Source organism: Urocampus carinirostris, chromosome 4, assembly GCF_059441175.1.
Source record: "Urocampus carinirostris isolate Australia breed hairy pipefish chromosome 4, RoL_Ucar_1.0, whole genome shotgun sequence".
In the NCBI taxonomy this organism is placed as follows: domain Eukaryota; kingdom Metazoa; phylum Chordata; class Actinopteri; order Syngnathiformes; family Syngnathidae; genus Urocampus; species Urocampus carinirostris.
The window spans coordinates 11,815,851-11,887,939 of NC_142352.1; the positions used below are offsets into that span (position 1 = coordinate 11,815,851).

Here is a 72,089-nt window from a genome sequence, read left to right on the forward strand (position 1 = left end):
TGAACCGGCCAATTAACCTGAAATGATGACATTTTGGGGGGGAATGTGGGTGGAAACAGGAGTGCCCGGAGGAAACCCACGCAAGCACGGGGAGAACATGCAAACTCCACACAGGAGATCTCATGACCTCAGAACTGTGCCGCACACGCGCTAACCACTGCGGCGCCGTGCTGCCCAAGTAGATTCATAATAAACTTAATTTTAAAGTGTTGTTCTGTTATATATTCTGATTATCAATCCTTAATTATTTGCGACAACTGTTTTTTTTTTTTGCGATTACTCGTTTTATTGCATTTCAAGTTGTGAAAAATGGGGCAGGCAACTTTTCAGAGTTGTCTGTCCTGGTGTCTTCCATTAAATCAGGGGTGTCAAACTCGTTTTAACTCGGGGGCCACACGATAGAACAAACATTCTGTCGGGGGCCGGACTAGTAGATTAAAGAGAAAGAAGAAGAGAGATAAAGAAGAGAAAGAGGAGTGAAAAGGAGAGAGAGAGGGGAAAAAGAATGGGAGAGGAAGAAAGAAATCCAAAGAGAAATAGAAAGACAGAAGGAGAGAAAAGAGAAAAGAAAAAAAGGAAGTTAGAGCAAAAGAAGTTAAAAAGACACAGAGAGAGAAAGAAACAAAGAGCAACAAAGAAAGAGAAAAAGAGACACAGAGAGTGAAGGAGACAGAGACAGAGTCGGAGAAAAGGGGTGGAAAAGAAAGAGAGAGAGAGAGAAATGAATACAAGTACAGTGTCTTTGTGAGAGGAACCTGCCTTTGGCAACATCAAGTTGACATATTTCAATGTGCAGCTTGTTTTTCTCTTGCGCTTTTCTGAGTGTTGTCTCGCGGGCCGGATTCAATCCCTTAGCGGGCCTGATTTGGCCCGCGGGCCGCCTGTTTGACACTTGTGCATTAAATGATTGATCACAAAGACGAAACCCGCTGAATATTTAATTTAATACAAATGTTTTATTGACATGTGTTCTTGGAAATAGTGAGATAATGAAACATAAACTGGGTTTACATTTAGCAAAAATGACCATAGAAATTCCGTAATGCATATATAATGAAAAGTGCATAATCTAGTTCCTTTTTGTTGCGTCCAATGAACACATGACACTATACATAAATAGTCGCATTGAAAAAATAACAAAACAAAGTATTTACACGATAATATATCTTATAAAATATAGAGGCTTTATATTAAATCTTGGTGGTTACAATCGGGATCCAAGCCGGGTGCTATCTGTGGGTGTTAAGAAGCACTTCTAGCCAGCAGGGGCAGGAAGTGATGAACTGTCTAGAATAGCAGGGGCCCCATCCTTTAGCAAAACTAATACGAACACTATGGGGGTCCCAGGGGCCTTCCTGGCTTTCAGGCTTCACGCCATGCTCAGCCATCCAGTCGGAGCTCTCATAGTCAAACATCTTGAGGGAGAAGCCCGGTAGTACCCTCTTTACGCTCAGCCCCCGAGAGCTGAGAAGGTCCAGAGTGGACGAGTGGACAAAAACCGGGTGCTGGCTCCGGTTGTAGACCCACACTCCGTCTAACTCGCGGGTCAGCACGATGCCGTAGCCGATTTTACTGCGGATCTGTTGGATGCCGCTGCTTCCTTGGGTGGAGTGTCCCGGGATTGCAGTTGTGCTGTGCCCGCCTCCGTTGTCAGGGCAACTGTGGTCGGTGTGGAGTTGGCTCAGGCAGAGGCCCGTGCCCTGAGGTAGGTCATAGAAGATGCTGAGCGAGGATTCGTAAGCCGGGTAAAGGCGGCCCACGCGGGTGCGCTGTTCCCAGTAGGCGACCCTGCACCAGTAAGAACGATGTCCGCTGGATGTCGAGGAGCCCAGCGAGCTACCGGTCTCTGAAGGTGACAAAAACAAAACAAATATTTAGTATTTGTGGTGAAGATTTGTCAGTTTTTTTGTCTGGAACAATATTTATTAATAGCCCAAACAACAGAGATAGGCGTACATTTTCTTTTTCTCTCATGCATTGCCGAGATATTGGATTCGAGACTAGTGGTAGCAGTGCTCTCGTTTGCCCGCGTCCCTGTGTCCTAGACGCATCATAGTCTCAAATCAACGTGCGTCCCCGGGACGCAACTTTTTTGACAAAATATTGTCATTATTACCCGATTACATTTTTTTTAAACAAAGATTTACCGCACTCCAAAGTTTTTGTCAGGCAGATCCGGTAGATGTTGTTTTGGTCTCGCGGTTCGAGTTTTCGTCTACACGCCGATCTTGAGTTATGTAGCGAAAAGTCCGTCTCTTTTTAGAGAACCGGCTTTTTCGGCTCAACTCATTCAAGAGAGCCGGCTCTCAAACGGCTCACTTGCTTTGATGCATTATATTACGAATGATGATGTTGTATAATAATAATAATAATAATAATAATATTTCCTTGTATTGTCATTCTGTGTAACAATGTACACAGAACGAAATGTCGATTGCACCTGACCCGTTGTAGCGAGCCGATGCAGCCGCAGCCAACAGAGGGCGCCGCCGACCACTTTTTAAGTCTTAGGAATGACTCGGCCGGGGCGCGAACCACCGACCTCCCAGTCTCAAAGCGGGCGCCTTACCATCTAGGCTACTGAGCTGGTAAAGAAGATAAGAAAAAAGTATAAAAGGAGAAAATGAAAAAAAAGACAGGTTTGTGGTTATCCCTTTGATCAGTATATTACCAACAATAATTTGATACAGAAAATGAATTAATCATTTGATGGTTAAAACTGAATGAATATATAGATTTTATTATATTATTTGTCACCGATTTACAATTTCAACCTCGATAACACAAAATTTTGGGGACCCATAGATCTCTGTTGGGACCCATAGATTTTTGAGCATGCGAGTCCCCGGGACCCATCACTTTTCAGAGGTAAAATGAACACTGTGGTAGTAAAGGTAAAAAAATCCAGCACGAAACCCTGTTCATTTTGGTATTTTTTTTCTTTTTTTGTTCAATTTGTCCCTCTTCCTTTAAGTCATTTTGTGCACAATTTTACATAATATTTGGTCGTGTAGGGATTAAAGAAGCAAAAACAACCTGAAGAGCCGCTTGGGACCCGAAAGAGCCGGTTCTTTTTAGTGAGCCGAACCAAAGAAGCCGGTTCTCGAAAAACTCTACTGACTTTACTCAACTTCGTTCTCCTCAACCCGTGTTTTTTACCTTCATGCACTGTAACTTTGACTTAATTTGCCTCTTAATTAGCAATTTCGAGCCCTGATTTTTGTGAGCTTGGCTAGATTTTCTTGTGAGCGGGAAAGCTCTGGGTAGTGCGCAATTGCGCACACACGCAGTTTAGAGGGAACATTGCGCTGGATAGATTTTCTTGTGCGCTGAGAATGTGCGGGCAGTGTGCGATTGCGCACAAGCGCAGCTTAGAGGGAACATTGCTCTTGAGCAGGTTTATCAGGTGGAGAGGTCGAACTTTTGTTGGTGATAGAAAGCATATTCTTCTGTTAAGCCAATCAGAATGCAGAATGTAATGCACGATTCAGAGAATAACCGAAACTCGAAGTAGCGAGGTGTCTCTGTATTGGCTTTGTTTGGTCATATTTTGGAGCTTGACGTACGCTCAGTTAGGGATTCGAACACAGGTTTTGATTGACATTCAATTACAGTATTCAGACTTTAGGTGTCACTCAGTTTTCATTCATTGCACATTCAGTCTAAAGTTTCCAATTTGTTGCCTCCCGACGCCCCCCCCTTGCGTCACGTCCTACGTTCGAGTGAAGTTGCAGGTCGGCAAAGACGAGAGGGGTGGGAAGTATTCAGCTCTCTGTCAACCTTGTGTAAGCCTGTGAACCCTTGACCCTCCCAAGCCCTCATGCTATCAGCTCACATTAACTCCCTCACAGAGTGATGCCATTATTTTTCTCCAGAGACTCTACTGACACAGAGGATTTAAAGACCCTTGTGCCCATGGCCCCATTCCTGTCATATTCCACCGAAGCACCCATCCCCCCTCCCGTTTACCCGCAGAAAAGCCATCTCCCCTCTTAAGCTAACAAGCTGCATTACGGTGAAACTGGTCTCCAGATTAGGTGTGCTTCGTTATGCAGTGTCCATTTTTATTTCAGGCATAGGTCTAGAACGCTAGTTCTCAATTGGTCTGACTTCAGGACCCAGCATGACACTCTAATCACAAGATCAGATTCAGATTCTGATTCAGATCTACTTTATTGTCATTCTAGTACACGTGTATACAGAACGAAATGTCGATACAACTGACCCGCACAGTTTCCTTGAATGTACAGATATAAATAAAATGTTGTATTGAGTTGGAGTATTGAGTACCAATAATATACTAAATAATTATGGCTATGTATAATATTTTACAGTAGTGCAAAGAGTGCAAGAGGAGCAGCTAACCAGATGTGCAAAATGGGCAGTCAGGTAAACAAGTCAGGTAAACAGTAACAATAACAATAGTGCAGAGGACAGATGAGGGAAACTTTAGAAACAGGAAGATGCGACCCAAACCAGGAAACAAAATCCACTTTTCAAATGTATCCAATGAAAGAGTTGTGCGGTTTAAAGCAAAGAGTAAACGATATATTCACCTTTTTCTCAAAAACAAAATGACAAAATGACCTTAAGTACTGTATATACTCGCATACTAGCCTACAAAACATATCAGCGAGACCCTTAAAGTGCTTTAAAACACCGCATATTCAAGGAAATTCAAAACAGTAATAAACCCTGTACCTAAACAATGATTAGATAGATAGATAGATAGATACTTTATTCATCCCCGTAGGGAAATTCACACTTCCAGCAGGCTACCCCGTTGTTTATTAACAGATTAACATGATGCCCTAGGGGTGCTTGTAGCGGAGTGGATGACGTCACGCCAGTCCAAAAGTTCGACATCCCTGCGGCAGATGGAAAACTTTTCTTTGTGAAAATCCAGGGATACACCACCTCGTGTTAGCAAGTCCGCCTCCTCTCCGATTCCCCCCGGCTTTCGTGTCTCTGTTTAGCGGCGTTGAAGCCGGATTGCTCCGGGTAGCTCCGGGTGGCTACACGTTAGCGTCCGGAATGCTAAACGTGAGCCACGTTTCCGCAAAACACAGCAACTGCGCTCCCTGTGCGCTTCGATATTTTCCACCAGCACTCGATGATCTTATTTGGTCGTGAGTTCGCATTTACCATGATTACGGATGGTACCGAAGACTTATAACGCCGCTAGCCGCTTCGCTAGCTCCGGCTCTTCTTCCACGATAGGCCCCTTCATCACGCCGGCACGAGAATTCTTCAGGGCAAGGAGTTGAAATTCCTTGAATACACGCATTTTTCGTGCGCTAAAACCCATGTCCCATAGGATAGAAGTCATCCATAGTGTAGTTGTCAAAACGGGAAGAAAAAACACCGAAGATAGGAGCAGACAATGAAACAATAGGGCAGCTGCTGGAAAAGGCAGCCGCTCGTGGCAGCGCCGCTTTGATATATCAATATTATTTAATTGTGTGGTTAATAAAGATTAATATACAGGTAGAAAGCTACAAATACAACATTTTTAAATGATTTACAGTACCTTCCAGCAGCGCTTGATTCAATTCGTACACCGATTTTGTATTTTGCAATCCTTTACTTTGTAGAGTATTCAACGTTTGGTCAGAATCTCGTTTTGCAATGACGGAAAAGGTTCAAACAATGTCGAAACTTGTGAGGTGAATACTGTGTTTGAAGTCAATCACAGATATGCTATCTGACTGATACTGGTGAAATGTGAGGTTGGGGAGGGGACGTATCTTGCATTTGCGCATCAAAGGTTGCCGTGACAACTCCACCATAGTGGGTCTGCCCCTCCCAGGAGAGCCCGAGAGCTGCTACAAGTCTCACCTCGCTAGGGTAGTCTGAATTTGGCCAGTCACAAGGTAGGACGGCATATCCTGACAAGAGGAGCTGGACCAAGGCCCTGGCTGGTCCTGTTTCATCCATTTTCCTGACATAATGATCTAAAAACGTATGCGGTACTCCAAAAAGGCGAGGCGGTTTTTGAAAAGAATAAACTCGGCTTTTTAATTCAATTGGTCAATAAATTGTTCGTTAAAATAATTTATTTACCACCCACATTCGCTACACCTTCTTCTACTCGTTGTGGTCACTGTTTTGTACGTTCTCTTCCCTTTATCACTAACTTTCTTGAGTCGCATTATTATGGGCAGCGAAAGGGAAAAAGAACGACCAAATTACATTAAAATGAGATGTGGTCCCTGTCAAACACGCCGATTGACTGAAAAGAAAGAAGAAATTCGGTGAGGCACTATCGCCCTCCACTGTTAAGGAGTGTAACTACCGTAAATTCCGGACTATAAGCCGCTACTTTTTTCACAAACTTTCAACCCTGCGGCTTATTCAGGGATGCGGCCAATTTATGTGATGTTTCTAACGGCTGCCAGCGGCGCTCGAGTACAAGAGGTAAGATTTAGACTGCAACTTTTTAGCTTGTGCACAAATTAAATTAGCGTGGACATAATATCATCATGCAAATTGCAAAAAGTAAGGCACATGACGTAACATCCAAGCTAAACGCAATCGGGCAGTCCGATATAGAAGGAAACAGAGCTATCGCGTGCAAACTTTACTTTGCGAGCGTGATGCTAGCGTGTTTTTGAATAAGGGAGCGTGGGACGACGTTTATATGACAAAGATTCTTTCCTATATTAAAGGAGGGCAACTTTGATGACGTCACCTATAAGGAGGAAGATGAGGACGGCTTACTGTGCTCACTGTAAGTACGATATGTTTTTATGAGCGTGTTCCTAGTAGCGTTTTGCTACCCTTCACAGACACGGTTTGGGATGAAACTTATAATATTATTATTAAAGCTTTGAAAACTCTCGGTGTACCGTCTTTCTTGGTAAATATGTGTAACCATGTATAATATGTATTTGCAACTGTATATTTTTGTAATGTATTTATTTTAGAAACTTATTCTGATGTTTTGCACGAGCAAATGAGAAAGAAGGGGCGGGGCAAACGCGGGCCGACGGGAAGTGGAGTAAAGGTGAGACGTGTTTGTGGACGCGGCCGACAATAGTGGATATATATTTTTCCCACCCTTACCTTTTGAAATATACACTTTTTTCCTTGGATTACTTTCAACGGGCACCTGGACTCCGCAGGTCTGCATTAAATGTTAAGTACCGGTATCATTTTACGTTCATTTTAACGGCTGTGTTTTTTGGTCTGTATCAGGTATGGGTTAATTCGGGGGCTTGCGTTTGGCGAATCCACAACGGTTTGGAGCAACGTCAATCATCCTGCCCTCCCAAACAGACTACGAGACTTGTCATGGATGGTGGCTCATGATGTTCTCCCAGTCAGAGCTGTAATGCACCACCGAGGAATGTCAGCGACTTCGACGTGCCCTCGACCTGGCTGTGGCGCCCAGGAGTCGGTGAGGCACCTTTTTTGTGAGTGCAGCGCTGCCCAGGTCTTGTGGACAATGGCCGAACAACTAGGAAAGTTCCCGGACTTGCCAGCAGGAGAGGTCCCTGATGCACAGTACGTGCTTTACGGGGTGAGTCGGTCGAGGAGGGATCGGAACGACTTTGCCAGGGACTGGCTCACTCTCGCCGCCATCAAGGACGCCATCTGGACCTCCAGAAACCTGCTGGTATGGAGGTGCAGGCAGATCCCCCCCGTGGCTGTGCTCCAAATGGCTGCAGATACCATACAATCTGCGAGCGGCGGGCCTAGGACGCAGCCATAAAGAAGACTCGTCTGCACCCACCCGGAGGGGGGAGCCGGAGCTGCACTGTGGGAGTCCCGGCAGCAACGGCCTGGGTTGTGGAACCCAGAAGGGAGAGGACCCACGCAGAAGGGAAAGGACCCACACAGAGGACTGGAAGAATGCTGCTTGGGAGGGTGGGATGGCAGAGCTATGCCCTTGCACAATAGTATTGCCTTTTACACGCTGGTTAACTACTGTTAAAAGAAAATAACTCTGAAATTGTTTAATTGATGTTGAAAATGTCAGGAAAAAATGTTAAAACGTCATATCGTCACGTCATATTGTCAGATATAAAAAAATTGTGAATATGCTTGATGGCTGTGTTTTGCTGCTGTTGGTGTCAGTGGATTTGTTCAGACCGAGGACAATCGACTTTGGCCTGGACGGATCTATTGACACTAACAAAGATGTTATATAATGAAATTGTGAATATGTTTGATTTTCGAGAAGGTTTGTTCAAACTTAACTTTGTGTTTGCTGTTAAAAACGTAATATTGGAATATAATATTGTGAATGTGCTTAATTGCTGTTGAGATTGTCATTATTGTTTTCTGTTTTTAGTGTCAATAAATTTGTTCAAACCCAAAAAAAAAATTCGTGTTTGTATTGCGTTTTTTCAATGTGGGCGCGTGCGGCTAATATACAGGTGCGGCTTGTGTATGTACAAAATCGTTTTTTTCCCCCGAAATGTGGTGGGTGCGGCTTATAATCAAGTGAGCTCTAAAGTCCGGAATTTACGGTACATTTTTTCTTCTTCTTAGCATTAATTTGCCAAAGAAAAGCCCCACTAAAAACATGTCCGCAACCCACTAGAATATGTGCATCTTTCTGGGTGAAACAATCCAGATATACAAGCTTATTCATTTGGCTTGGCGGTGCCTAACGTAAACCATTATCACCCACCATACACACAAACTCATGCACACAAAATTGCACTTCTCATTTGAACCCCACGTGTGTCATTAGTGAATTCCAGGCTAGCAACTCCTGCGGTCTGGAGTTTTTTTTTGTTTTTTTCTTTCAACAGCTCTCTAATCACACACACACACACATTCACGGAAACACAGCTAGACTCCATTAGCTCACAAGCATTTTTTTTTTCAGCAGACATAAAACAAACTTACAGCACCGTATTTATTTGTGTATACCCCCCCAGACTTGAGTACAAGTAATTATGGATTAAAATGCGATATCATATTTTGTTTCACTTCTTCTCATCCCAATCTAAGCTTTGTAGGTGATAACTGCTGAATTTAATAAAATACTTCATTGATAGCGTAAACCATGAACACAATACCTAGATACAATTTACAATGTATTTATTTTAATGTCCTTCAAAGTCTGATTTATCATCATATACTCCAAAGAGTTGTTTTTTAGCAATCATTTATATCTCTCAGGAAAACTTTCCGTTTTCTCCATTCTTTAACTTCAGTCTCTGGTACCGTGAATACGAATAGTAAGATAATGAGATAAAATGGCTTTTTGTATTTTACCTATATCACTATTGTTCTAGGCAGCACGGCGGGGCAGTGGTTAGCGCGTGTGCGGCACAGTTCTAAGGTCTTGGGAACCATCTGAGTGGGTTCAAATCCAGCAACCGCACTTCCTGTGCGGAGTTTGTATGTTCTCCCCGTGCTGTCTTTTTTTCTGTGTATATGGTAAAAAATGGGCAGCATGGGGGCTGAGTGGTTAGCGCGTCCGTGGCACAGTTCTAAGGTCATGAGATTGAACCTTCCTATGTGGAGTTTGCATGTTCTCCCTGTGCTTGCGTGGGTTTCCTCCGGGCACTGCGGTTTCCTCCCACATTCCAAAAATATGCATTTCAGGTGGATTGGCCGGTGCAAATTGTCCCTAGGTGTGAATGAGCGAGCGAGTTGTCTGTCCCTGTGTGCCCTGCGATTGGCTGGCAACCCGTTCAGGGTGTCCCCTGCCCACTGCCCGATGATTGCTGGGATGGGCTCCAGCACCCCCGCGACCCTACTGAAGATAAGCGGTGCAGCTAATGAGATGAGATGAGATGAGACAATTGTTCTAGTGCGGAGGTCAGCAACAAGCATCTTTGGAGCCTCCTTCGGCTCTTTGGCACTCCCTAGTGGCTCCCTGGTGCTTTTTCAAAAAATGTTTGATAATGGAAAATCATATGGTTTCCGTAGGACGACAAACAATGCAAACATTCTTAATGTTTTCCAATAAATCTAGATGTCTACAGTATGTGTTGCCTTCTTTATAAGGCTTATTCAGTATATATAGTATTTTTTTGAGGTTAAGATTCAGCGCTATCACCCCTACGACACAGTTCGATTCCCTTTGTAACCAATTTTTTGTGATTGTGGTGAGCGATATTTTATAATATTATAGAAATAGTAATAGTATGGTAGTATTTGTCACGAGTCTGTCACTTGCGGAGTTTGCATGTTCTCCCCGTGCCTGTGTAGGTTTCCTCCAGGCACTCCGGTTTCCGCCCACATTCCAAAAACATGCATGTCAGGTTAATTGGCCGGTCCAAATTGTCCCTAGTTCAGGGTGTTCCCTGCCCACATCCCGAGGATAGCTGGGATGGGCTCCAGCACCCCCGTGACCCTACTGCAGATAATGGATGGATGGATGGATGGATGGAGTTTAAAGAAGATAAAATAAGCTTGAAATTGAGTGACAGGCTCTTCAAAGGAATAGCACTGTGGCGCATTCTACCATGAAGGATGGGAGCGCGTCAAAATAATTTTTTCTTCTTTTTTCTCTTAGCCAATTCTCGGGAAGAAATATGTAAGTTGGCATCCTATTTTCCTTTTTTTTCTAAAAAAGTTACAAAAAAAAAGGATAAAATAATGACACCCTTGAGGACTTTCAAAGAATAGAACCAGTCGACAATGATTTTGATTTTGCATCGAGACATATGTTTTGAGGCAACAAAGATGCCGTAAATTGATATCTTCAAAATGGCTTGAAGGACAAATAATTAGTGCTGGATTCCCGATGTTAAAACCGCACTAAAAACCACAACAAGAAAACAAACCGGTCCAAAAACACTATACAATAAAAGTAAACGTTTATTAAACCACGACTGAAGTTCTTTCGATGAAGTTTGTTGTTGTTTGAAATGTGGTTTGCGCAAGTAGACGCTAAAATCGACGTAGTAAAGTAAAGCAAAAGGCACCAAGTTTTATATGAATTTCTAAGGTAGCAACTTAGCTAGATGACTTATTAGATAGCTTAAAATTAGCTGGATAATTAGCTAGATAGCTAGCTAAATAGTAAAAAGACAAAAGAATAGCTGGACAGAAAGCTAAAAAAAAGGTAAATGAGAGCCCAGGTTAGCTTGATAACCAGCAAAAAATATAAAATGTTAGCTAGGTATCATGCAAAAAAGGTAATAAAATCTAGCTAGATAGCCTACTGAATAGCTTAAAATTAGCTGGAAAAGTAAACAGGTAAAAAACTTAAAGGGAGCTAGATAGCTAGCTAAAAAGTAAAAAGCCAAAATATCGCTGGATAGAAAGCTAAAAAAAAAGTAGATGAGAGCCCATAATTTGGCTTGATAATTAGCAAAAAAGATAAAATGTTAGCTAGGTATCATGCAAAAAAGGTAATAAAATCTAGCTAGATAGCCTGCTAAATAGCTTAAAATAAGCTGGAAAAGTAAATGGGTAAAAAACTAAAAGGGGGCTAGATAGCTAGCTAAAGAGTAAAAAGCCAACAAATTAGCTGGATAAAAAGGTAATATATGACTATCTAAAACAGCAACTTAGCTAGATGGCTTGCTAGATATCTTAAAATTAGTTGGAAAAGTAAAAAGGTGAGTAAAAAGGGAGCTAGATACCTAGCTAAAGAATAAAAAGCCAAAAAGTAGCTGGATAGATAAGAGCCCAAAAATTAGCTTGATAACTAGCAAAAAATATAAAATGTTAGCTAGATATCATGCAAAAAAATTAATAAAACCTAGAGAGATAGCCTGCTAAATAGCTTGAAATAAGCTGGAAAAGTAAACAGGTAAAAAAACTAAAAGGGGGCTAGATAGGTGGTTAAAGAGTAAAAATCCATCAAATTAGCTGGATAGAAAGTTTAAAAAAGCTGGATAGGAGCCCAAAATTTAGCTTGATAACTAGCAAAAAATATAAAATGTTAGCTAGATATCATGCAAAAAGGTAATAAAATCTAGCGAGATAGCCTGCTGAATAGCTTGAAAATAGCTGGAAAAGTAAACAGGTAAAAAACTAAAAGGCGGCTAGATAGCTAGCTAAAGAGAAAAAGCCAAAAAATAGCTGGATAGAAAGCTCAAAAAAGTTGAGAGCCCAAAATTTAGCTTGATAACCAGCAGAAAAGAAAAAATGTTAACTCGGTATTATGCAAAAAAAGTAATAACATCTAACTAGATAGCCTGCTGAATAGCTTAAAATTAGCTGGAAAAGTAAACAGGTAAAAAACTAAAAGGCAGATAGATAGATAGCAAGCTGAAGAGAAAGTGGAATAAAAAAACATGATGCGGTTGAGAAAATGGTTGGATTGCTGTTTTCCGGCCACTTTTTACAACAGAGGAAGAAGTAGCCTAACACATGAAGCCCATTTTCCAAAAGTAAGTTGAACTTAACTTTATTTATCTTTATAGAGCATATCATTTTATGAAATGTTTGTTTTTTAGTACAAAACCATACAGGTTACTTATACAAGCCTTAAACATACTTATATAAAGCTTAAACATTCAAAATATAGCACTGAAGCAACTTACGAACAAATTCAACTCACGTATGATCTTGTTCGTAAGTAGGGTAGCGTCTGTACTGTTTTTTTTCCCAAACAAAGAAACCCCAAACTTTCTATCTACAAGGGTTGGGGTATCTTTGTGAAATGTCTTGTAGTCTGTGCAGCCCTTTGAGACTCTTTGTGATTAAGGGCTGTATAAATAAACATAACTTGACTTGAAGAATCGCAATTATCGTGATACAATCGAATCTTGACCGAAGCGTATTGTCCCGCCCCTAGTTCTCAGCGTCTTCGGGCTCAGCCAAGTCAAGGTATAGAGCAGGGGTGTCAAACTCATTTTAACTCGGGGGGCCACACGATAGAACAAACATTCTGTCGGGGGCCGGACTAGTAGATTAAAGAGTAAGAAAAAGAGAGATAAAGAAATAAGAGAAAGAGGGAGGGAAAAGGAGAGAGTGTGGGACAAAGAAAGACACAGAGGGAGAGAGCATGAGAAACAAATGAGATAAAAAGTCATGAGAGAGGGGGAAAAGAAAGGGAGAGGAAGAAAGAAATCCAAAGAGAGAATAGAAAGACAGAAGGAGAGAAAAGAGAAAAGAAAGCGCGAAGAGTAGGAAGAGGAAAAGAGAAAAGAGAGAAAAGGAAAAAAGGAAGTTACAGCAAAAGAAGTTAAAAAGACACAAAGAGAAAGAGACAAAGAGCAACAGGAAGAGAAAAAGAGAGACATAGAGAGTGAAAGAGACAGAGACAGAGTAGGAGAAAATCAGTGGAAAATAAAGAGAGAGAGAGAGCGTGAGAAACAAAAGATAAAAAGTCGTGAGAGAGGGGGAAAAGAAAGGGAGAAGAAGAAGGAAATCCAAAGAGAAATAGAAAGACAGAATAGAATTACCTTTATTGTCATTGCTACAAAAAATGGGTTAACATATTGTGACAACGAAATTGGGAGAAGATTGGGAAGGAGATAAAAGAGAAAAGAAAGCGCAAAGGGTATGAAGAGAGAAAGAGAAAAGGAAAAAAGGAAGTTAGAGGAAAAGAGGTTAAAAGACACAGAGAGAGAAAGAGACAAAGAGCAACAAAGGAAGAGAAAAAGAGAGACACAGAGAGTGAAAGAGACAGAGACAGAAAGTGGGAGAAAAAGGGTGGAAAAGAAAGAGAGAGAGAGAAATACCGTAAATTACGGACTATAGAGCGCACCTGATTATAAGCCGCACCCACCACATTTTGGGAGGATAACCGTTTTTTTGTACTTACATACAAGCCGCACCTGTATATAAGCCGCATGCGCCCACAGTAAAACATGTGGCACAATCACAAAATTAACCAAAATCCTACTTTGAGTACACAGTTCAAAAACCACAGCCAGCAAAATTACGGTGAATGATACCGGTACATTTGATGCAGACCTGCAAAGTCAGGGTACCCGTTAAAAGTAATCCAAGGAAAAAAAATGTATATTTCCAAAGGTAAGGGTGGATATATATATCCACTATTGTTTGCCGTGTCCACAAACACTCACCTTTACCGGTCCCCACTTCCCGTCATTCCCCGCGTCTTTAATTGGTCAGTGCAAGACTTATCAGAATTAGTGTCCAAAATAAATACAAATAAATACATTACAAAAATATACAGTTGCTAATACATATTATACATGGTTATACATGTTTACAAAGAAAGACGGTACACCGAGAGAGTTTTCAAAGCTTTAAAAATAATATTATAACTTTCATCCCAAACCGTGCCTGTGAAGGGTAGCAAAACGCTACTAAAAACACGCTCGCAATACAGTTAACGAGTCTGTTAAAAAAAATCACACCATACATGTAGAAATCACAGTAAACCGTTCTCATCTTCCTCCTTATAACTGACGTCATCAAGGTTGTCCTCCTTTAGTATGGGAAAGAGACCTTGTCATATAGACGTCGTCCCACGCTCCCTTATTCAAAAACACGCTCGCAAGGTAAAGTTTGCGTGCAATAGCTCTGTTTCCTTCTTTATTGGATTGCTCGATTGCGTTTAGCTTGTAAGCTGCGTCATGTGCCTTGAACTCGAGCGCCGCTGTTAGAAAAATGACATAAATTGGCCGCATCACTGAATAAGCCGCAGGGTTGAACATTTGGGAAAAAAGTAGCGGCTTATAGTCCGGAATTTACGGTAAATACAAGTACAGTGTCCTTGTTCGAGGCACCTGGCTTTGGCAACATCAAGTGGACATATTTCACCCTGCAGCTTGTTTTTCTCTTGCGCTTCTCTGAGTGTTGTCTGGCGGGCCGGATTCAATCCCTTAGCGGGCCTGATCTGGCCCGCGGGCCGCCTGTTTGACACCTGTGGTATAGAGTGTGATAGTAAGATGGCGGAAAAGCCGATCCTCCGATGGAATTTTCTGGGAAACGGGTTAAAACGTGAGGTTATCACTATGTTTACGTTTGGTCGGAGGAAGTGTGCGTCTGGGAGATTGTGCGCGCGTTCATCTTGATGCCAGCGCCGGCGGCCATTACGGCGTCCTGCAAGCACTTAAGCCCGCCAACATATAAACGTCTCCGTTTACCAATTAGATAAGTAACCTTTCTTGTTTCGTTTCAAAAATGGTGTCTCTTAGCGCCAATCTCCCTGTGAAACGTCCGACCCGTGCTTTAAAACACACGTTGTGTGGCTTATTTCCTTTTCTCACGTGTCTGTGACTTACCAGTGTCGGGCACATTACTTGAGAAAAGTAATTATAGTTACTCACTACTTCTTACAAAAAGTATCTGAGTTAGTAACTGGGTTACTCTATGGTAAAAGTAACAAGTTAACAGAGAAAGTAACTATTTCTGTGACTTTAAAAAGAAGTTGTAGGTCAAAGAAGTTGAAATTTTGATAGAGAAAGAGAGACAGAGAAAAAGAAAGAAAGAAAGAAAAAAAGAAAGAAAGAAAGAAAGAAAAAAAGAAAGAAATAAGGAAAGAAACAAAGAAGGAAAGAAAGAAACAAAGAAAGAAGGAAACAACAAACAAAGTAAGAAACCAATAAAGCAAGAAAGAAAGGTGTATTTATTCAAAGAAAAGGAGAAAATGAAAAAGACAAAGAGGGAAATAGAAAGAGAGCCAGAGACAAAGAACTAGAGTGACAGAGAGACAGAGACCGAGAGAGACACAGAGCGACACAGACACGGAGAGACAGAGACAGAGAGACAGATACACACACAGAGAGAGAGAGAGAGAGAGAGAGAGAGAGAGAGAGAGAGAGAGAGAGAGAGAGAGAAGAGAGAGACATAGAACAACACAGACACAGAGAGACAGAGACAGAGACAGAGAGACAGATACAGAAAGAGAGAGAGTGACAGAGAGAGAGAGAGAGAGAGAGAGAGAGACAGGTTGAGAGATAGAAAGAAAAAAGAAAGAGAGAAAAGTGTATTTCCTCAAAGAAATAGAGAAAAGGAAAGAGGGACAAAGAGAAAAAAAGAGCAAGAAACACAAAACTAAAGAGACAGAGAGAAAGACACAGAAACAGAAGCAGAGACAACGAGACAGAGAAACTGAGAAAAATAGAGAAAAAAGGGAGAAAGAGAGAGAGACACACAGAACAGAGACAGATAGATAGATAGATAGATAGAGAGAAAGAGAGAAAGAGAGAGAGAGGAGAGAGAGAGAGAGAGACAGAGAGAGAGAGAAATGCATTTCCTCAAAGAAATAGAGAAAAGGAAAGAGAGACAAAGAGAAAAAAAGAGCAAGAAACACAAAACTAAAGAGACAGAGAGAAAGACACAGCAACAGAAGCAGAGACAACGAGACAGAGAAACTGAGAAAAATAGAGAAAAAAGGGAGAAAGAGAGAGAGACACACAGAGACAGCGACAGATAGATAGATAGAGAGAAAGAGAGAGAGAGAGAGAGAGACAGAGAGAGACAAATGCATTTCCTCAAAGAAATAGAGAAAAGGAAAGAGACAAAGATAGAAAGAGAGCATGAGACAAAAAAATGAAGAGACAGCGAGAGAGGGAGAGGAAGAGAGACACACACAGAAACAGAGACAGGGACAGGGACAAGGACAGAGACAGAGAGAAAGAGAGAGAGAGAGAGTAGGAAAGAGAAACAAAAAGAAAGAGAAGTGTATTTTCACAGATACAGAGAGATAGCGAACAGAGAGAAAGCGACGGAGAGACAGAGACAGAGACAGAAAAAACTAACCTTCCAAGCAAAACTTGCATCCAAGATATTTTTGGAGGAAAAAGTTAGTTGGCATTTTCTATTTTGTAAACCAAACCACAATATCAACCATTAATGTGTAGTGCCTAATTTCGACTCCCCTGCAAAATCCCCCCCCCCTTTATTGTTTTAATAAGCTTATTACATAGAATATGATTGCTATTGTCGGAAGCACAGCAAAATGCGCGTGTACGCGAGGGGGGGAGGATTTTGCAGGGGAGTCGAAATTAGGCACTACAGCGGCAGACGCATGCGCACAGTAGCATCAAACGCTCGCTTCGTTTGCGACGAAATAAACGATACCGAGATAGAGGCTTCCGCGGCGAATTCCTTTGACTTGATTGATTTGCCGTTTCGTTATAGTGTCATGTAGCGGAAGCAGGAAGTCGGAACTCATTTGCGTAGACGTCCTCACACTTTAATTGAGAAAGAAAAGTTGTCCAAAACACAAACGGACCAGACCAAAAAACCAACGGGTCAAACACAGGCAAAACTACAAACTAGGCATTTCCAGAATTAAACAGAACTTGCAGGAATCTCTCAGAATTCTACTGTCAAAGCGTAGTTCAAAAGGGCGCATTTAAGTACCCACAGGAGTAATCAGAAAATGCGAGTCTGCCGGTGTCAAGGGGCGGTGCCAGCTGAGCGCCATGGCTACCGTCCAGAACCTGACATATAGTCGCTGTATACCGGATGGTACCCATCATTGACAAATTTGCGTTTTTCCGTACAGATTTTCTCGTACGTCGTACACGTCTTAAAATACATAAAAAATGTACTTTGAATGACAAAAGCGTACAGGTTGACAGGCAGGGTTGGGTAGGGTTACTTTAACTGGATTACTTTCAATGACTTTCGGATTACTCCAATACCAAATATGCTAATGAAAGACAAAAGAAACTAAATATGACTAAAATGATGACTCACAACACGTGGTAAGCTTTCTCTCCTGGCTTTGATCTCTTTGATCTCCGGCAAAACGAACATAAAATGCGACAGAAACAAAATGAAAATCAATCCAAACCGCTTACCAACATCATTTTTGCCGTTCATGTATTCCGTTACTCCCCAAGCAATGTTCCCTCTAATTTTCCACGGGTCTGAGCGTTCACACAAAGTTGGAGAGAAGCGCTCGAAACAACAGTGAGCAACCATAATCCCAAGTGTGGCAAGATATTTAATGATCAAACATGTCCAAAACTTGACATCAAGTGACATTTTGCTGAGTTTCCGGCAATGCAAAATTATTTTTCTCTTGAAGGAATTGACTCATGTACTATTGCAAAGGTTGTACGGCCTACAAACGTTGTTTGTTCTTACAATTCTTTCACAAGATTTCCATTTCTTTTTATTTCCTGATATATTTTGTCGCATAATATTAACATTTTGGGAGGCTTATTTAGTCGGTTTTAAGGTACAGAACTGTACTTAATCACATTTTTTAGTGGAAGTACAATGTTGGCAACAAGATTCACTTGATATAATTAGAAATTATTTGACTGCAACACAAACTTTTTATTCTTTTTTCCGTGTTTTTTTTCTACTATTTTTAAAATTCCTTTAAAAAAAATCTCATTGTATTCTCTATTTACTTTTTTCCTACATTTCTTTCTTTTCTTTCTTTCTGGCTTTTTTCCAATTTTTTCCTTCTTTTTTTCTCTTCCGTTTGTTTCTTTTTTTCTCAGCTTTTCACTACTTTTTCAATTTGGTATTTTTTTCTTTTTTGTTCTATTCCCCCCTTCCTTTAAGTCATTTTGTGCATAATTTTACATAATATTTGGTCATGTTGGGATTAAAGAACCAAAACAACCTGAAGAGCCGTTTAGGACCCGAAGGAGCCGGTTCCTTTTTGTGAGCCGAGCCGAAGAAGCCGGTTCTCGACAAACTCTACTAACTTTACTCAACTCCGTTCTCCTTCGACTCGACTCCAAAATACCGCATTTAGGACACAACGTCAGGGGAACCCGTGTATTTTTACCTTCATGCACTATAACTTTGACTCAAGTCGCTTCTTAATTAGTAATTTTGAGCCCTCATTTTTGTGCGCCGGCTAGATTTTCTTGTGCGCAAAGAATGTGCGAGCAGTGCGCAATTGCGCACGCGCGCAGTTTAGAGGGAACACTGTCCCCAAGCCTGCACAAAATTGAGTAATTTATTCATATTTAGTTTCTTTTGTCTTTTATGAGCATATTTGGTATTGGAGTAATCCAAAAGTAATTGAAAGTAATCTAGTTAAAGTAACCCTACCCAACCCTGTTGACAGGTATGAGCTTTGAACAGGGTCGGACTTTGGAAGGTTCCACAGTGAAAAGGACACAAGAATAAAAACCAGTTACTGGAGTATGCCTCGAAATCTCGAGTGATTCGAGAGAGAAAACAGAAATGAACCCTCCTGGCAACAAACGAGAGTTTCTGACTTCCGGATAACACAAAATGAAGCAGACTTGAAACGGGGCCACAAATCCAGCCGGAGTCTTGACTATCTCCGCCATCGGACTTATCGCCCCACAAACGCACACACTGTCTGCTCCCTCTCTTGTTTTTCCATCCTGTCATGGTTTGAAGTTGCCCATGCAAAAATGGTCCCGTGCTTTGAGTTTCACCACCCAAACTCATACTATTCCTTGATTCCCGAGCTGCCCGACTACTTAGAACCCGAGTATGCCAAGTACTGTAAATTCCGGACTATAAGCCGCTACTTTTTTCCCCTAACTTTCAACCCTGCGGCTTATTTAGTGATGCTGCGCTCGAGTGTTGCTACCATTAACTGCCCTGTCAAAGCTATATTAGTATTATTAAAGCTTTGAAAACTCTCTCGGTGTACCGTCTTTCTTTGTAAATATGTGTAACCCATGTATAATATGTATTTGCAACTGTATATTTTTGTAATGTATTTATTTTAGACACTTATTCTGATATGTTTTGCACGTGTGAACGAAAAATGAGGGGCGGAACAAACGCGGGGTGCCGAGTTTAAGTGGGGACCGCTAAAGGTGAGGGACAGAAAAGGAAAGAAGAGGGGGTAAAAAGTTGGTTAAAGAAAAAGGAGTTGCGTGAGTAAATGTGTTCATCTGATATATTTTTCCCACCCTTACCTTTGGAAATATACAAGAAGGGGCGGAAAAAAACGCAGGCTGATGGGAAGTGGGGACCGGTAAAGGTGAGTGTTTGTGAACGTGGTAGACAATAGTGGATATATATTTTTCCCGGCCTTACCTTTGGAAATATACACTTTTTTCCTTGGATTACTTCCAACGGGACCCGGACTCTGCAGGTCTGCATCAAACCTTAAGTACCGGTATCATTTTCCGTCCATTTTGCCGGCTGTGATTTTTGGACTGTGGACTTTAATGAAGGACATTTAGTTTCAATCGCGGTTCAGGTTAATTTTGTGTTTGTGTTACGTTTTTTAACGTGGGCGCATGCGGCTTGTATACAAGTGCGGCTTGTGTAAGTAAAAAATCGGTTTTCCTCTTAAAATGTGCTGGGTGCGGCTTATAATCAGGTGCGCTCTATAGTCCGGAATTTACAGTATATATATTTGGCCCACCCTGTTTGGACAGTTCTGTTCGACAGATTCGAAAATTCCTATTCTTACCGAAATCGAGAGCCTTACTCGGGTCATTACTTTCAACGGGACCCGGACTCTGCAGGTCTGCATCAAACCTTAAGTACCGGTATCATTTTCCGTCCATTTTGCCGGCTGTGATTTTTGGACTGTGGACTTTAATGAAGGACATTTAGTTTCAATCGCGGGACTTGAAGTCGGGTTTGCGTTAATTTTGTGTTTGTGTTACATGTTTAAATGTGGGCGCATGCGGCTTATATACAGGTGCGGCTTGTGTATGTACAAAATCGGTTTTCCTCTTAAAATGTGGTGGGTGCGGCTTATAATCAGATGCGCTCTATAAAAAATATGGTGTAAGATTGTATTGTATTTTGTAAGGGAAAATACAACAGTTTGTAAGGGCATGGAGCCCTGGAGCGCGACAGGTATGGGATTCATCATGTCCCGCCAGGGGATTTAATCAGGCTCACAAGACGACACGGAGAGAAGTGCGGGATAAAAACGAGCTGCAGTGTTAAATACGTCCACTTGATGTCAGCCAAGCCAGGCACTACTCGCAAAGAAACTGTAGCTGTATTTCTCTGTCTCTCTTTCTCATGCTCATTCTTTTCCTCTCTCTCACTTTGTCTTTTTCGTTTCTTGCATTCTTCTGATCTTAGTCTCTCTCTCTCTTTCTCTCTCTCTTTCTCACTTTATTTCTCTTTTTATTTATTTCTCATTATTGTTCTCTCTTTTTCTCTCTCTCTCTTCCTCTTTTTATGAATTGTTCTCTCTTGCTCTCTTTCTTTTTTCTCTCTTTTTCTTTTTTTCTTTTCTCTTTCTCGTTTTTTTAAATCTTTCTTTCACACCTCTCTCTCTCTCTAGTTCCATGTCTATTTGTCTCTCTTATTTTCTCTTTCTTTGAGTGAAAACACTTTTCTTTCTTTCCTTCTCTCTATCACTCTCTCTCTCTCTCTTGCCCCTTTTTCTATTTTTCTCTCTCTTCTTATTCTCTTTCACTCTCCTTTTTTCACTTTTTCTCTGTTTTTCACACTAATTTATCCCTCTCTTTGTCATGCTCTCTCTCTTTCTCTCTCATTCTCTCTCTGTCTTTTTTGTTGCATTTTTCTGATCTTAGTCTCGCTCTCTTTCTCGCTTTATTTCTCTTTTTATTTCTTTCTCATTATTTATCTCTCTCTCTCCCTTTCTCTTTCTTTCTATTAATTTTTCTCTCTGTTGCTCTGTTTCTTTTTTCTCCCTTTTTCTTTCTCTCTTTTCTCTTTCTCAATTGTCTCTTTGTTTCTCTTATTTTCTCTTTCTTTGAGTAAATACCCTTATCTTTCTTTTCTTCTCTCTCTCTCTCTCTCTCTCTCTCTCTCTCTCCCCCCCCCCCCTTCCTCTCTCTCTCTTTCTCTCTCCTTTTGTCATATATATATATATATATATATATATATATATATATATTCTAAGGTCTTGGGAACCTTGGGAACCTCCTGTGTGGGTTCAAACCCAGCTACCAGACTTACTGTGCGGAGTTTGTATGTACTCCCAGTGCTTGCGTGGGTTTCCTCCCACATTCCAAAAAATATGCATTTCAGGTGAATTAGCCTGTCCAAATTGTCCCTAGGTGTGAATGAGCGAGCGAGTTGTCTGTTCCTGTGTGCCCTGCGATTGGCTTGCAACCAGTTTGGCTGGCAACTTCTATCTATCTATCTATCTATCTATCTATCTATCTATCTATCTATCTATCTATCTATCTATCTATCTATCTATCTATCTATCTCTATCTCTCTCTTCCTGTCTTTCTGTCTGTCTATCTATCTCTGTCTCTGTCTCTCTGTCTATCTATCTATCTATCTATCTATCTATCTATCTATCTATCTATCTATCTATCTATCTATCTATCTATCTATCTATCTATCTATCTATCTATCTATCTATCTATCTCTCTCTTCCTGTCTTTCTGTCTGTCTATCTATCTATCTATCTATCTATCTATCTATCTATCTATCTATCTATCTATCTATCTATCTATCTATCTCTTCCTGTCTTTCTGTCTATCTATCTATCTATCTATCTATCTATCTATCTATCTATCTATCTATCTATCTATCTATCTATCTATCTCTCTCTTCCTGTCTCTCTGTCTGTCTGTCTATCTATCTATCTATCTATCTATCTATCTATCTATCTATCTATCTATCTATCTATCTATCTATCTATCTATCTCTATCTCTCTCTTCCTGTCTTTCTGTCTGTCTATCTATCTCTGTCTCTGTCTCTCTGTCTGTCTATCTATCTATCTATCTATCTATCTATCTATCTATCTATCTATCTATCTATCTATCTATCTATCTATCTATCTATCTATCTATCTATCTATCTATCTATCTATCTATCTATCTATCTATCTATCTATCTATCTATCTATCTATCTATCTATCTATTCATCTATTCATCTATTCATCCATCCATTACTATCAACCTGAAATCACATACCCCAAAGTCTTAAGCACGACTTCTGAATTTCAGACAAGAATGAACAAACTCAAGTTTGCGTCTCCGGTTCCCCTCACGAAAATGAGATGATTCGCCGACACACGAGAAGAGTCCACAACAGCTTGTGAAAACAAGGTGAGTGTTGCTTCTCCAAGATCAACACATTTGGAGTCATTCCGCATTGCATCCTTCGTCACGGCCTCCATTTTGTGGAGCCAGTTCCTTTCGACATCTGCAAAGAATCTTTAAGTTCAGCAGCGTGGCAGGATTCCATTAAAAGCCAAATTGCGAGTTGGCAGCGACTCTGAGGGAACAAAGGAAAGCCACAGCCAGTCCTGTAATTTAAACCTTATTTTAAATCGTGAAGTTCTGACAACACGGACTCGGGCGCTGGAAAGACGGGGGGGGGAAGACGAGCCAAACTCGGTGGAATTACGAGTTTGTTCGATCAACACGGAAGACGAGTGAGGGTCCGACAAAATGTCAGGCGGATATCTGATGAAGAAGTTGTACTACACGGCATTATATCCAGACAGTTTAGGTTTAAGGGTAAGGTAGGGGTTCAGTTTAGAGCACAGGTGTCAAACAGGCGGCCCGCGGGCCAAATCAGGCCCGCTAAGGGATTGAATCCGGCCCGCCAGACAACACTCAGAGAAGCGCAAGAGAAAAACAAGCTGCAGGTTGAAATACGTCCACTTGGTGTTGCCAAAGCCAGGTGCCTTGAACAAAAACACTGTACTTGTATTTATTTCTCTCTCTCACACTCTCTCTCTCTCTTTTCCACCCTTTTTTTTCCACTCTCTGTCCCTGTCTCTTTCACTCTTTATGTCATTCTCTCTCTTTCACTCTCTCTCTCTCTCTCTCTTTCTCTCTCTCTTTCTTTTCCACCCCTTTTTTTCCCACTCTCTGTCTCTTTCACTCTCTATGTCACTTTCTCTCTCTCTCTCTCTCTCTCTCTCTCTTTCTTTTCCACCCTTTTTCTCCCACTCTGTCTCTGTCTCTTTCACTCTCTGTGTCTCTCTTTTTCTCTTCCTTTGTTGCTCTTTGTCTCTTTAACTTCTTTTCCTCTAACTTCCTTTTTTCCTTTTCTCTCTTTTCTCTTTCTCTCTTCCTACCCTTCGCGCTTTCCTTTCTCTTTTCTCTCCTTCTGTCTTTCTATTTCTCTTTGGATTTCTTTACTCCTCTCCCTTTCTTCTCCCCCTCTCTCACGACCTTTATCTTTTGTTTCTCACGCTCTCTCCCTCTCTCTCATTTTCTTTCTTTGTCCCGCCCTCTCTCTTTTTCCCTCCCTCTTTCTCTTATTTATTTATCTCTCTTTTTCTTTCTCTTTAATCTACTAGTCCGGCCCCCGACAGAATGTTTGTTCTATCGTGTGGCCCCCCGAGTTCAAATGAGTTTGACACCCCTGGTTTAGAGTCTAGGGATAGGTTTTAAGAGTAAGGTTTAGGGGTAAGGCCAGGTTTAGGATTTACGGTAGGGTTCACCCACAAAATATTTGTATCCAGGGTCATCCGGTTGTGAAAGTCCCCTGCCAGAGACAGATACAGACATCACATTTTTTTGGGAACTTGGTTGAATCAAATCATTTTCTGAAGACATCCGTCATCACAAACTACATTCGAATAGGCAGAGCACAAATTAATTGCTGCTAATATTTTACCCTCAATAATTCCTTCTTCCTCGTTTTCACCATTTGTAACTTTTTCCGAAAACGCCGTCCCGCCATTGGTCAGTCGTCTAAAACCGTCTCTAGAAAAGATCTCACACAGTTCGTAAAAAAAAATAAAAAATGTTTCTGGTGGGTCACGGTGTTACCGGGTAGTTTTCTAATCTGCAGCTTCAGCGACAGACTGCTGTCACTGTCTTGTACCACGGACAGACTGAAGAGATCTTTTCTTCCTCATGCCATGAGGCTCTTTAACTCCACCCGGCGGAGTAAAGGCCCACATTAAACCACACCCCCTACATTGCATATTACCGAATTTTATTGCAATATGTATTCTGTGTAGCACTATCTAGATATAGATAGATATAGAACACGCTACAGTGGGTATAAGCATGTCACATTGGGTATTTGTATATTGTATTCTTTTTGCTTTATTATTGTATTGTTCTCAGCGAAGGGATGCTGCTGGAAATGTGAATTTCCCTGCGGGGATGAATAAAGTATCTATCTATCTATCTATCTATCTATCTATCTATCTATCTATCTATCTATCTATCTATCTATCTATCTATCTATCTATCTATCTATCTATCTATCTATCTATCTATCTATCTATCTATGTATCTATGTATGTATCTATCTATCTATGTATCTATCTATGTATCTATCTATCTATGTATCTATGTATCTATGTATGTATCTATCTATCTATGTATCTATCTATGTATCTATCTATCTATTTATCTTTGTATCTATCTATGTATCTATGTATCTATGTATCTATGTATCTATGTATCTATGTATGTATCTATGTATATAGGTATGTATGTATGTATCTATCTATCTATCTATCTATCTAGCTAGCTAGCTAGCTAGCTAGCTAGCTATCTATCTATCTATCTAAAAAGCAAGGACACAAGATCTGATCTTGTTACCACACAGTGACCTATTGGAATAGCAAAAACAGGACACATTTTACCACCTTTTTGACTTGTTTTGGTTAGTGTAAACCAGGGGAGTCCTAACTTTTCAGAAAGTTTTCCCGTGCAAAGTCCGTTTATTATGCATTTTAAGACGTGTACGACGTACGAGAAAATCTGTACGGAAAATGCGAATTTGTCATTGATGGTATACACCGACTATCACGAAACGGCAAATCAATCAAGTCAAAGGAGTTCGCCGCAGTAGCCTCTATCTCGGTATCGTTTTTTTTTTTTTGTTGCAAACGAAGCAAGCGGTTTGATGCACCTGTGCGCATGCGTCTGCCGCCTGGGGATTTCCCATCATGCATCATTCCGATCGCACACGAACAAAGCAGAAGCAGAGCAGTAGGCCTACATTACAACATAGTTTTAAATTTTCTTTGGATACAATCATCAAGTCGCAATGGCCGAACCTGAAATAAAACGCCGTCATTCTGATCTGAAAACAACAGGCGGGGTTGATTGAGTAAATTTGAAATACATGTGGTCTTAAAAAACATCGGATTTCATGTGGTAGTTATGTAGTGAAAGGAAGTCCGTCTATTTTTAGAGAACCGGCGTTTTCAGCTCAACTCATTAAAGAGAGCCGGCTCTCAAACGGCTCACTTGCTTTGATGCATTATATTACAAATTATTATTTTGTATAAAGAAGTTAAGAAAAAAAGGAAGTATAAAAGGAGAAATTGATAAAAGACAGGCTTGTGGTTATCCCTTTAATCAGTATATTACCAACAATAATTTAATGCAGAAAATGAATTCCTAATTTGAATAAAAAAATTGATTACCGTATTTTCCGCACTATAAGGCGCACCGGGTTATAGGGCGCACCGCGAAAAAACAGTTTTTGGTCCTATTTTTGACATACATAAGACGCACCGGATTATAAGGCGCTACAATGGGAACGTCGACAAAACAGTCATATAGTTCAGTCCAACTTATTACCCCCTTAACATTCCGAAAGCTTGCAAAGACGCAAATACGTGTCGAGAACACGTGCGGATGCGGTGTCCGTAAGATGTCACTCAAATGCATCGTTCCCTCATTCGGAAGGTTAAAGTCTTGGGATTCAAGAAATGCTAACCATTCCTTAGTATCTATTTTCTTTTTCGCTCCCAACTTTACTGTGTATATGACAATAAACACTTGGAATTGAGTTTAATTTAAAAATAGACACTCCATTCTATCCATTATCTGCACCGCTTATCACAGAAACATCGAGTTCAGTCTGAAACAAGATACAGGGACAACATAAAACCCGGAGTAGCTCACCGAAGTCGTTGTGTTCAAAATAATGTGCAGGCAATGTCCTCTTATATCCGTGAGGGTAGTAAATCCAGGAGAATACAATATTTACAAATACAGAATAGAAAAAAAATGCTTTCTCTATCCCGTCAGCCACATGCTATACGCATTCATCTTTTTCGGCCAATTGCAGGCTTTGTTTCGCCGTTTAAGCCAATGGCAGCCTGTAAATGATAAAAAGGATCCGCCTCTTGACCTCCGAATAACTTTAGCCAATAGTGATCGATTCAACTGATGATTGACACATCTTTTTCGGCCAATTGCAGGCTTTGTTTGCCGTTCAAGCCAATGCCAGCCTGTAAATGATAAAAAGGATCCGCCCCTTGACCTCCAAATAACTTTAGCCAATAGTGATCGATTCAAATGATGATTGACACATTGGTTAGCCAATGAAACGCCGGTAAATAAATCCCAGCATACACCGCGGACTACTTGGCGTTCGAGGGAAAATCTAGTCGGCGGCTACAAGTTAGTTGGAAAACTTAATGTTGATCCATAAATAAGGTGCACTGTATTATAAGGCGCATGGTCAGCTTTTGAAAAAAATAAAGGCTTTTAGATGCGCCTTATAGTGCAGAAAATACGGTATTCTACTTAATCATATTTGTATGTATTTTTCCTTCAACAGTGATCGTCCAAGCAACTTAATTTTTCTACTTTTCTTATAATAAACCTCATTCATGTCGAGCAACTCAGTATCTCACAACAAAATGTGAATTAACAATATATATGATATAAGGGAACACATGTACAATATAACATGTTAAACTACATGAATAAACACTCAGTGTTGCAAAATCAGTGTTACTCTTACAGTAAGTTGAATTGACTCTATTAGATCTACCAACACCATTCAGTCTTTCGGACAGTCAGGTCGGTTGTACAATACAATAAACATCATTTACAGACGCTGCCCTGCCTACGAACGAGATGTGTCCCGAACGTAAGTTGATTTTGTTCGTAAGTTGATTCAGTGCAATATTTTGTAAGTTTAAGGTTTATATAAATATGTTTAAGGCTTGTATAAGTAACCTGTATTGTTTTGTGCTAAAAAAAAAATATTTCATAAAATAATGTGTTCTATAAAGTTGAGTTTAACTTGGAAGATGCGCTTCAAGAGGTCCTGGAATAAGAAAGCTTGATGCGGTTGAGAAAATGGTCAGAACGCTTTTTTTCGGCCACTTTTTACCACGGAGGAGGAAGTCGCCTAACTTGTGAAGCTCATCTTCCAAAAGTAAGTTAAACTGAACTTTATCATTATAGTGTCACAAGCCAGAAACTGAGACAGGACCCAAAAGCATTAGTTTTTACTCAGTTTCATTGAGAAAGAGAGCAGCGCTTGCTTCCAAACGATCCGATGATTGTCGGACACGGGTAGCTGATGGCAGGAACGCGGAAGTGGCACTTCCGTGTCGAGCGAGGATAGTCGTAGGCAGCGGGAAAACTGGTCGATAGCCGGGACGGGGGAGCAAGGGCGGTAACGAGTCCAGAAAAGAGGTCGGCAACAGGTATCAGGCAGGAAACAGGGCAAAACAACTCGATGGCCAGGACGGAATAGCAGGGCAGAAACGGGTCCAGAGACAGGTCGGCAACAGGTATCAGGCAGGAAACAGGGCAGGAGAATGTCGGAAGGTATACTGTAGAGCTTGCCTAGAAAGTGTAGGTTCAGCTTCAATCTCGTTCGTAAGTAGGGCAGCGTCTGAATATTGTCTGATGAGCTTTTATATACAACATTCCAGAGATTTACTGGCGAAATACAGGGATGAAGAAAATGGGATATAATCACGGTTGTAAGAAGACCATGGTTACGTATCATTATTGAACGTGATGGCTGCAAGAGAACCGCGGTGAGCTATGCGGCTTTATATTTTCCCGGTATCTTGTTTTAGAACGATCTTCATGTTTCTGTGATGAGTCTATTTTGAAACTGAATTCAATTCAAAGTGTTTATTGTCATGTGCACAGTAAAGAACCCCGTTTCCCTGCACAATAAAATTCTTACTTTGCTGTCCACACAGTTGCCAGCGAAAAATAAAATGGAAACTAAGAAATGTTTGGCATTTCTTGAATCCCAAGACTTTAACCTTCCGAATGATATTTGGAACGATGCATTTGAGTGATTGGTGACATCGTACAGACACTGTTTTTGACATGTCTGAGACACCTATTTGCTTTTTTTGCAAGCTTTCGGAATGTTAAGGGGGTAATAAGTTTGACTGAACTATCTGACTGTTTTGTCGAACATTCCCATTGTAGCGCCTTATAATCCGGTGCACCTTATGTATGGAAAATATAGGACCAAAAACTATTTTTTTCTGGTGCGCCCTATAACCCGGTGCGCCTTATAGTGCGGAAAATACGGTACATGATGCTGTGTGGTCTAAGATGCAAATTACAGCCCAAAACAAAAAAGCCTCTGAATGCGTGAGTTTGGGTCGTTGTGCATGCTTGTGGTAAAACAAAGGGGGATAAATGGAAAATATTTGAGGAAAAGGCAAACTGTTAATGGGCCAAGCCTTTATGTAACATTCCAAAGCCTAATGTGTCTCAGGCAGGCATAAGCCCTGGAGTCGTATGTGTAGAGGCCAATATTCCAGGAACTTGTTTTTAGAACATGATTACAGACATCCGGACAATGCTGTAAGTTGGATTTTTTATTGTGTGCACCTTTTTCAGAGTACAGGACATTACTGTACTGCTTCTTTCCGCCACTACTGGCGTGTGGTGCTGTGAGAGCTCACCCAGCATCCACCCGAAGAAGAAATCCACTTCTTTTTCCCAGTTCGTGTGTAAACATACTGTACTGTATCTACAGCGCCCTGAGAACTTTGACATTTTTACTGCTTTTTTTCGGCCACTCTTTACCACGGAGGAGGACCTCTTGAAGCGCATCTTCCAAAAGTAAGTTAAACTCAACTTTATTTACCTTTATAGGGCATTTTATTTTATAAGATGTTTATTTTTTGGTACGAAACAATACAAGTTACTTATACAAGCCTGAAACATACCTATATAAACCTTAAACATACAAAATATAGCACTGAAGCAACTTAGGCACTGGAAAGACTTATCTCTGTAATGAGTTGTCACAGACCAGGAACGGAGACGGAACCCAATTGCGTTCGTTTTACTCGGTTTTTATTAAGAAGGAGAACAGGACTTGCATCCATGATCCGATCATCGTCGGTCACAGGTAGCAGGAACGCGGAAGTGGCACCTCCATGTCGAGCGAGGGTAGTCGTTGACAGCGAGAAAAACAGTTCGATGGCCGGGGCGGTGGAGTATAAACATAAACGGGTCCAGAAAAGAGATCGGCAACAGGTATCAGACAGAAAACAGGGCAGGATAGAGTCACAGAGTCACAAAAGCTTGCCTAGCTGGGAGCATAGGTTCGCAGACAATCTGACGGTCTGCGAACCTTTGCTAAACGCAAGGCCAGCTCTTTTGATTCCTGACTCTATCCTGCCCTGTTTTCCGTCTGAATCCCGTTGCCGACCTCTTTTCTGAACCCGTTTTACGTTTTTGCTCCTCTGTCCCGGCCATCGACCTGTTTTTTCTCGCTCTCGACATTGCCTTCGATCAACACGGAAGTGCCACTTCCGCGTTCCCAGCGATCTGCTACCCGTGACCGACGATCACCGGATCCTGGGTGCAAGCCCTTTCCTCCTTCTAAATAAAGTAAAACGAACGCAATTGGGTCCCGTTTCCGTTCCTGGTCTGTGACATTATTTTTGTTTTTAAAAAAAGAAGAAAGAAAAAAATTCTATTTGCAATAAACTCTGTAAAACCTATCCATTCTCACATCTTAGCAATTCAAGTTCCAGATATTTAAAAAACCCAACACCACTAAGACAACCTAACCAGTTTTTAATAGACACGTTAGAGCTCTCGGGAGTGTTCTCGTTTGCCCGCGTCCCTGCGTCCCTGCGTCCTAGACGCATCATTTTTGCTGGGGACGCATCGTCTCAAATCAATGTGCGTCCCCGGGACGCAACCTTTTTGACACAAAATTGTCATTATTACCCGATTACATTTTTTTTAGATTTACCGCACTCCAAACATTTCGTCAGGCACATCCGGCAGATGTTGTTTTGGTCTCGCGGTTCGAGTTTTCGTCTGCACGCCGATCTCGAGTTGTGTAGTGAAAAGTCCGTCCCTTTTTAGAGAACCGGCTTTTTCGGCTCAACTCATTCAAGAGAGCCGGCTCTCAAACGGCTCACTTGCTTTGATGCATTATATTAAGAATGATGATGTTGTATAAAGAAGTTAAGAAAAAAGGAAGTATAAAAGGAGAAAATGAAAAAAAGACAGGTTTGTGGTTATCCCTTTAATCGAATATATTACCAACAGGGTTGGGTAGGGTTACTTTAACTTGATTACTTTTAATTACTTTTGGATTACTCCAATACCAAATATGCTAATAAAAGACCAAAGAAATTAAATATGAATAAAATGATGACTCACAACACATGATAAGCCTTCTCTCCTGGCTTTGATCTCTTTGATCTCCGGCAAAACTAACATAAAATGCGACAGAAACAAAATGAAAATAAATCCAAACAGCTTGCCAACATCATTTTTGCCGTTCCATGTATTCCGTTACTCCCCAAGCCTGCACAAAATGTAGTCATTTTATTCATATTTAGTTTCTTTTGTCTTATATTAGCATTTTTGGTATTGGAGTAATCCAAAAGTAATTGAAAGTAATCCAGTTAAAGTAACCCTACCCAACCCTGATTACCAACAATAATTTGATGCAGAAAATGAATTAATAATTTGATGATTAAAACTGAATGAATATATAGATTTTTATTATATTTGTCACCGATTTACAATTTCAACCTCGATAACACTAAATTTTGGGGACCCATAGATCTCTGTTGGGACCCATAGATTTTTGAGCATGCGAGACCCCGGGACCTATCACTTTTCACAGGTTAAATGAACACTGTCTCAGCACTGTTTGGATGTCTATTGTCCTAATAATCTCATCTCATCTCATTAGCTGCACCGCTTATCCTCAATAGGGTCGCGGGGGTGCTGGAGCCCATCCCAGCAATCATCGGGCAGTGGGCAGGGGACACCCTGAACTGGTTGCCAGCCAATCGCAGGGCACACGGGGACAGACAACTCGCTCGCTCATTCACACCTAGGGACAATTTGGACCGGCCAATCCACCTGAAATGCATGTTTTTGGAATGTGGGAGGAAACCGGAGTGCCCGGAGGAAACCCACGCAAGCACGGGGAGAACATACAAACTCCGCACAGTAAGTCTGGTTGCTGGATTTGAACCCACACAGGAGGTTCCCAAGACCTTAGAACTGTGCCGCACACGCGCTAACCACTGCGCCGCCGTGCTGCCCTATCAAATCATATCATATCATATTCAAATGTAATTTTTCTTTGTGCGGACAAAAAAAACGAACACACTATAGTCAGTTTATGCTGCAAGGCCTCCTCAACAGCAACCTCTTAAAAGCGTCTCCCAAACTTTCAAGAATGTCGGCTCCTCTTTGTGTGTCTTAACTATTAGCGGCGATATGTTCAAACATGTATCGGATGTCGCTCTCCAGAGTCAGTCAGACCCCGGCGGCCCCCCTCTCCCGCCTCTTTTGCAGTGAGACTCTACTCCCCCTCACCTTTGCGACTTCCCAACATTCCTGGGCTGTGCCCCATCAGTCAAAGAGCCAATTCATAGGGTTAATGGTGCACTGAGTGCAGACAGAGCTTAGAAACGCGATTGTTTGGCTGATACCTTGCTCCACTTACAAAAAGGAACCACCAAAATATGACCAGGGGTGGGAGAGATGTGCTTCTGCTCTTACTATAGTGCCCATTTATTGTTAACACATGAATTAATATGTTTTTGTAGGTTAAACACATTGAAGTGGCAGTGTATATATTTTGTGCCACTAAATTTGGCTGTATTTGTGGTCAGTGGCACAATGCCGAGAGAAGCACAATAGAAAAATGTCAGCTATCGTATTGTCCGCACTATGAGGCGCACCTAAAAGCCTTTATTTTTTTCAAAAGCTGACCATGCGCCTTATAATACAGTGCGCCTTATATATGGATCAATATTAAGTCGCAAAGTCTCGCAACTAAGGCAAGCAGCCGCCGACTAGATTTTCCCCCGAAGGCGAAGTCGTCGGCGGTGTATGCTGGGATTTTTATACCGGCGTTTCATTTCCTAACCAATGTGTCAATCATCATTTGAATCGATCACTATTGGCTAAAGTTATTCGGAGGTAAAGGGGGCGGATCCTTTTTATCATTTACAGGCTCGCATAGGCTAAAGGGGCGAAACAAAGCCTGCGATTGGCCGAAAAAGAGGAATGTGAATCACAGTTGGGTTGCACTACGGCATAGAGAAAACATTTTTTACTATTCTGTATTTGTAAATATTTTGCTCTCCTGGATTTACTACACTCACGGTTGTAAGAAGACCATGGTTACGTATCATTATTGAACGTGATGGCTGCAAGAGAACTTAGGTGAGCTATGCGGCTTTATATTTTCCCGGTATCTTGTTTTAGAACGATCTTGATGTTTCTGTGATGAGTCTATTTTTAAATTGAAAGTGTTTATTGTCATATGCGCAGTAAAGAACCCCGTTTCCCTGCGCAATAAAATTCTTACTTTGCTGTCCACACAGTTGTCAGCAAAAAATAAAATGGAAACTAAGAAAAGTTTGTTTGGTGACATCGTACGGACACCGCATCCGCACGTGTCTACGACACGTATTTGCTTCTTTGCAAGCTTTCGGAATGTTAAGGGGGTAACAAGTTTGACTGAACTATCCGACTGTTTTGTCGACGTTCCCATTGTAGCGCCTTATAATCCGGTGCGCCTTGTGTATGGAAAATATAGGACCAAAAACTATTTTTTGGGGGGGGCGCCCTATAACCTGGTGCGCCTTATAGTGCGGAAAATACGGTACATCCCCTGTGGTCTAGTGATTACACAGAGGATTTAAGATTATTATTTTAATTATTATCACCACAAATGTTATATTGTAAGGCATTAGACCAGTCTGTGGTGCAGAAAAGGTGGGTGACCAAAGCCAATTTTCAAAAACCTGTCTATGTTTTTGTGTGCTGGACATTTTTTCTTATTTCTTTAATGATCAAATTCCATGACAAAAAATTGTGAGCTCGCCTTTATTTGAGTAATTCAACGCATATTATCCCATTTAGCTTAAAAGGGGAACAATATAAAATCATGTGTTTCAAAACCAGATGAAATGGTCTTGTCAGGACCAGAACGGAGACAAGACCCACTTGCGTTATGTTTCTCTCAGTTTTATTGGAAGAAAGGGTTGCACCCACGATCCAGTGATCGCTGGGCGCGGGAAGCAGGTCGCTCAGAATGCAGAAGTGGGACTTCTGTGGCGAGCAATGGCGGTGTCGGGAGCGCAAAAAACAGGTCAGTAGCCGGGACGGGAGAGCAAAAAACGTGGTCGTGATCAGAAACAAGTCTAAAGCCAGGAAAGGAGAGTAGACGTGGCCAGGATCAAACAACGGGTCGAAGCCGAGAAACAGACGGGAGCAAAAACAGGTGGGAGTCAGGGTCGAAAAAGCTTGCCGAGAGTACACTGAGGTTCGCAGACGGACTGACAACAGGTGACAGATAGATGGGGGTTTAAGTAGTGACAGGGAGCCAATCAGAGTCCGAGGCAGTTGGCGCCAAAGGAGCGGGCACAGGTGCATCACATCGGTAATCATGACAAATATGACATAATTTTGCAGGGTTTGGAACGGATTAGCACATTTACATTCAAAAGGTGTCCCTACTTACAAATAGTTCAGGTTAAAAAGCTATTCCCAGAACGTATTCAATTCATAAGTAGAGATACCACTGTTTTTGATAAAGCAGCGATGATATGAGAAAATTGGCTAGCCCTGTCAAGACCAGAACGGAGACAAGACCCACTTGCGTTACGTTTCTCACAAGTTTTATTGGAAGAAGGAGAAAGGCTTGCGCCCACGATTCGGTGATTGCTGGACGCGGGAAGTAGGTCGCTCCGAACGCGGAAGTGGATCTTCCGTGACGAGCGATGGCGGTGTCGGGTACGGAAAAACGGGTCAGTAGCCGGGACAACAGAGCAAAAACGTGGTCGGGGACAAAAAGAGGTAGAAATCCAGGACGGGAGAGTAGACGTGGTCAGGATCAAAAACGGGTCGAAGCCGGGGGATGGACAGGAGTAAAAACAGGTGGGAGTCAGGGTCAAAACAGGCTTGCCTAGTGTTAACTGAGGTTCGCAGACGGACTGACAAAAGGGGACAGTGGGCGCCAAAGGAGCAGGCACAGGTGAAACATATCGGTAATCATGACATAGCCCTACATTATCTTTTTTTCCTCATTTAATGCCAAGGTATCGGATTAACACTATACGTTGGCAGATACAAAAACAAAATCCAATTAATCTTTGTTTCCTCTTGATTTCTTTCAAATTTTTCAACGCAATTTGGCTCCAAAAATTCGGCTAGCCTTGTTCTAATCCTTTGACCTCTCCTGCACTCTTATACCAAATGACTAAAATCGCAAATTACAGGTGTACCAGAAGACAAGCAGAAAGGCATCAAGCAACTTCCGTTGAACTCATGAGTGCATGTGCGTGAGTGCATGTGTGCTTATCCTGATAGAACCCCTATTGCAGCACACTGAGACGATCTTATCACCAAATCATGGCAGAAATTCCTCTGCCTCTCCCTGTATCACACGCGGGCACAATCGCCCTCACATTCAAGCACAGAGACTGGAAGAGCTGAATGAGAGAAAAAGGAGTTTGTCACATGAGGAATTAGAGTCTACAAAGGTTTTGCTGTTATTGAAAGGGAAATTTTACTGATTAAATGATTAAAAATAAAAAGGTTGGGGCAAAGTCATAAATGGACTGGACCCTGCTGCTGCTTTGTATTTCTAAACCTCAAAGGAAGGAGTATTTGTGTAGGTTTCAGTGAAAAACTCAATAGATTTGGGCTGCAACGATTAATCGATTTTCTGTCTATGTCTATATGTCAGGCGGTAATATAAGCATACAGAAATGGCGGCGTCAAAATCAAGTCTGCGTACAAAACGTGTAAAGTTTGACAGCATTTGAGCCTGCATACTAATAGTGGGCGGATCAATATAAATATTAATACAGGGATCAGAATGGAGATTTTCATTTTCAGCTGAAATAGCCAGGGTCCAGGGGCCGTAGGCCCCGGCCAGGTCCAGGGCGGAGCCCGGTGGGGGAGTCCGGGGGGCAAAGCCCCCCCGAAGCCAACAGCATTTATCTTATTTGCTATGTGAAAATTGCACTAGAATGAATTAAATCCAACAAAACAGAAACCATGTATTTTTTTCAGTTTTAAGATGTTTAAAACAATTGGGGGATTACAATGTTACAACCATCCCCATTGTTGTTGTGTTTTGATGATGAAGATGGACCTTGTATTTAGCTACTAATCAACAATATATATGAAAATATATACATTAATAACCATTCATCATTAATTTGAAAATAGAATGCACAAACTGAACATGCTTAAAGAAAATACATGTCAGTCTGTGACAGTCTTCTCTAGCCATGACCACTTAAATTTATTCTTGATTCCTTTATCAATCTCGGAGACAAAAGCCTCGTCTTCTTTTCTTAGTATTTTCATATTTACTTTTTCAAACACTCATTTCACCGTTTGAAAAGACCGGAAGGAGCGCCATGTTTGAGAAAGCCAATGCTCTGAACAAAAGCTCCGCTGATTGGTTATCAGCGAACCTATCGACCAATGGTAGGAGTCGATCTATTTGTTGTGTGTTATAGATCTAATGCGCTGCGCTTCTTTTTGCCGATTTTTCTCGCGATCTCTAACTGCTAACTTGGGGTGATGAAACAGTCACATATCATACCTCACCCCCCAAAATATTTTCTCATCGAATTTAGACGATTTACGGGAATGACCTTTGGGGTTCAAAAACAGCGGAAATCCGCGGATCCGCTGAAAATTCTGATCCCTGTTAATACATAGTGAGTACTTGGATCGGATCGATACTATTCACCTGAGTTCGATACTTCACTCCTCCACCAATTTCCTCAAAGCTGCTTCTGTATGTAGACAGCAGAGTTCTCTCTTCACCCCAGTTTCCTCGGCCACTCTTTAAGTTTTACGCCTGTTTGTGTGACTGACTGGCACAATTTTAGCACCTCTACCTACCCGGCATGCTGCTGCATATTTCCTGCCAGGCAGAAGAAAGAGACAAATCTATGTGCGCACCCTTATCAGAAGCTAAACGTGAGAAAGGCAAACAAAAAATCGTTTGCTTGATATTAATTGATTATTTATTTGCCTGTTCTAAGAAAATAGAGGTTTATTTATGGATATACGTCTCTACTGACCGAGCATCCAGACATTTTCTGTGTGGTTGTGCTAGAGTCCATCTGGTTGCCAGCCGGTTGCAGGGCACACAGGGACAGACTACTAACTCGCTCATTCACACTTTGGACCAGACAAGTATCCTGACATGCATGTTTTTGGAATGTGGGAGGAAACCAGAGTTCATCACCAAGCCTGCCAAGCACTGTGGCTTATTGGTTTTAGATGGGGCATTGTATGTATTTTTCATTGTCCCCATTTTTATCGTGTTTATCGGCTTGATTCCTAACCATTTCCCCAAATTTAATTCGAATTCATGCTAAATTAAAGAAAAGTATTGAATAATTATCTGATTATGTCACTTATTGTCACAATAATCCAGGGGTGTCGGACCTAGTCTTCGAGAGCCGCATGCTAGTTTCATGCTTTTGGAGTTTCGCTGCTCCAATACAAGTGATTCTAATCACGTGGATCATTATCATACCTGTCAACCTGTACGTTTTTGCCGTACAAAGTACGTTTATTATACATTTTAAGACGTGTACGACGTATGAGAAAATCTGTACGGAAAAACGCAATTATCAATAATTGTCAATGATGGGTACCATCCGGTAGACACTGACCATCACGAAACGGTAAATCAATCAAGTAAAATGAGTTTGCCGCGGTAGCCTCTATCTCAGTATCGTTTTTTTGGGTGAAAACGAAGCGAGCGGTTTGATGCTACTGTGCGCATGCTTCTGCAGCCTCAGATTTCATGTGGTAGCTATGTAGTGAAAGGAAGTCCATCTCTTTTTAGAGAACCGGCTTTTTCGGCTCAATTCATTAAAGAGAGCCGGCTCTCAAACGGCTCCCTTGCTTTGATGCATTATACTACGAATTATTATGTTGTATAAAGGAGTTAAGAAAAAAAGTAAGTATAAAAGGAGAAAATGAAAAAAGACAGGTTTGTGGTTATCCCTCTCATCAGTATATTACCAACAATAATTTAATGCATAAAATGAATTTATAATTTCAATGCATGTATTCTTTCCTTCTACAGTGAACGTTTTAAGCGACTTCATTTTTGAACCTTTTTTATAATAAACCTCATTCATGTCGAGCAACTCAGTATCTCACAACAAAATGTTAATTAATAATATATATGACATAACGAAACACATGTACAATAGAACATGTTAAACTACTAAAGAGATCTTTTGTTCCTCGTGCCATGAGGCTCTTTAACCCCACCCGGCAGAGTAAAGGCCCACATTAAACCACACCCCCTACATTGCATATTACCGTACTTTTATTGCAGTGTGTATTTTATGTAGCACTATTTAAATACTCTATACAACACGCTACAGTGGGTATTAGCACGTCACATTGGGTATTTGTATATTGTATTCCTTTTGCTTTATTATTGTATTGTTCTCAGCGAAGGGATGCTGCTGGAAATGTGAATTTCCCTGCGGGGATGAATAAAGTATCTATCTATCTATCTACATGAATAAACACGTTTGAAAAAAAACATGGTGTAAGATTATTTTGTATTTTGTAAGGGAAAATACGACATTTTGTAAGGGCATGGAGCCCTGGAGATTGACAGGTATGCATTATCAAGCTCCCAAACACTAACAAGCTGAAAATTTGCATCGCCTGAGTTGGAGAAGAGAAACCTCCGAAACTTGCGGCACATGCGGCTTTCGAGGACCGGGTCGGCCACCCCTGCGATAGTCGGTGACTAGTCTACCATTAATATAGCCGCGAGTTGCAGCCCTACGATAGATTCCAAGTAGAAAGCAAATGTTTGTGCGTTCCCTCAAAGCGGCGCTGGGTTCCACTAGGAGCGCTAGTGCAGTGTCGTGTTGGGGGGCAGGGGAACTGAGACCACACACATGCGTGATCTCACACAAAATCTCACACAAACACTACACGCGGCATGCCTGTAAGGAAACTAATCTAGCTGCTCTTCAAGTCGCCGGCCACAATGAACCCTGCCTCCGCTTGCGGTTCACGCCTTTAAAACGCCGCTTCCTTCGAAAACAACCCAGCTTTTGTGTGTTCCATTTAAACCGGCCATGTCAAACATACAGTCCATGTACCGGACCCGGCCCGTTGGTTGAATTAATCCGACCTGCCATTAATTTAAAAAAAAGAAACGAGTCTCTAGGTCATGAAATGAAATGATCTGCATTTATATAGCGCTTTTCAAGTCAATGACTTCCCAAAGCGCTTTACAATGTGCTCCACATTTCCCAATAGCGGCCTTGCAGCCATTTAAGGCGCTAACCTGCCTATTGGGGGTAATAGGGGTTCAGTGTCTTACCCAAGGACACTTCGACATGTAACACAGCCGGGATTCGAACTGGGATCCCTTGATCCCAAGACGAGCGCTCTACCTCCTGAGCTACTGCCGCCCACTCACTTCTATCAAAAGTAAGGATTTTTAAAATATATGCAAAACAACCCCAACCCTAACCTCTGGTTGCTAGAGGGCAATGAAGCTCAAATGTATCGGAGTTTACTTATCGGGGTCTCGCTACTTCACAGATTTTCATCGTGGGTTTTGTTCTGCATTCTGATTGTGTCACCATTACCCATTGCCTTCACCTATGCCCGCTCCTTTGGCGCCAGCTACTGCTCGTTTGCTGATTGGTTCCCCTCCTATTTAAACTCTACGCTTCCATTCATTCCTTGTCAGTCCGTCAACGAACATCCGCACATTCAAGGCAAGCACTATTTGACTCTGGCTCCTGTCTGTCCCGTGCTTACCTGTATCCTGTTCCTCTACCTCTGGCTTCCCGATCGTTTCCGGCTCCCTGACTTTGTCCTTCCTTCGACCATGCTCCGATCTCCTGCCCCGGCTACTCGACCCCTGTTTGCCCACCAACCACACTCTGATCTCCCGTCCCGGCTACTCGACTGGTTTCTGCCCATCGACCACGCTCCGCTCGCCCGTCCCGACTACTCAACTCATTCCCGCCTTCCGACCACGCTCCGATCCCGTGAGCTCCCTGCTCCTCCTACCCAACCATTGCCGGATTGCTGGCGTTTGCTTTCCCATACCTGACTTCTCAGTTAATGCAATAAAATTTGTTGTGAAACTAAGTGTTTGGGTCTACCATCTGTTCTGGTTCTGAGAGATTTGCTGAACATCTCCAACAAAGTTGGACCTCTCCACCCACTAAACTTGTTTTGGCGCCACATGCAGGTCTTTGGCGTTCTCTGGTTGGTCCCTGGTGCATTTTTCCAAATTATGTTTGCAACTATGTTATTACCAGGCTAACATATATATATATATATATATATATATATATATATATATATATATATATATATATATATATATATATATATATATATATATATATACATACATATATACATACATATACACATATATATATATACATACATATATATATATATATATATATATATATATATATATATATATATATATATATATATAGATAGATAGATAGATAGATAGATAGATAGATACTTTGTTCATATATACATACATATATACATACACATACACATATATATATATACATACATACATACATACATACATACACATACACATATATATATATATATACATACATACATACATACATACATACATACATACATATATATATATATATATATATATATATATATATATATATATATACATACATATATACATACATATACATACATATATACATACATATACATACATATTCATATAAATACATATATATACATACATACATGTGTATATATGTATATATATATATATATATATATATATATATATATATATATATATATATATATAAATCTAGAAATCGTTGTTTTCTTGTCCTTTTGGGAGAATGACGAGCCTGGTTGTTGCACGGTGCATTCGTTTCGAGAAATCTTTTGACAAATGTTCGAGTTTTCCCTTGCCCTCTTGCAGGTTTTAGATCAGGGGATGTTGTGATAGTAGTTTTTGTAAAACGAATAAACGTGACCTCATTATAAAACCGTGGTAAATGCAAATATACAGAGTAGAAGTAAATGGAAGGAGACCAAGAAGAAGGCCGCGATTGACGTGGATGGATGATGTTATGAGTGCGCTGCAGGAAAGAGGTCTAAATCTAGTGGAAGCTAGAGCTCTTGTTGGTGATAGGAAGGTGTAGGATGTTGTCAAAGGATAGTGGGATGTTTGGACGTGTTCCAAGGGATGGGCAGGGCACCTGTATGATGCGGCAGGGGTAAACCAGTGACCGCTGTTGGGCCCTGCTGTTGAACAACAGTGTGTTGTGTCACCCTGACCCGTGTGACAGGTGCCTAACTTGTTTGGGTGTTTGGGCATTTGGGTTAACCATGGGCCCAAAAATTATGTGTGTGTTTTTTTTTTTCCTTTTATTTTCTTTATTATTGTATGTGTTTGTCTTGCTGTCGGTCACCCCTCTTGAAGGATATGACCAAGGTAGAGATAGATAATCCATGCAGGAGGGAAAAAATAAAATTGAAAAAATCTCAGTTTACAATTGAAACGTTCGGCAGATCCCACTTAGCCGTAACACCACAAGTCATACATTTTTGGTCCAAAACCACATAAAACGAGTGAGCCGTGCCTGGAGGGTCGGACCCAATGACTTGAGGATCTCTCACAGTGACAGGCAGCCTCCAACCCAAAATGGCAAGAAAGTGAGTACACCTGCTGTAGTTTGGGCATGTCCGGGATGCTTCAGAGATTCCCATTCGTCTTTCCGAACCTTTCGCAACTACCGTAAATTCTGGACTATAAGCCGCTCCTTTTTTCCCAAACGTTCAACCCTGCGGCTTATTCAGGGATGCGGCCAATTTATGTAATTTTTCTAACAGCCGCCAGCGGCGCTCGAGTACAAAAGGTAAGATTTAGACCGGTGGAATATATGCGCCGAGGAAGACTGCAACTTCTTAGCTTGTGCACAAATTAAATTAGCGTAGACATATCCTCATCATGCAAATTGCAAAAAGAAAGGCACATGACGCAGCTTTCAAGCTAAATGCAATCGAGCAGTACGATAAAGAAAGAAACAGAGCTACTGCACGTAAACTTTACTTAGCAAACGTTTTGCTAGCGTGTTTTTGAATAAGGGAGCGTGGGACGCCGTCTGTATATGACATAGTCTCTTTCCCATACTGGGGAAGATGACTTTGATGATGTCAGTTATAAGGAGGAAGATGATGACGGTTTACCGTGATTACTACAAGTACGGTATGTTTTTTTAACAGAGCCACTTACTGTATTTGCGAGCGTGTTGCTAGTAGCGTTTTGCTACCCTTCACAGGCACGGTTTGGGATGAAAGTTAGAATATTATTATCAAAGGTTTGAAAACTCTCTCGGTGTACCGTCTTTCTTTGTAAATATGTGTAACCATGTATAATATGTATTTGCAACTGTATATTTTTGTAATGTATTTATTTTAGAGACTTATTCTGATATGTTTTTCACGGGCGAATCAAAAAGAAGGGGCGAAAATAACGGGGGCTGACGGGAAGTGGAGTAAAGGTGAGACGTGTTTGTGGACGCAGCGGACAATAGTGAATATATATTTTTCCCACCATTACTTTTGGAAATATACATTTTTTTTCCTTGGATTATTTTCAACGGGACCCGGACTCTGCAGGTCTGCATCAAACCTTAAGTACCGGTATCATTTTCCGTTCATTTTGTCGGGTGTGGTTTTTGGACCGTGTACTTTATATTCAGTTACAATCGTGGGGCTCAAAGTCGGGTTTGGGTTAAATTTGTGATTGTGTTACATGTTTTAATGTGGGCGCATGCGGCTTATATACAGGTGCGGCTTGTGTAAGTACAAAAGTGGTTATCCTCTCAAAATGTGGTGGGTGCGGCTTATAATCAGGTGCGCTCTATAGTCCGGAATTTACGGTAAGTCCAGACAGGCGTGATAGAGAAGGTTTGTGGAACTTTTTCCTTCTAATACAACCCGGACCTCTCCAGCAGACCTCAGCACTTAAACAAATAAAGCTCCAGTTTCATCATCTAGAGGGGGCTGTTTCCTGGCCAAGCTGCCCCCTTTCCACAACTACACATACAAATTCTACGCTTTAAACCAGATCTCAACTGCCAGGCGCCCCCGCCCCCTAAATACAAGTCTCTTTCCACTGCTTGATTGCTGAGAGGAATGGAGGGATTTGAGGGAAGAAAGAGGGGGATGGGTGCCTAAAGAGGCGAAGGGGATTGGGTGTATGCGCCCAGATCTTATTGCAACGTCGTCCCAGTGAAATATTTGGCTTTGGTGAAGAGAGAAAAAAAAAGGGGAAAGAAGAAGTAGAAAGTTAGTTTTGCGGCATCGGGGTAGTGAGAGACCCCCGAAAAGCCCCACATGCCCCACTGACAATAGACGCTTTATGCTGTAGGCTTCAGGGCTATCTTGAGAAAAAAGGGAAGAAGGATGTTGGAACACTGCTAGAACTTATCAGTTGACGCTGAAATGATAAACAGAGAGGTGGGAGTTGAGGTGGGGGGGTTGTACACAAATGATAAGACAAACTTTGGCGGCATTAGCTCTGGATCAAGAGGTCGCGGGTTTGATTTCCGGCTCCTCCGTGTTATATCAAAGTGTCCTTGGGCAAGACACTGAATCCCTAATGCCCCCGATAGCAGGTAGTTGCCTTGCATGGCTGACGCTGCTATCGGTGTGTGGGTGTGTGTCAATGGGTTAGTGTGAACAGGGTTGGGTAGGGTTACTTTAACATGATTACTTTCAATTACTTTTGGATTACTCCAATACCAAATATGCTAATAAAAGACAAAAGAAACTACCTTAAATTCCGGACTATAAGCCGCTACTTTTTCCCCAAACTTTCAACCCTGCGGCTTATTCAGGGATGCGGCCAATTTATGTCATTTTTCTAACGGCCGCCAGCGGCGCTCGAGTACAAAAGGTAAGATTTAGACCGGTGGAATATATGCGCCGAGGAAGACTGCAACTTCTTAGCTTGTGCACAAATTAAATTAGCGTAGACATATCCTCATCATGCAAATTGCAAAAAGAAAGGCACGTGACGCAACTTTCAAGGTAAACGCAATCGAGCTGTCTGATAAAGAAGGAAACAGAGCTACAGCATGTAAACTTTAATTTGCGAGCGTGTTGCTAGCGTGTTTTTGAATAACGGAGCGTGGAACGACGTCTATATGACAAAGTCTCTTTCCCGTACTGGGGAAGACGACTTTGATGAAGTCAGTTAACCGGAGGAAGTTAAGGACGGTTTACCGTGGTTTCTACATTTACGGTATGATTTTTTAAACAGAACCGTTTGCCGTGTCGCGAGCGTGTTGCTAGTAGCGTTTTGCTACCCTTCACAGGCACGGTTTGGGAAGAAAGTTATGAAAACTCTCTCGGTGTACCGTCTTTCTTTGTAAATATGAGTAACCATGTATAATATGTATTTGCAACTGTATATTTTTGTAATGTATCTATTTTAGAAACTTATTCTGATATGTTTTGCACGAGCAAATGAGAAAGATGGGGCGGGGCAAACACGGGCTGACGGGAAGTGGAGTAAAGGTGAGACGTGTTTGTGGACGCGGCCGACAATAGTGGATATATATTTTTCCCATCCTTACCTTTGGAAATATACACTTTTTTCCTTGGATTACTTTCAACGGGCACCCGGACTCTGCAGGTCTGCATCAAACGTTAAGTACCGGTATCATTTTCCGTTCATTTTGCCGGCTGTGATTTTTAGACTGTGTTGGGTATGGGTTAATTTTGTGTTTGTGTTGCATTTTTTCAACGTGGGCGCATGCGGCTAATATACAAGTGCGGCTATCGTATGTACAAAATCGGTTTTCCTCCCGAAATGTGGTGGGTGCGGCTTATAATCAGGTGCGCTCTATAGTCCAGAATTTACGGTAAATGTGAATAAAATTACTAAATTTTGTGCTGGCTTGGGGAGTAACGGAACACATGGAACGGCAAAAATGATGTTGGCAAGCTGTTTGGATTTATTTTCATTTTGTTTCTGTCGCATTTTATGTTAATTTTGCCGGAAATCAAAGAGATCAAAGCCAGGAGGGAAAGTTTACCACGTGTTGTGAGTCATAATTTTATTCATATTTAGTTTCTTTTTGTCTTTTATTAGCATATTTGGTATTGGAGAAATCCAAAAGTAATTGAAAGTAATCAAGTTAAAGTAACCCTACCCAACCCTGAGTGTGAAGCACATTGTAAAGCGCTTTGAGAGGTTTTCATTGACTTGAAAAGCACTATATAAAATGCAGACCATGATATCAAATACAAAATCACTTGCATAAGAGGAACGAAAGAACTGAAAGGTTTGCAACGACTGCATAGTACTCTACCTGTGTAGTCGGTTGTTGGGATGGGGCGGTGCGGCGTTTCAGTGTAAGACAGTATCGAATCTGGAAAATGATGAAAAAAAGAAGATATCTAAAATATTTGGAAAGATCTTTGGAATAATGAAGAAAATATATTCTCACAAATATATTTATTTCACATATAAATTTCTTTCTTCGTATCGCATGATTGATCCTCCAGAGTTTGGCATGTTAGCAAGAGTTAACGTGTATGGTTAGTTTCTGTACTATGTACATATGGTTTGCAGTAACGCTCGTCTCGGGATCAAGAGGTCGCAGGTTCGATTCCCGGATCCTCTGTGTTATATGTCGAAGTCTTCTTGGGCAGGACACTGAACCCTTAAATCCACTGATAAGCAGGTACCGTAAATTCCGGACAATAGAGCGCACCTGATTATAAGCCGCACCCACCACATTTTAAGAGGAAAACCGATTTTGTACTTACACAAGCCGCACCCGTATATAAGCCGCATGCGCCCACATTAAAACATGTAACACAATCACTAAATTAGCCCAAACCCGGCTTTGAGTCCCGCGATTGTAACTGTATATAAAGTACACAGTCCAAAAAAACAGCTGGCAAAATGAATAGAAAATGATACCGGTACTTAACGTTTGATGCAGACCTGCAGAGTCCCGGTAACCCGTTGAAACTAATCCAAGGAATAAAAGTCTATATGTCCAAAGGTAAGGGTGATGCTGCTATCGGTATGTGAGTGTGTGTCAATGGGTTAGTGTGAAGTACATTGTAAAGCGCTTTGGGAGGTCTTCATTTTCAATTTATTATAAACCCGGATAGAATCACATTCGAGTCTCAAGATCTAAAAAAGAATATTGCCTTTGTGAAAATGTAGTCACTGACATTTCATACATAAACACTCAATGGAAACATGTAATTAAGCATCGTATTCATCTTCAGGGAAACGTTATTTTTCAACCTGTAATTTAACTTCCAAACCATGATGTCAACCACAGAGGAGAATGTGTCAGGCCGAAAGATGGCGATGCCTGTCATTTACTACTTTGTCGTGTGCCAAACTCACCCAGTGGCTTGTGTTCATCAGAATGGGATGCCGAGTATGGCGGAGGAGGCGAATCTGGAACAAAAACAGACCCACACTTAAAGTTGAAATGATCAGTTATAATATCATATATTTTAGTTCAAAAAACACCCGTTTTGTCAAATTTATGTACACTCAAAAGTTTGGGGTCATTTAGAAAAGTCTTTATTTTGGAGATAACATAAAACTATTCAGAATTACACCCCATATACTCCGTTAACGTGGTAAATGACTGTTTTAACTGCAAATGTCAATCTGCCCTGCGATTGGCTGGCAACCAGTTCAGGGTGTCCCCTGCCCACTGCCCGGAGATGGCTGGGATGGGCTCCAGCCCCCCCGCGACCCTAATGAGGATAAGCGGTACGGCTGATGAGATGAGATGTCTGATTTTTATGCACATTTGCAGGAAACATTCCTCAGATGTTCTAAATGTACTGTAAATTCCGGACTATAAGCCGCTACTTTTTCCCCAAACTTTCAACCCTGCGGCTTATTCAGTAAAGCGGCCAATTTATGTAATTTTTACAAGGGTAAGATTAAGACCAGTAGAATATGTGCGCCAAGAAAGACTACAATCTCTAAGTTTATGCATACATTGTCTGTAAAGGAAAGGTACGTTCCGATAATGAGGAAGACGCCCTTGATGGCGATAGTTATGAGGAGGACGATCTACCGTGAATTTCACAATCACGGGATGCTTTCTTTTGACAGACACGTTTGATGCATTGCGAGCGTGATCCTACTAGCGTGTTGGTACCTTTCAAAGGCACGGTTTGGGATGAAAGTTATATTATTATTATTAAAGCTTTGAAAACTCTCTCGGTGTAACGTCTTTCTTCGTAAATATGTGTAACCATGTATAATATGTATTTGCAACTGTATATTTTTGTAATGTACTTATTTCAGAGATTTATTCTGTTATGTGTTTTACGAGCGAATCAAAAAGAAGGGGCGGAGCAAACGCGGGCTGATGGGAAGTGGGGTAAAGCTGAGTTACCGGTAGATCTGTCTGTTGTCGCAGCGGACAATAGTGGATATATATTTTACCCTTAACTTTGGAAATATACATTTTGTTTCCTTGGATTACTTTCAACGGGACCCGGACAAGTCTGCATCATACGTTAATTACGGGTATCATTTTCCATTCATGATGCCGATTGTGGTTCTAAGATCATCTACTATTAATTTAGTTACAATCGTGGAACTTACAGCCTGGTATGGGTTAAACTTGTGTCACAATTTTTTTTGCGTGCGCACGCAGCTTGTATAGAAATGTGGCTTGTGTAAGTACAAAAATGGCAAATCACTTATAAAGTGGTGGGTGCGGCTTATAATCAGGTGCGCTCTGTCGTCCAGATTTTACGATACAATGTATTTGCCTATTGTGTTAAAAGTCGGCCTGGGCGATCAAACAATATTTATTGTTGTATAATTTTTGCCACGATGACTTGTAAAAACGTTCGATAAAAGTTGATTATTCAAACTGCAATTACCACCAGACCAATAACAATAAAAAACTTATCATAGAAAAAACAATATTGTTTCAGTTACCATCGATTCTATGCACGTTGAGTTGGTGAAGCCACTAGCATGCCGGGCATTGTGTTAAAATGATCATTTATAATATAACCATTTTAGTTTAAAAACACCCGTTTTGTCAAGTTCATGTACACTATGTCATGTCCAGCATGGTCGCCGTGGCGACCGGCTGGCCCCGCCCCCTTGGCACCGGCTGTAGCAGATTTTCTAATTTGCGTGTGTGCTTCTTAAGGGCGGGTTTTGGGGGTTGCCGGTTGCGGGTTCATTGCGTTACTTTGCATTATTCTGTTCTGTTTGACTTGAGGAAACCTGTACTTGCCCGTTCTGAGTAAAAGCCTGTTTTGTGAGTATTCCTAGTCTGAGTTTCTGTTTGCCTGTAAGCCTGTTTTTGTTTTTGTCCCTGAGTGTTGGACGACTTTTATTTCCTTAATAAAGGAAACTGATCGTTAATGCGAATGAGTTCACCCTTCCTGCCTCCTGCCTCCGATCTGGTCCAGTCCCGTGACACACTATCGCTCAAAGGTTTGGGGTCATTTAGAAAAGTCTGTATTTTGGAGATAAAACTACTCAGAAATACACCCCACAAACTCCGTTGACGCGGTAAATGACTGCTTTAACTGCAAATGTCTGTTTTTTATGCAATATCTACAAAGAGAGGCACAATTCCAGGAACCATTCCTCAGGTTTCTAAATTTACAGTGTATTTGCCTATTGTGTTAGAAGTCGGCCTGGGCGATAAAACCATATTTATTGTTGTCATTATTGCTGATTCAGGGCACCTGTGACTGCCCAATTGGCGCCAACAGCCCTGAACGCTGATTGGTTCAAAGACTCTTTTTAAACCTCCAGCCGTCAGACCGTTTGTGAACCTATGCTCCCAGCTAGGCAAGCATACCTTTTGACATTTTCCTGCCCTGTTTTCTCCTGCCTGATACCTGTTGCCGACCTGTTTCTGGACCCGTTTCTGCCCTGCTCTTCCATCCCGACCATCGACCTGTTTTGCCCTGTTTCCTTCCTGATACCTGTTGCCGACCTCTTTTCTGGACTCGATACCGCCCTTGCTCTCCCGTCCTGGCTCACGACCACTTTTCCTGCTGCCTACGATTATCCTCGCTCGACACGGAAGTGCCACTACCGCGTTCCAGCCACCTGCTACCCGTGTCCGTCAATCATCGGATCGTGGGAGCAAGCACTACTCTCTCTCTTTATCAATAAAACTGAGTAAAACGAACGCTACTGGGTCCTGTCTCCGTTTCTAGCTTGTGACAATTGTTGTATAATTTTTGCCACGATGAATCGTAAAATTGTCGATTATTTGAACTGCAATTACCACCAGACCACCATGGAAAATGGGGGCGCTGATGCAGAAAAAATGCAAGTTCCAGACCATAGTTCAGGAGACCAGCTAATCCTTTCATAGCAACACAGAGTGAAATCAAAGGGCTACAATAAGCCGTGTTGACCACAGTCAAAATGAGCGATAAACATACAAAGGATAACAGTCAGCATACCCACTCAAAACATACTGAAAGAATCGTGGAAATGAGAGGCCCCTCATCTTCATTTGTTTGGAGGTATTTTGACTACACAAAGTCTGATAAAACAAAATTAGAAATAAAAACAGTGGTAGTATGCACTGCAAACTTTGCCAACCAAGACGGGCAAAACAAAATTCTTACTACTGAAGGAAAAACAAGTCGGCCTCAAACGAGTGCTAGCGGACGTTCAACAAGCACCTGGCCCCATGAGTGAGTATCAGTGTTCATTTTACTGGTGAAAAGTGATGGGTCCCGGGGGCCCCCATGCTGAAAAATCTATGGGTCCCAACAGAGATCTATGGGTCCCCATAATTTAGTGTTATCGAGGTTGAAATTGTAAATCGGCGACAAATTTGTAAGATAAATCTATACATTCATTCAGTTTTAATCATTAGTTTATTGGTAATGCAAATCAGTTATCACTTTAAGATTTTTCAGTTCACAACAATATGGTACATAATACAAAATAATATTGCTGAAATATTAGTTTATATATTCATGTAGTTTTAATCATCACAGTTAATTGGTAATACAAAGCAAGTTATCACTGCAGATGTTTCAGTTCATATATTCTTCGTGGTTTGCAGTCCCGCCACAGTTGTAATGCCTTCTCAAGGTCCAATCCATTATCATCCTCCTCATAGCGTAACCAGGAATATAATTTAGTCCATTTTGGCAGAAAAGTCCTTTTCTTGCTAGGAGTATTCATTTGTTAATTTTTTTTTTGTCGAATCGTTCGCTTCAACACACGTGTTTTCCTTGCCTCCGCGATCTTTCGAAGAATTTCTCCGCCGTTTTTTCCAGCCCAAATTATTGCCGTTGTTATCACTTTCTGCATTATGTTTCGACTTATTACTGACACTGAAGAAATGACCAATTTTGTGTTGATTTTCACCTTCCTTCAACGACAACCACCATAAAAATGACGTAATTTCCAAGCAACGAGATCCTGTTTGCCGAGATCGGCGTGCAGACGAAAACTTGAACCGCGAGACCAAAACAACAATGGCGGATCTGCCCGACGAAAAGTTTGGAGTGCGGTAAATCTTTGTTTAAAAAAAATGTAATCGGGTAATAATGACAATTTTGTGGCGAAAAGGTTGCGTCCTGGGGACGCACGTTGATTTGAACCAATGCGTCCCCAGCAAAAAGTATGCGTCTAGGACACAGGGACGCGGGCAAACCAGAACACTGCCTGTGTATCCCTGCAACCAGCTCCGCTTCTAAGAAGGTATTCACTTGTTTAAAGTTCCTTATATTTGTGAAATTCTGGGTAAGTTTGTTAACATAAAGATTGTTTAAAGCAGCATCGGATGTTGTCAACTTTCACTCAGCGCAAGAAAAAGACGTGGTGATTATCGCGATAATTATCGATATTGACCGACGAAGCAAGCAGTTTGATGCTACTGTGCGCATGCGTCTGCCACCTCAGATTTCATGTTTAGTTAAGAAGTGAAAGGAAGTCCATCTCTTTTTAGAGAACCGGCTTTTTCGGCTCAACTCATTAAAGAGAGACGGCTCTCAAACGGCTCACTTGCTTTGATGCATTATATTACGAATTATTATGTTGTATAAAAAAGTTAAGAAAAAAAAGTATAAAATGAGAAAATAAAAAATGACAGGTTTGTGGTGATCCCTTTAATCAGTATATTACCAACAATAATTTAATGCAGAAAATAAATTCACAATTTGAACAAGAAAATGTATTATTTTACTTAATTATATTTGCATGTATTTTTTCCTTCTACAGTGAACAATGATAGTTTGGTCGTTTTGGTTGTAACATTTCTCAGAATTCACTGTGTGAATATAACTTGTTTTTATATTCCTAAATATAAAAACAATCTTTCACACACACACACACACACACACACACAAACACACACACACACACACACACACACATGAAGTAACGTTTTAATAATCAGTCTAATTGCATCTCTTGTACGTTTATCAGTCTTGTACTCTTTTATTTTGAAGTCGCATTTCCGGTGTATTTTTCTGTTTCCTGTGTGAATAAAGTTAACTACACACACGGGAGGGGCCAGTGCTTGTTTTTATTTGAGTAATTCTGCCAACATAGAGTTTATATATGTTTTAACTTTAACAACGTCCAAGCTACTGCATTTTTAAACTTTTTTTTTTTTACAATAAACCTCATTCATGTCGAGCAACTCAGTATCTCACAACAAAATGTTAATTAACAATTTATATGATATAACGAAACACATGTACAATATAACATGTTATACTACATAAATAAACACGTTTGAAAAAAAAAATGGTGTAAATTATTTCGTATTTTGTAAGGGAAAATACAACAGTTTGAAAGGGAGGAGCCGTGGAGGGTGACAGGTATGAAAGAACCATACCTGGAATCAGCAAAACAAAATAAACAAAATAAATTTGATTCAAATAGGCAAAAGAACACACAGATTGAACGTAAATAAAAGTGTGACTTCTTCTTCAAAACCACCATATTGTCTTGTGACCCCAAACATGTCAACAGTAGTGTATGTGAATGAAATAAGCGATGATTCTAAGAGCTAGAAGGTCTTCCAAAACGGATTCAAATAGGCAAAAGAACACACAGATTGGACAAAAATAAAAGTGTGACTTCTTCTTCAAAACCACCATATTGTCTTGTGACCCCAAACATGTCAACAGTAGTGTATGTGAATGAAATAAGCGATGATTCCAAGAGCTAGAAGGTCTTCCAAAACGGATTCAAATAGGCAAAAGAACACACAGATTGGACAAAAATAAAAGTGTGACTTCTTCTTCAAAACCACCATATTGTCTTGTGACCCCAAACATGTCAACAGTAGTGTATGTGAATGAAATAAGCGATGATTCCAATAGCTAGAAGGTCTTCCATCTGCAAACTACGTAGCAGTAAAAGAGTGCGCTTCCCCTTTAAGAGCCCAAGCAGTAATTGTGAGTCCTCTGTCAGATATCCAGCGAGTCAGTCTGGCGCCAGCTCTATGCAAACTGTATATTATCGGCACTCCTTCACCTAAATAACAAGAAGAGGACCTCCTTGTCAGAGGGAGACAGGATAAGGGGGTGGGGGAGAGACAGAATCTGGTTGCAACATGAGAGCGACCTTCGGTGGGATCGTGTCACTAGCGAGTTTTGGGGGGGGGGATTATACAATTTAACAGTTGTGTTTGTACTACTAGATATATAATAAAGTTTCACTTTCTTGAAAAACTCGGAAAAAAAAAAAAAGATCCACTCATGTACTAAAATGCATTGGGCCTTGTGTATTTTCCCTTAGATCAGGGGTGTCAAACTCATTTAGTAGATTAGAGAGAAAGAAAGAAAAGAGAAAAAGAAATAAGAGAAAGAGAGGGAGAGAAAAGTACAGAAGGTGGGACAAAGAAAGAGAGAAAGGGAGAGAGATAAACAAAAGAGATAAAAACAGAAATAGTAAGAGAGGGGGAAAGAAAGAAAGAGAAAGAATGAAATCCAAAGACAAGTAGAGAGTGAAAAAGAGAGAAGGGGAGAAAGAGAGGAGAATGTAAGAAACAGAGAGAAAGAGTGAAAAGAGAGAAAAGAACAAAAGGAAGAGAGAGCAAATGAAGGTAAAACGTCACAGAGAGAAAGTGACAAAAAGAGAGAAAGAGAGAGTGAAAGGGAGAGAGAGAGAGTGAGGGTGAAAAAAAGGAGGAAGAGAGAGAGAGAGCATGAGAAACAAAATAGATAAAAAGATAAATAGTAAGAGATGGGAAAAGAAAGAGAGAGGAAGAATGAAATCCAAAGAGAAGTAAAAAGAGAAAAAGAGAAGGAGAGAAAAGAGAAGGGGATAAAGAGCAGAGAAAGCAAGAAAGAGAAAGAGTGAACAGAGAGAGAAAAGAACAATAGGAAGAGAGAGCAAATGAAGGTAAAAAGTCACAGTCAAGAAAAAGAAAAAGAGAGACAGAGAGAGTGAAAGAGTGAGAGTGAGAGAAAACGGGAGGAAGAGAGAGAGAGAGCATGAGAAACAAAAGAGATAAAAAGATAAATGTAAGAGATGTGGAAAGAGAGAGGAAGAATGAAATTCAAAGAGAAATAGAAAGAGAAACTGAGAGAAGTGAAAGGAGAAGGGGAGAAAGAGAGAAGGAGAAAGTAAAAAAGAGAGAAAAAAGGAAAAAAGGAAGAGAGAGCAAACGAAGGTAAAAGGTCCCAGAGAGAAAGAGACAAAGCGGAACAAAGAGAGAGAAAAAGAGACATATGGAGTGAGAGATAGAGAGTGACAGAAAAAAGGGAGAAACAAAAGAGATACAAAGAGAATCAGTAAGAGAGGGGGAAAGAAAGGGAGAGATAGAATTAAATCCAAAGAGAAGTAGAAAGAGAAAAAGAGAGAAGGAGAGAAAAGAGAAAGGGAGAAAGAGAGAAAAAGAAAGCAAGAAAGAGAGAGAGAAATAGTGAAAAGAGAAAGAAAAGGAAAAAAGGAAGAGAGAGCAAAAGAAGGTAAAACGTCACAGAGAGAAAGGGACAAAGAGGAACAAAGAGAGAGAGAGAGAGAAAAGAGAGACCGAAAGACAGATAGAGAGAGAGAGAGCATGAAAAACTAAATAGATAAAAAGATAAATAGTAAGAGAGGGGGAAAAAAGATATAAAGAATGAAATCCAAAGAGAAGTTGTGAGGGAAAAGGAGTGAAGGACAGAAAAGAGAAGGGGAGAAAGAGAGAAGGAGAAAGCAAGAAAGAGAGAGAAAGAGTGAAAAGAGAGAGAAAAGGAAAAAGGAAGAGAGCGCAAAATAAGGTAAAAGTCACAGAGAGAAAGAGACAAAGAGGAACAAAAAAAAAGGAAAAAGAGAGACAGGGAGAGTGAAAGAGGTAGAGAGTGAGAGAAAATGGAGGAAGACAGAGAGAGAGAGAGAAGAAAAAAAAAGAAATACAAGTACAGCGTTTGTGAGAGGCTGGCTTTGGCAACATCAAGTGGATATTTTTCAACCTGTAGCTCGTTTTTCTCTTGCGCTTCTCTGAGCGTTGTCTTGCGGGCCAGATTACAGTCCTGCCTTAGATCCACTTTAAAAGCCTTTCTCTGAGTTAATTTTCTCTCTTTCTTCTTTCTCTAGGTCCACTAGTAGACTGCAACTAGTCATGTTTACAGGCTTCCTATTTATGCACTCTACGAGTTGAAGAACAACTGCAAGTTATAGTGAGACAAGGTATGCGTGTCGGTGCTTAAAGTAATAAAACAGGGGTCTCAAACTCCATTCAGGCCGCCGGAGCTCGGATCTGGGTGAGGTTTTCCACAAAAATCACCGATAAAAACATTCTCCCGTTTTCCATACATTGGATTTCGACACAAAACAGCATTTAACGATCAAAAACATTAAGAATTAATATTAAAAAAAATCAATCAGTAACAAAAGAATCCATAATGAGCTGGGCTGCACTTAAAGGGACAGTGTTTATTATTTAATGCCTCTGTCAGGACCAGAACGGAAACAGGACCCACTCGCGTAACGTTAGATAGATAGATAGATAGATAGATAGATAGATAGATAGATAGATAGATAGATAGATAGATAGATAGATAGATAGATAGATAGATAGATAGATAGATAGATAGATAGATAGATAGATAGATAGATAGATAGATAGATAGATAGATAGATAGATAGATAGATAGATAGATAGATAGGGTAATATGCAAATGTGGGGTTGGGGTTTAATGTGAGCTTTCAATGTCCCGGTGGGGTTAAAGAGCCTCATGGCATGAGGAAGAAATGATCTCCTCAGTCTGTCCGTAGAACAAGACTGTGACAGCAGTCTGTCGCTGAAGCTGCTCTTATGATTATTATGATTTTTTTCTTCCTCAATATTTTTTCCCATCACCGAAATGTAGCTCTTATCGACTGTGCATTTGTAAAATAAATAAAAATAAAAAGCAAACCAACAATTAAGTTAATTCCCACTACAGTTTATTTAACTGGGGGGAAACTCATGCAGACTGGAAAGTGCTAAAAATAGCATACACTCATTTCGATATTTGGTTTAATGATTTAAAGTCAATCTGCTTTTTTTATTCTTTACAAAAATGTTTACCTGAATTTGGGAACTTTGCTGCTATATTTCATATATCTATTATAGAAAGGAGCAGGCGCTCTTTTTTTCTAATTTTGTATTTTCAATTGCCTCAAACTTTCAACCTATATCTAGGTAAAGTAACACTGCGTTGGGGTTCCTCAATGTTCTCTGGTTGATTAAGGGTCGTCAGGAAATACAGCCACAGTGAGTGTTTTGGCGACCTCCAGTGGACCTATTTAAAACTGCAAGTCCTTGTTTCTCTTGTGCTTCTCTTAGCATTGACTCACGGGCCACATAAAATGATGTGGGCCCACGGGATATAAGTTTGACTCGGGTTCTACATAGTTTGTCTTACTGGAAGTAAATAGGTGCCGTGTTGTATTTGTAAGGAATATTATCGCTTAAAAGGGGGAGCCATTGGCTGAGGTTGACAGGTATGGTCATGTAAAACACTCCTTCTATTGGGTTGGTGGGTAGCTGGGTGGTTAAGTTGTTTGGTAGGTAGGTAGGTAGGTAGGTAGTTAAGTTGGTTGGTAGGAAGGTACGTAATTAAGTTGGTAGGTAGGTAGGTAGGTACGTAGTTACGTTGGTATGTAGGTAGGTAGGTAGGTAGGTAGGTAGGTAGGTAGGTAGGTAGGTACATAGTTAAGTTGATAGGTAGTTAGGCATGTAGTTATGTTGGTTGGTAGGTAGGTAGGTAGGTAGTTAAGTTGATAGGTAGGTAGGTAGGTAGGTAGGTAGGTAGGTAGGTAGGTAGGTAGGTAGGTAGGTAGGTACGTAATTAAGATGGTATGTAGGTAGGTAGGTAGGTAGGTAGGTACGTAGTTAAGTTGATAGGTAGTTAGGCATGTAGTTATGTTGGTTGGTAGGTAGGTAGGTAGGTAGGTAGGTAGGTAGTTACAATGGTATGTAGGTAGGTAGGTACATAGTTAAGTTGATAGGTAGGTAGGTAGGTAGGTAGGTAGGTAGGTAGGTAGGTAGGTAGGTAGGTAGGTACGTAATTAAGATGGTGGGTAGGTAGGTAGGTAGGTAGGTACGTAGTTAAGTTGGTAGGTAGGTAAGTAGGTAAGTACGTAGTTAAGATGGTAGGTAGGTAGTTAAGTTGACAGGTAGGTAGGTAGGTAGGTAGGTAGTTAGTTAGTTAAGTTGATAGGTAGGTAAGTAGTTAAGTTGATAGGTAGGTAGGTAGGTAGGTAGGTTGTTAAGTTGATAGGTAGGTAGGTAGGTAGGTAAGTACGTAGTTAAGTTGGTAGGTAGATAGGTATGTAGTTAAGTTGGTAGGTAGGTAGGTACGTAGTTAAGTTGGTCGGTAGGTAGGTAGGTACGTAGTTAAGTTGATAGGTAGGTAGGTAAGTACGTAGTTAAATTGGTAGGTAGTTAAGTCTGTAGTTAAGTTGATATGTAATTAGCTATGTAATTAAGTTGGTAGGTAGGTAAGTATGTAGTTAAGTTGGTAGGTAGGTAGGTATGTGGTTAAGTTGGTAGGTAGGTACGTAGTTAAGATGGTAGGTAGGTACGTGGTTAAGTTTGTAGGTAGGTACATAGTTAAGTTGGTAGGTAAGTTGGTACGTAGTAAAGTTGGTAGGTAGGTAGGTAGTTAAGTTGGTAGGTCGGTATGTAGTTAAGTTGGTAGGTAGGTAGGTAGGTAGGTGGGTAGTTAAGTTGGTAGGTAGGTCGGTAGGTACAAAAATAAGTTGGTAGGTAAGTAGGTAGGTAGGGTTGAGTTAAGTTATTTTGTTGTTGAGTTATTGTTTTTGTTCTGTTTTTATTTTGATGTTTGAATAAAGTTTTCATTCATTCAAAGTTAATTCATAAGTTGGTGGGTAGGTAGGTATGTAGTTAAGCTGGTAGGTAGGTACATAGTTAAGTTGGTAGGTAGGTAGGTAGGTAGGTAGGTAGGTAGGTAGGTAGGTAGGTAGGTAGGTAGGTAGGTAGGTAGGTAGGTAGGTAGGTCAGTAGGTACGTAGTTAAGCTGGTAGGTCGGTAGGTAGGTAGGAAGGTAGGCAGACGGACAGACGGATGTTGAGATGAACGGATGTATATTTACCTGGCCCGCACAACCGACTGTAGTGGTAAGGGTTGCAGCACACCAGTCCAGCATCCTCCCCTTCAAAACTTTGGCAATGCTGCAGAACTTTGAGCCGTGCAGAGAGCGCTAGGTCGCTCCACCGATAAACCCGACTCAGGAGGTACTGAGGCGAGACCTGATGGACCCCGAACCTCAGTTCAGAGCCTGCCACCATCACGCACTCGCTGGGAACCCCTCCTTTGGACTCCACAGCCTTCAGCAAGGAATCCAGACTCCCCTCGGGCAGTCTTTTGAGAAAACGGTGGGCAATATCCAAGAGGTCACACTCACAAGGGCTCCTGTTGTCTTTTGGGGGGGTCCCCGGTCCCTGACCCCCGAAGAAACAGCACGTCACCGTTCTGTCCGGGCGAGACCCTGTTCGGGTTTTGGCACCATCCCTCTGGTTGTTAGCCTCCTCTCCTTGCCCGGACCCACACGGGCATCCTCGGCCGCTTCCATCGCTCTGGGTGAGCGCACGGCTTCTCCACAATCGCCGTACCAGCCCGGAGCGTCTGGACCTGAACATACGACCACTTAGACCGGCCCGGAAGAGTCTCTTCGGTCGCGTCCGGTTCTCGGAGGGTGCCACATGGGGTTTTTTAATTTAGAATCGGCGACCGAGACGCCAGGATGGTGCACGGTGCGCACAACGTGCGCAGCCGAGGGTGGCCGTCCCTCGGCTTCCACGCAGCATTTGAAGGGGAAAGCCTTCACTTCGACATCGTAGCTCCACGCGAAGCATGCACGGATTAAAAAACTCGGATTAACGGAACCTCAACTCGTAAAACTTCACATTCCAGTTTGGGTAATTTCAAAGCATGTGCAGGATTACATCCGAGATGCTGCCAAGAGTTTGGAAACTCCGCTATCCATTAGAAAATGTCCACACTGGCGTTAAATCCTGACAAATCCTGTAATAATCCGGTTACAAAATCCAGTAATAGCGCTTTATCCGGTTCAAATGATTGATTCTGTTCTTTGAACAAGTGGGAGTCGTTCCTTTCCAGTCCTCGCGTGGAAACAAGTCCTATCCACACACGCCTCACGTACATTTGAGACAGGCAGTGTCAAGCTAACCGAAGGAAATAGAATCCTGTTCCTTGGGTATTTTCAAAATAAAACGTAGACACAATATATATTCCCCTGCGTACTTTGGATTTGAGGTAAAATGTGTGCGAAGTAGTTAAAAAGTAAAAAACTAGAATCAATTAAAAGTAAATAATCCACACGTGGTGAGTAACTGCTTCAATATAAAGTTTGATATACTTTTAAACTTTGGTCGGACGGTCAAGATATTGAACCTGTGGGATGGAGAACGGGCATAAGACGCTGCCCCACTTCCGGACGAGCATTCGTAAATAAAATTTGTTCGTAAGTTGCTTCATGTGCCTCTTGGCTGTGAGCAAGTGTCTCGGCCCCTTGGCTTTGTAGCGTATTATGATTTGACCGATAACGGATAATGGATCATTGATAAAGATTATAGAACAATAAACCTTACAACCCGGCGCCCCTTCCCCACCCCACTGCTATATTTTGGATGTTTAAGGGTTTTATAAGTATGTTTAAGGCTTGCATAAGTAACCTATATTGTTTTGTACTAAAAACTAACTTTGGAACAATGTTATGCTCTATAAAGATAAATAAAGCGAGGTTTAACTTACTTTTGGAAGATGAGCTTCAAGAGTTAGGCGACTTCCTGGGTGAATAAAAGCAATCCAACCATTTTCTCAACCGCATCAAGCTTCCTTATTCCACTTTCATTTCAAAAGAAAACGGCTAGCCTCTTTACACCAACCATATTGAATGGATACACAAGATATTGTCTGTCCCTTTCTGTCTCTCTCTCTCTCTCTTCTCTCTCTCTCTCTCTCTCTCTCTCTCTCTCTCTCTCTCTCTCTCTGTGTTTCTCTCTCTCCATCCCTCCCCCCCTCTCTCTCTTCCTTTCTCTCTTTCTCTCTCTCCCTTCTCTCTCTCTGTCTTTCTCTCTCTCTCTCCTTTTTTCTCTCTCTGTCTTTCACTTTCTGTCTGTCCCTTTCTCCCTCTCTCTGTCTCTCCCTCTCTTTCTCTCTCTTTCTGTATGTCTATGTCTCTCTTCTTCTTTCTACCTTTCTCTCTGTCTCTCGCTTTCTGTCTGTCCCTTTCTTTCTCTCTCTCTCTCTCACTCTCTCCTGTTCTCCCTCTCTCTGTCTCTCTCTATCTCTTTATTTGGCTCTCTCTCCCTCTTTCTCTCTCTCTCTCTCTCTGTCTCTCTCTCTCTTTGTCTCTCTCTTTCTCTCTCTCCCTTTCTCTCTGTCTTTTGCTTTCTGTCTGTCTCTCGCTTTCTGTCTGTCCCTTTCTTTCTTTCTCTCTGTCCCTTTCTCCCTCTCTCTCCCTCTCTCTGTCTCTCTATATCTCTCTCTCTGTCTCTCTCTCTCTCTCTCTCTCTCTCTGTGTCTCTCATTCTCTCTCTGTCTCTCACCCTCTCTCTGTCTCTCTGTCTCTGTCTGTCTCTGTCTGTCTGTCTGTCTTGCATAAGTAGCCTATATTGTTTTGTACTAAAAACTAACTTTGGAACAATGTTATGCTCTATAAAGATAAATAAAGCGAGGTTTAACTTACTTTTGGAAGATGGGCTTCAAGAGTTAGGCGACTTCCTGGGTGAATAAAAGCAATCCAACCATTTTCTCAACCGCATCAAGCTTCCTTATTCCACTTTCATATCAAAAGAAAACGGCTAGCCTCTTTACACCAACCATATTGAATGTATGCACAAGATATTGTCTGTCCCTTTCTGTCTCTCTCTCTGTCTCTCTCTCCTGTCTCTCTCTCTCTCTCTCTCTTTCTCTCTGTGTTTCTCTCTCTCCGTCCCTCCCTCTCTCTCTCTCTCTCTCCTCCTTTCTCTGTTTCTCTCTCTCCTTTCTCTCTCTCTGTCTTTCTCTCTCTCTCTCTCTCCCTTCTCTCTCTGTGTCTTTGTCTCTCTCTCTCTCTCTCTCTCTCCCTTTTTCTTCTCTGTCTTTCGCTTTCTGTCTGTCCCTTTCTCCCTCTCTCTGTCTCTCCCTCTCTTTCCCTCTCTCTCTGTATGTCTATCCTCTCTTCCTCTTTCTCCCTTTCTCTCTGTCTCTTGCTGTCTGTCTGTCCCTTTCTTTCTCTCTCTCTCTCTCTCTCTCTCCTGTTCTCCCTCTCTCTGTCTCTCTTTATCTCTCTATTTGTCTCTCTCTCCCTCTGTCTCTCTCTCTGTCTCTCTCTCTCTCTCTCTCTCTGTCTCTCTCTCTGTCCCCCTCTCTCTCTCTTTCTCTCTCTCTTTCTCTCTCTCCCTTTCTCTCTGTCTTTTGCTTTCTGTCTGTCTCTTGCTTTCTGTCTGTCCCTTTCTTTCTTTCTCTCTGTCCCTTTCTCCCTTTCTCTGTCTCTCTATATCTCTCTCTGTCTCTCTCTCTCTCCCTGTGTCTCTCACTCTCTCTCTGTCTCTCACCCTCTCTCTGTCTCTCTCTCTCTCTCTCTCTCTCTCTCTCTCTCTCTCTCTCTCTCTCTCTCTCTCTCTCTCTCTCTCTCTCTCTCTCTCTCTCTCTCTCTCTCTCTCTGTGTGTGTGTCTCTTTTACTATGTCTCTCTCTCTCTCTCTCTCTCTCTCTCTCTCGCTTTCTCTCTATCTCCCTCTCTCTCTCTGTGGAGCATATGGTCCGCTTATTCCCGTCTTCCTGCGCTAGTCTAGACGCTCTGGCGGCAGGGAGACGCACTGACTGTTAGCGCGAGCGGTTTCAAGTTTCTTAAGTCTTGAAAAGTATGTCCTGCCATGCTTTAAGAGGACAGTACATAATAGCCTCGTAGTAATCTCACGAAGAAAAGAGAAAGGTCGGCATGAGTGATAAAACAAAATATTAGAAACAGCTTTCGGTATGGTAGGACATACATTTCTGAGTATGTCAACAAAGAAGCAAGTCTCTTTCTCCTATCTATCAAAAGTTATGATTTTTTTTTCGTAAATACAAACCAAATGCTATGTACTTTCCACAAGAGGGCAGTAAAGGTTCCAAAGAAATAATCCATAGGTTATATCCATGTTTGGGGCTACTTGTCTTTGTGAACAGGTGTTCTCTGTGATGAACAATAACAACAGAAAGCAGTGCTCGTACTTTTTCCATGGTAGAAAGTGACCGAGAGAAAAATGAGAAAAAAGAGAGAAGGAAAAACAGAGAGCGAAAAGGAGAGAGACAGAGACAGGGAGAGAGAGAGAGAGAGAGAGAGAAAGAGAGAAAGAGAGAAAGAGAAATGTAGAGAAAGAAAGAGGGAGAGAAAGAGAAAGAGAGAAAAAGAAAGAGAGAGTGAGAGAGAGATAGAGAGAGAAAGAGAAAGATAGAGGGAGAAAGAGAGAGAAAGAGAGAGAGAGAAAAAGAGAGAGAAAGAGAGAGAAAGAGAGAGAAAGACAGTGAGAGAAAAAGAGAGAGAAAAAGAGAGAAAGAGAGAGAAAGAGAGAGAAAGAGAGAGAAAGACAGTGAGAGAGTGAGAGAGAAAGAGAGAGAAAGAGAGAGAAAGAGAGAGAAAGAGAGAGAAAGAGAGAGAAAGAGAGAGAAAGAGAGAGAGAAAGAGAGTGAGAGAAAAAGAGAGAGAAAGAGAGAGAAAGACAGTGAGAGAAAAAGAGAGAGAAAAAGAGAGAAAGAGAGAGAAAGAGAGAGAAAGAGAGTGAGAGAAAAAGAGAGAGAAAGAGAGAGAAAGAGAGAGAAAGAGGGAGAAAGAGAGAGAAAGAGAGAGAAAGAGAGAGAGAGAAAAAGAGAGAGAAAAAGAGAGAAAGAGAGAAAAAGAGAGAGAAAGAGAGTGAGAGAAAAAGAGAGAGAAAGAGAGATAAAGAGAGAGAAAGAGAGATTAAGAGAGATTAAGAGAGTGAGAGAAAGAGAGTGAGAGAAAAAAAGAGAGAAAGACAGAGAAAGAGAGAGATAGAGTAAGAGAGAGAAAGACAGAGAAAGAGAGAGAAAGACAGAGAAAGAGAGAGAGAGAGATTGTACTATCTAAGCAGAGAAATGGCCGTTTGAAAAATATTGGTGCAAGTGCAGAGTATCAATCCCAGGACAAAAGTATTGATCCGATACAAGTACTTGAAAAGCTAGCTAGTGGTCGAGTGGTTAAAATCTGCCTATATCACCGCCGTAATCTGGGTTTGATTTCCGGTGTGCAAATGTGATCAATGACATTTTCTACTCATCAATCATTGCTCAAATACGGTAATTTACTACTGCAAAACCTCGTATTTTTGAGTTCAGAGAAAACAAATTATATACGATATGAGAAAAAAATAAGGCGGCATTTCTTTTTTTCTGTGTGGCTAGCCCGGTATCAAACGACCCATGGCCCGGTACCGGTCCGCGGCCCGGAAGTTGCGGACCACTGGCCTGAAGAAAACAATGTTGCGTGAGCGGTAGTGATAAGGTGTGTATGTTTTGAGTGTGGGAAAGACGGGTGGGGTGCAGGGGGGCCAGCGAGAGCCAGCGTGTCCAGCACCAAAATAAACAGCGCCCTGGCGGCTCCGAGTCCGCCGGGGGGGGAGCAGACCTTCGGGCCCCTTAGAGGAGTCCGGGGCCACAGGAACAGCATGTCATCGCCTCCATCACTCCCCTAATGGCCTTCAAGACTAGAGACAGACTGTGTGTGACGGTACAGGCGAATGTGCGCAGCTTCTTCTGGGCCGGACTGGAAAAACTCACCCGGGTCTCTTGGGAAAACCAGGACGAGTCCTGGAGAAGAGGTCTTCCTAGACCCCCGGAGCCATGTCGGTCAGTCCTCCATTAAGTTTTTTAACAATGGGCTGATCGAATCGCATTGTTGACAAGTGAGCAGGTTTTCTTTTTCACTGTTTGTTTAATTCTTTGTTTGTTTCTTTCTCTCTTTTGAATTCAGTCTTCCTTTCTTTTCTTCATCATCATTTCTTTCTTTTTCTTTCTTTATTTCTTTCGGTCTTTCTTTCTTTCTTTCTTTCTTACTTTCTTAATGCTCCATTCATTGTTTTGTTTCTTTTGTTCTTCCTTGCTTTGACCCTACCAGCCTTTCCTTCCTACTTCATTTTTCCCATCTTTATTGTTTCTTCCTTCCTTCCTTCCTTCCTTCCTTCCTTCCTTCCTTCCTTCCTTCCTTCCTTCCTTCCTTCCTTCCTTCCTTCCTTCCTTCCTTCCTTCCTTCCTTCCTGCCTTCCTTCCTTCCTTCCTTCCTTCCTCCCTTCCTTCCTTTCTTGCTTCCCTCCTTCCTTCTCCCCTTATAGCCCCTCTTTCCTTCCTTCTTTTTCCCATCTTTATTGTTTCTTCTGTCCTTCTTTCTTTCCCTCCTTTCTTCCCTCCTTCCTTCCTTCCTTCCTTCCTTCCTTCCTTCCTTCCTTCCTTCCTTCCTGCCTTCCTTCCTTCCTTCCTTCCTCCCTTCCTTCCTTTCTTGCTTCCCTCCTTCCTTCTCCCCTTATAGCCCCTCTTTCCTTCCTTCTTTTTCCCATCTTTATTGTTTCTTCTGTCCTTCTTTCTTTCCCTCCTTTCTTCCCTCCTTCCACCCACCCTTCCTTCCTTCCTTCCTTCCTTCCTTCCTTCTTTCCTTCCTTCCTTTCTTCCCTCTTCCCTCCTTCCACCCACCCTCCCTTCCTTTCATTTTTCCCTCTTCCTTCCTTCCTGTTTTTTTCCTTTCTTTCTTTCTTTCTTTCTTTTGTTCTTTCTTTCTTTTTTCTTTTTATCCTTTATTTCTTTTTTTCTTCCTTCCTTCTTTCTTTTCTTTCTTTATTTATTCCTTTCTTTCTTTCTTTCTTTCTTTTCTATCTTTCCTTTGTTTTTCCTTCCTTCGACCCTACCAGCCCTTCTTTCCTACTTCCTTCTTTTTCCCATCTTTCTTGTTTCTTCTGTCCTTCTTTCTTTCCCTCCTTTCTTCCCTCCTTCCTTCCTTCCTTCCTTCCTTCCTTCCTTCCTTCCTTCCTTCCTTCCTGCCTTCCTTCCTTCCTTCCTTCCTCCCTTCCTTCCTTTCTTGCTTCCCTCCTTCCTTCTCCCCTTATAGCCCCTCTTTCCTTCCTTCTTTTTCCCATCTTTATTGTTTCTTCTGTCCTTCTTTCTTTCCCTCCTTTCTTCCCTCCTTCCACCCACCCTTCCTTCCTTCCTTCCTTCCTTCCTTCTTTCCTTCCTTCCTTTCTTCCCTCTTCCCTCCTTCCACCCACCCTCCCTTCCTTTCATTTTTCCCTCTTCCTTCCTTCCTGTTTTTTTCCTTTCTTTCTTTCTTTCTTTCTTTTGTTCTTTCTTTCTTTTTTCTTTCTTTCTTTTTTCTTTTTATCCTTTATTTCTTTCTTTCTTCCTTCCTTCTTTCTTTTCTTTCTTTATTTATTCCTTTCTTTCTTTCTTTCTTTCTTTTCTATCTTTCCTTTGTTTTTCCTTCCTTCGACCCTACCAGCCCTTCTTTCCTACTTCCTTCTTTTTCCCATCTTTCTTGTTTCTTCTGTCATTCTTTGCTTCTTTCCATCCACTCTACTTTCCTTCCTTCTACCGCCCCCCCGCCCACCCTTTGTGGTTTTTTTCTTTTTGTTTTTCTTTGTTTTTTCTTCTTTTTTCAATATATTTTGTTCTTCCTTCCTTTGACCCCACAAGCCCTTATTTCCTACTTCCTTCTTTTTCCCATCTTTCATTTTTCTTCTGTCCCTCCTTCCTTTCTTCCCTCTTCCTTCCTTCCTTCCTTCTTCCCATCCACCCTTCTTTCCTTTCTTCATTCCTGTTTTTTCTTTCTTTCTTTCTCTTTCTTTCTTTCCCTATTTATCTATCTTTTACTAAAATGTTCAGATTCATAATTTAGATTTTTACATGATTATATCTTTGACTTATTTTTTGACATAGCACGTTCCGCAATGTTTTTGTCAATATGATGTCACTCATACTAGTTTCTTGTTATCACAGCCATATCTATCCCTGAAAAACATATTGGGGATCGATCGGTCGATCGATTGATTAATTGATCGAGTCAAGACATTTTTACCGGGGCTGCATATTGTCATTATGATTATAAAGTATAGATATAGAAGACAAACATACTAATAATGTCACGAGGGAGACCGGACCAGAACGGAGGCAGGAGGCAGGAAGGGAGAACTCAATTGCGTTGACAATCAAAACTTTTATTTACCAAAATAAAGGTCGTCCAAAACTCAGGGACAAGACAGAACAAACAGGCTTTAACAAAAAACGTGCAAACACAGGTTTCTTCCGACTCAAACAAAACAGGACAGAGCAAAACAGAACGGGAGATGCAGACAGAAAATGCAAGCAGAAAATGCAATGAGCCAGCACCCGCAAAACCCACAACCCACCCTTAAGTAGCACATACGCAAATTAGCTGATCTACTGCAGCCGTGCCCAGGGGGCGGGGCCAGCCGGCCGCCACGGCGACCATGCTGGACACGACAAATAATTGTTGTGTGTGTGTTGTTTTACCAATATACCCTGCAGTTATTGTTCTCTGGTTGAAAGATTTAGTGGTTATTGGCAGGGTTACTTTACCTGGATTACTTTCAATTACTTTTGGATTACTCCAATACCAAATCTCACCTCATCTCATCTCATCAGCTACACCGCTTATCCTCAGTAGGGTCACGGGGGTGCTGGAGCCCATCCCAGCAATCATCGAGCAGTGGGCAGGGGACACCCTGAACTGGTTGACAGCCAATCGCAGGGCACACGGGGACAGACAACGCTCTCTTTTAGTTTCTTTTGTCTTTTATTAGCATATTTGGTATTGGGCAGCACGGCGGCGCAGTGGTTAGCGCATGTGCGGAACAGTTCATGTCTTGGGAACCTCCTGCGTGGGTTCAAATCCAGCTCCAGACTTCCTGTGCGGAGTTTGTATGTTCTCCCCGTGCTTGCGTGGGTTTCCTCCCGGCACTCCGGTTTCCTCCCACAGTCCAAAAACATGCATTTGAGGTGAATTGGCCGGTCCCAATTTTCCCTAAGGTGTGAATGAGCGAGTGAGTTGTCTGTCCCCGTGTGCCCTGCGATTGGCTGGCGACCAGTTCAGGGTGTCCCCTGCCCACTGCCCAATGGTTGCTGGGATGGGCTCCAGCACCCCCGCGACCCTACTGAGGATAAGCGGTGCAGCTGATGAGATGAGATGAGATGAGAAACTAAAAGACTAAAAAAAAATCCGATAAAAGCAGGAAGCTCACTCAAACCGCCACAATAAAAGATTAAAATAGTCAAGCAACCGGTTAAAGTAACCCTACCCAACACTGGTTATTGGTAAAAAAAAGGAAAAAACAGTCATGCTGTATCTCCATTATATACAAGGTTTTATTTTCATAGCTCAACAATGGCTAGCAGGTCAAGAAGGCAAAGGATGTCAAGGGGCCCCCAAGTCAACCTTCCCTTGTCAGGAGGTCTCAATCAAGAACCCGCCCATCCTAGTCTACTGGACTTGTGGCACCAGAAGGGTGCAACTTGCCGTGACTTATTCTCAAAAACTGCTGTGAACATTGAGAAATGTCACATCACACAGAGTGACTCCGTTAAAAATGTAGGTGTCATATTTGACCCCGATCTGTACATTCCAACACAAGTGAAGAAAATTACTAGAACCGCTTTCTTCCATCTTCGCAACATTGCTAAAATTGTCCTATACTGTCTCAGTCGGATGCGGAGATCATAATTCACGCGTTTTTTACCTCCCGTCTCAATGACTGTAATGCACTACTCTCCGGTCTCCCGAAGTCCAGAATCAAGAATCTTCAGCTGGTACAAAATGCTGCAGCGGGGCTTTTAACCAGGACAAAAAAGTCCGATCACATCACGCCGATTTTGGCTAACCTGCATTGGCTCCCTGTTAGCCTAATATGTGATTTCAACGTTCTCTTAGTACAGTGGAACCTCGGTCCTCGACCATAATCCGTTCCAGAACCCTGTTCAAAAACCGATTTGGTCGATCACCGAAAATCGTTTTTTGCCATTAAAAGTAATGTAAAATCATTTTAATCCGTTCCAAATCCTTGAAGGCTTACCATGAACGTAAACATGAAGCTAACCCAGGCTAATCGTACGTTCGCGTTAGCGTAATCTTCCGTACGAAAGATTACGCTAACATGAACGTGGAAAAATAAAAAAATCAGGTCGTTTACGCGTCATTTAGTACCAGGGTCTCCACAACAAGTGGTGAGCGGTTAAAGGATAAAGAAAAGATTTATGAATAGGATTTCTCTTTGTGGTGGTGTGCAGAAGCCATGCTCTATTCCCTCGAAAGAAGGGAAACTCGCACATCTTCTTCATATTTTGCTATTATTTCTTTCTTAAATGCAATAGTTGCACGCACTACTCTTCTTTTTTCACCTGTAGCAACTTTGCTGCTTGCACCGACCTTCTTCCAAAGCATAATTAGGGGTTAAAACACTCCGTTCACCGATATTAAAAACGAAAGCAAAAAGAAGTGCGCGGTCACGTGACAACAGTTCTTCGCGAGGGGTGGGGGCAATCTACACCCGTACGCCGCTCAGCATCGCCCCTAGCGTACCGGCGTTCGAACTAAGATTTTTTGAACGAAAAGCGAAGCAAGAATTTCTCGAAAAATTTTTGGGAACAGCCAATCAGATTATCAAATGATCAAAGTCCATCCAATCAACAAAAAAAATACATTTCATTTAAAAGGAGATTGAAATAATCAATGTAAATTCAACTGCTTTAATAGACAATAAAATAAAAATAGTATGAATCAAATACATAAATTGAGCACATGTAGCACCAAGCACACCGATTTTGGCTAACCTGCATTGGCTCCCTGTTAACCTAAGATCTGAATTGCTGATTCAGGGCACCTGCAAATGCCCCGTTGGTGCCAACAGCTCTAGTCGCTGATTGGCTCCCTGACTGTCAGACCGTCTGCGAACCTATGCTTTCAGCTAGGCAAGCTCTGTATTATCCGACATTCTCCTGCCCTGTTTTCTCCTGCCTGGTACCTGTTGCCGACCTGTTTCTAGACCCGTTTCTACCCTGCTCCTCCGTCCCGGCTATCAACCTGTTTTGCCCTGTTTCCTGCCTGATACCTGTTGCCGGCCTCTTTTCTGGACCAGTTTCTGCCCTTGCTCCCCCGTCCCGGCTATCGACCAGTTTTCCCGCTGCCTATGACTGTCCTTGCTCGACAAAGTGGCACTTCCGTGTTCCTGCCATCAGCTACCCGTGTCCGACGATCATCAGATCGTGGAAGCAAGCACTGCTTTCTCAATAAAACTGAGTAAAACGAACGCTATTGGGTCCTGTCTCCTTTTCTGGCTTGTGACAAAAACAAGCTAGCCCGTGAACAAAGGGGACATTGCATATTGTAGCTAGTGACAGGAAAGTTCTACAGAGGATGTCAGAACCAGAACGGAAACGGGACCCAATTGCTTTACGTTTCTCACAAGTGGATGTTCCGTGGCGAGCGATGGTGGCGGCGGGGAAAGACGGGTCAGTAGCCGGGACAGGAGAGCAAAAACATGGTTGGGATCGGAAGCGAGTCGTAAGCTAGGAACGGAGAATAGTCTTGGTCGGGGACAAAACGAGGTCGAAAGCTGGGAGAGTAAACGTGGTCAAGATCAAAAACGCGTCGAAGCTGTGAGACAGACAGGAGCAAAAAACAGGTGGGAGTCACGGTCGAAAAAGGCTTGCCTAGTATACACTGAGGTTCGCAGACGGACTAACAACAGGAGACAGATAGGAGTGGGTTTGAATAGGGACAGGGAGCCAATCAGAATCCGAGGCTGTTGGGGCCAAAGGAGTGGGCACAGGTGAATCAAATCACTAATCATGACAGAGGATAATAAACACGGCCCAAAAGATCACGGGCTGCCTGAATTTCGGGACAGGTTCGGACCTGGGCTCCAGATTCTTACCTTTACTAAAACCGCCCTGGTCCAAACACTGATTATGTAAAATACAAGAAGACACTCAATATACTGCATTTGATACCTTTGGTACACAGTTCCAGTAGCCAACCAGTTCTGGACAATAAAAGAATTTGAATTTGAATCGACCATCAATCACTTTCTAAAAAGTGACGCGCCCAACGAGCGCCGTAAAGGTCATCGTAATTGTATACGTGGTACCATAACTTTCACAGCATTGTTTTTTGTTTTGACATCCACGTGGAACACTATCTTAGAAAACGAGGAAGGAAATAAGATGAAAACAAAGGAAGAGGAAGGCTAGCACGGGGCGATGAAGCCGCCGTCCCTCCGGCAGATCTCGGGCAGGCTGGAGTCATGCGGACAGCGACTAATGCCTGCAGCCGTCATCACTGACCTTTTATTGATATTTATTTATTTATTTATTTAAAAGTTATCCCAAATTTTGAAAATAGTACATGTTTTTTTTTTGCATCAAATCTTTGTATATTTCATTTCCAATGTAACCGCGCTGTACGTGTCCCACCAAAGATCCACATTCACGCTGGACTGGATGATGAGGTTTTTATTATTACAGTTCTGCAAATGGATGAGTCACAACATTAGCTTTTTCTGCTGGGTCTGATCTCTTTGATCTCTTTGTAGTACTCTGGCAAAACTGACAACAAAGCATAACAAAGAGCTGTCTTTTCACTTTACAGAAAATACATTTTAGAATATCACAATACATTTATAAATCTTTGCATTTTAACAAGATACCTTTAACAAGAGATCGTATAGTGGATTTTTAACGTTTACAATGAATTCAACATGTTTTTCTTTACTCTGAATTTTAACCAACATCATCCTTTTTTTTTTTGTATATGAAAAATAGGAATAAAAACAATAATGAGTATAAAAATGGGTACAGTTTACCTGCAAATGGATGAGTCACAACATTAGCTTTTTCTGCTGGGTCTGATCTCTTTGATCTCTACAAGGGGAATTAATATTTAGTAAAACAGAAACAAAACGAAAATAAACCTAAACAGCTTGACAATATCAATCACATTACTATGCATGGTGAGAGATTTGTCAGCTGGGGTTATAAAGTTTAAAATTAACTTATTTTGTGGAGCACCAAAAGATATGTCTTACCTTTGTAGTACTCTGGCAAAACTGACAAAACCCCGCCTCCTGGTCACATGTTAGAAGCCAAAACCAAACCCCACCCCATACCAGCAGATGGCACTGTTGGACTCAGCATTGCAGGACATTTACCAAAAACTATACACATATATATATATGTATATATATATATATATATATATATATATATATATATATATATATATATATATATATATATATATATATATATATATATATATATATATATATATATATATATATATATATATATATATATATATATATATATATATATATATATATATATATATATATATATATAGTGTCCGCGGTGTACCTGTCCCACCAAAGATCCACATTCACGCTGGACTGGATGATGAGGTTTTTATTACAAATGACAAATGAATGAGTCACAACACAACACATGGTAAGCTTCTCTGCTGGCTTTGATCTTGTTGGCAGCTCTTTGTAGACTGACCAAAAACATATCAAAGAGCTTTCTTTTCAGTTTACATAAAATACATTTTAGAATATCAACCATCACATTCCATTTTTACATCCATTTTAACAAGATACTTTTAACAAGAGATTGTCTAGTGTTTTTTTTTTTAACGTTTACAATGAATTCAACATATTTTTCTTTAGTCTGAATTTAACCAACATCATCCTTTTTATTTATATGAGAAAATAGAAATACTAACAATAATGAGTATAAAAACGGGTACAATTTACCTGCAAATGAATGAGTCACAACACGTGGTGAGCCTTCTCTGCTGGCTTTTATCTCTTTGATCTATAAGGTGAATTAGCATTTTAGCACGACATGCAACGTCCGGTAAAACTAACATAAAAGGCGACAGAAACAAAACGAAAATAAATCCCAACAGCTTGACAACATCAATCACATTACTGTGCATCTTGAGAGATTTGTCATTTGCGGTTGTAATGTTTGAAATTAACTTTTTGCGGAGCACCAAAAGATCGTGTCTTACCGTTGACAGCTCGTTGTAGACTGCCAAAAACCCCCACCTTCCTGTCGCAAAGTCTAAAGCCAAACCAAACCTTACCACATACCAGCAGGTGGCACTGTTGGACTCATGATTGCAGGACACTTATACAGAAACTATACAACATATTTCAGCAGGAATTTCAATAAAACAAAAGGTATTATTACACCCGTTACATATATATATATATATATATATATATATATATATATATATATATATATATATATATATATATATATATATATATATATATATATATATATATACACAATAAAATAATACCCACCAAGCACACAGCAAAATACGCAAGAAAACACATGACAAAACACACAACAAATTACACAACAAAATACACGAAAAAATACCCACCAAGTACATGATAGAATACACAACAAAATACACAAACCATACATGACGAAATGCAAAAAAATAAGGACAAAATAAATACAGAAATAAATGACAAAATAAAAATGAGACAAGAAACAAGAAACTCGGCAAAATGCATGCTAAAATAAATAAACGATTACCTAAAAGACAAAGAAATTAATGAG

At 41.3% G+C, this 72,089-nt stretch overlaps 1 protein-coding gene across 2 annotated transcripts; it reads right to left on the reverse strand.

Moving 5' to 3' along the window:
• Window positions 1-979: 979 nt before the first annotated feature.
• Window positions 980-58,571, reverse strand: LOC148366833 (SMAD family member 6-like). 2 transcript variants are annotated; one of them, XM_088333648.1, is made up of 4 exons: window positions 57,542-58,571; window positions 46,377-46,430; window positions 45,319-45,378; window positions 980-1,846 (listed from the first exon to the last, which is right to left on the reverse strand). In XM_088333648.1, the coding sequence occupies exons 1-4, from the start codon at window positions 58,086-58,088 to the stop codon at window positions 1,230-1,232; spliced, it is 1,278 nt and encodes a 425-aa protein (XP_088189774.1). In that variant the 5' UTR covers window positions 58,089-58,571; the 3' UTR covers window positions 980-1,229. The 2 variants fall into 2 exon arrangements, with proteins under 2 accessions (XP_088189774.1, XP_088189775.1); XM_088333649.1 differs by lacking the exon at window positions 45,319-45,378.
• Between the last annotated feature and the right edge of the window lie 13,518 nt (window positions 58,572-72,089).

Bases quoted from the DNA above. Each gene is read 5' to 3' on its own strand.
- LOC148366833 (XM_088333648.1), bottom strand. From the start codon at position 58,088: ATGTTCAGGTCCAGACGCTCCGGGCTGGTACGGCGATTGTGGAGAAGC. The intron at 46,431-57,541 runs GTAAATATACAT...TTTTTGTTCCAG, and splicing joins CAGTCGGTTGTGCGGGCCAG to ATTCGCCTCCTCCGCCATAC. The intron at 1,847-45,318 runs GTAGAGTACTAT...TGTCACCTTCAG, and splicing joins CCCAACAACCGACTACACAG to AGACCGGTAGCTCGCTGGGC.